General features: G+C 45.4%; 3 protein-coding genes across 8 annotated transcripts; 1 reads left to right on the plus strand and 2 right to left on the minus strand.

Moving 5' to 3' along the window:
* Positions 1–12,072: 12,072 nt before the first annotated feature.
* ZNF662 (zinc finger protein 662) lies at positions 12,073–19,854 on the minus strand. 4 transcript variants are annotated; one of them, XM_032861049.1, is made up of 5 exons: positions 19,725–19,854; positions 18,013–18,139; positions 17,224–17,337; positions 14,174–14,272; positions 12,073–13,122 (listed from the first exon to the last, which is right to left on the minus strand). In XM_032861049.1, exons 1-5 carry the CDS (start codon positions 19,812–19,814, stop codon positions 12,092–12,094), a joined length of 1,461 nt encoding a protein of 486 aa, XP_032716940.1. In that variant the 5' UTR covers positions 19,815–19,854; the 3' UTR covers positions 12,073–12,091. The 4 variants fall into 4 exon arrangements, with proteins under 4 accessions (XP_032716940.1, XP_032716939.1, XP_032716941.1 ...); XM_032861048.1 differs by having other exon boundaries at positions 17,224–17,340; XM_032861050.1 differs by having other exon boundaries at positions 17,224–17,340; positions 19,414–19,808.
* Positions 19,855–30,542: 10,688 nt separating this feature from the next.
* LOC116869700 (5-beta-cholestane-3-alpha,7-alpha-diol 12-alpha-hydroxylase) lies at positions 30,543–33,249 on the plus strand. The gene has a single exon (XM_032861052.1). The coding sequence runs from the start codon at positions 30,599–30,601 to the stop codon at positions 32,102–32,104; it is 1,506 nt and encodes a 501-aa protein (XP_032716943.1). The 5' UTR covers positions 30,543–30,598; the 3' UTR covers positions 32,105–33,249.
* Positions 33,250–37,083: 3,834 nt separating this feature from the next.
* Positions 37,084–48,927, minus strand: ACKR2 (atypical chemokine receptor 2). Of its 3 annotated transcripts, none has more exons than XM_032861056.1 (3): positions 48,812–48,927; positions 41,971–42,054; positions 37,084–38,985 (listed from the first exon to the last, which is right to left on the minus strand). In XM_032861056.1, the coding sequence occupies exon 3, from the start codon at positions 38,954–38,956 to the stop codon at positions 37,802–37,804; it is 1,155 nt and encodes a 384-aa protein (XP_032716947.1). In that variant the 5' UTR covers positions 38,957–38,985; positions 41,971–42,054; positions 48,812–48,927; the 3' UTR covers positions 37,084–37,801. The 3 variants fall into 3 exon arrangements, with proteins under 3 accessions (XP_032716947.1, XP_032716944.1, XP_032716945.1); XM_032861053.1 differs by lacking the exon at positions 48,812–48,927 and adding an exon at positions 47,237–47,487; XM_032861054.1 differs by lacking the exon at positions 48,812–48,927 and adding an exon at positions 42,717–42,921.
* Positions 48,928–71,001: the final 22,074 nt, after the last annotated feature.

Consider the following 71,001-nt stretch of genomic DNA (forward strand, 5'->3'; position numbering starts at 1 on the left):
GACTAGGGGAGCTGTGTGTCCTCTGAGATAAAGGATGAACAGTGCTGCCCCTCAGTTGGAATTTAGGGTGGCCACTGGACCCTGACAATCCTGCCTCATCCAGGATCTCTCCTGCTGTGCGTTCCTGCTGGGCGCTGGAGAAAGAGCTGGTGGAGTGGACCTTACTCTAGGCAGGGGGAAAGAACTGGAAGGCTGCCAAATGCTGTCACTGACGATGGCCTTGGTGTCACCCAGAAATGCACTGGAAATGCCCTGGAGTGCTGCATCCTCCTCAGAGGCTAGGTCTTTAGAGGTGATTCTAAACCTACCTCAGGGGTGGTGGCAGTATCAGAGGTTCCCTTTGTCTTGTCTACAGGGGTTCCCAGTCTTGTCTCCTTGTTAGAAGGATAAACACCTTCTGTTTCTGCAGCCTGCAACTGTCAAGTGCCCCTGACCAGTACCTCCAGGCGTGTTTCTCCCCAGTGGCTATGTGTGCATCCTTTCATGATGGCTCTTCCACTGGGAAACCACTGAAGTTGCATCTGGACACTAAGGGCCTGTCTCACTTTCGATGGGGACCTCTGGAGCACCTAAGCCTGGGATATGGCCAGCGTGCCTTCCTCTGTAGCTGTGGGAAACATGAGGTGGGGCTGTATGAGATCAAGAGGCATTTTGTTTGGGATAGCTTTTACAAGAGTTGTAGGACTTCTTGTTGGACATACTTCTGAGCTCTGAAGACTGGAGGTATCTCTGCAGGAACCAAGCCTTTTAAGAAGGAAGAGAATCCTGCATAGATCCCCCAGAAACTGAATGAAGACTGTGTCCAGCATTCCATTAGGGACCCTTCCCTTATAGGCTGCCTCTCTGCGGCTGTGGGGTCCTTCTTCTCTTTGGCGGTCTCCTTCCCTGTCTCTCTGAGAGCCTTCAATGTAACTTCTCTGTGGATTGGCCTTGGGCACATTGGGTGCTGTGGGTGGCATAGTGGTCACTACATACTCCTGTACTACACAGGGAGTGAGATTGCAGAGTGTACATGCTGAGGAGCTGGACATATTTGCCTTGCAACCAGATAGCACTGCCATTCCCTGATGGCCTTGCCTGCCAAATTAGGCACCGTCCATAGAACCTCAAAACTCACATTGGAAATTGATGCCATTAAGTTAGATCCTATCACCCACAAGATTTATCATGGGATCAGGGGACCCAAGCATGCAGGCGGCTGCCATTCAGATGGAGATTTTTCAATGTCCCCTCCTCAATACCAGGGCCATCCCTGTGCCCAGAGGGATGCAAAGCAGGAGGAGGTGAGATGCCTTGCTTGCATGAGCACTAGAGGGCCTGTGTCTTCACTCATTTGCCAGATGCCTGAATCAGAGGTGGTCAGACTCAACCTCTAAATGCCTCATCGTCCCTAGCTATTAACAGAGGAAGCTCTCTGCTCACTTTACCATGTTGGGAGGGCAGAATACTCAGGTGCTTGCCTGGTTTAGGTACTGGTTTCCTGGGAGATATGCTCAGGGCATCCTCTAGTGGCCTGCATGGATCATGACCATACTTTTTTCTTCATGGTGACAGAAAATAGGAGCCAGGCCAGCATTTTGGTTGACTATACTCTAGATCCAACAAGTATATAGCAGCATATACACTGGGTTGCCTTATACCCTTTTCATGGCAGGGACCCCACACTGACAATTTGTCTTTGTGTTCCTCCTGCAAAACGTCACCCTATGCTCTTTCTCTAGGGTTCCATAATAGAGAAGTATTTGATATCTGAAAGGAAGGGAAGGGTCAGGCATGACCAGAGACACCAGGGTAGGAAAACACCCATGGTGGACATGACCAGGTCAAGGCCAGCCTTCTCTGGGCCCTGTCCAGCTCAGCCCTTCTGACTCCCAGCCTGGCTCACTGCTGGGCCATTCAGGACTGTTCACTATGAATCAGTGGTGCAGGCCCAGGTTCAGGGGCCAGGGCAGCGCTAAGGAAGGGGGTGAGGGGGCTGCAGAAACATCTCTTAGACCCAGAAGAGAGAAGGCCTCAAGTACCTGGATGAGACCAGATTCCTCAGGGTGAGCCTCATAAAGAGAGACAATGGGTGAGAGCTACAAAGAGAAGCTATGCATTGCAAAGAGAAAAAGCAAAAAGAGACGAAAGGAAGGAATGTGTTATGGGCATCATTTTGCTGTGTTCATCTGAGTCCTCTGAATCTGCAAAGTGGTCTCTGGGTGGATATGGCACTGATGATGTGTGGGTGGCTGTGGGAAAGGAAGTCAGAGTTAGAAGAAGTAGCAATGCAGACTCTGCTGCTCCAGGAAGGAAGTACCCTGAATTCTGGGTGATTGGCCCTCAGCTCTGAGTCCTCTCCAGGCTCCAGCCCTTGATGTGTGCAGGAAGGGAAAGGGTGTCTGTTCTCTGACCTGCTTTTCCAGCCTCACCTTCTCTCCATGACCAGGAATGGATGGATGCCTGTGTCTTCCTGTCCCTTCTGCAGGAGATCACTGCCCCCATGAGAGTCTGTGCCTGTTATTACCTTCCTCCCTCCTGGCTCCACTCCTGCCATGTTCCCCTCCTCTTCCTCTCCTAAAATATGCTTCATTTCCTTTCTACTGCCAAACTCCACCAATCACATTGTTATGAAGTAGGGAAGCACTGGAGGACAGACAGTCCATGTGCTGGCACCCACTCACTAAATCCACTGATTCTTCTTGTTGGGGAGTTGCTGTCCTGGGTCTGGCATTGCTGAAGACCTTGAGTGATAAAGTGTCAATTACCTCCATGTAGCCTGTGTCTTTCTAAGTCTGACATGAACATATTCAGGAGACATTTTCACCTGAAACAACCCCAGAAATTCCTAGAAACATTACAAAAGGTGAGTGAAAGTTAGAGGATGGTAACTTGTCCACTTTTCCTTAGGATGTATGGCCCCATAAACATATAGTCCTGGCCAGGGTTTGGCCCAACCATTGGAAGGAAAGCATTGAGCTTGCCTGAGTAAAGGTCACAGGGTGATCATGACAAGGATGTGATGGGGGCAAGGCCAACATCACACGACAGGAACCCTTGGCACTGAGAGGAGCAGTGACCCCTGGACCTGCTGCCCAGAGTTTTCTGCCCTCAGGTCAATGACAGGTGATAGGTAAGTGGGGTGTGAGTACAGGCGTTTGAAATAGGCCCAGCAGTCTCTCACATAGTCCTCTAGAGTTGCTGCCCACCATGGAGAATCGGCAATGCGGTTGCACATGGGCCTCCCTCAGATGGAAGCACATGCACCCATATGACTCTGGGAAGGGACACTGGAGCATATGCAGTGATGCCAGAGATAATATTCTTTAACATATGTGGGTGTGGGAGTGGTCCTTAAGGAGGAGCAAGCATGATAGAAACATGATGTTACAAGTCCTAGAAGCTGAGCGGGAGAGAGTTACCTCTCATTCACCACCTGGCACACACTGGAACTTTGTCTGTAGGTCAGGTGTCTGTGAGAGAGTTGTGTCCCTGCACAATTCCTAAGAGGTGTGAAGCAAAACAGAACAAAACGAAGATGAGACATTCAGCAGTGGCAAAGGGAGGGGAGTGCAGGTTTCATGATAAACGAAAGTTGCAGAGAGCAAAGCAAGAACAGAATTTTTCCAAGACAGCACACTCAAAGCCCACAGATATAATCCCTCTTCCTATTATGTCATTAAGTTATGAACTGAGCAAATCAGACTTCTACACCTTCTTCCCTATTCTGATTTCACATGCACTTTTGCAGACTCCAGATCAGCAGGTGCAACCCAGCTTTTACCTGGAACCCTCTCCCGTTGATTCCTACCTGAGTCCTGTTTGGACCTGGAGAGTCTTCCCACCCTGGATGGAATCATCTCGAAGGCTCTCCACCATCAAACCTATAGGCACACACACATGAGCAATCTCATTACTGGAGAGAGGGGCCCAGCCGTTCCTCCTACTGTAGTTGAGGTTTTGATGGGTCATCCAGTACTCCCTGATTTTTTCCATGGGTTCTCAAAAGGTTTTGGGCTTGGTGGAATCTGAGCACTTCAATAAAACCCTCATCAAAATTGTGAACTGAAATGTAATGGGAAACTACAGCAATCAACTGTTCACACTCTCAGTTTTTCAAGTTTACTATATTTCTCAAAACCAAACTTAGAAACCAAATTCCAACTCTCAGGTATCCACATGAAATATGGCTAGTGTCACTGAGCAATTTGATGTTTTCTTTCCTTGGAATTAATTGAGTTAATGAATGACTGAATGAAATTAGTTATATGCAAAGAGATAAAGGCTAGTGGCTAGCACCCTGGATAGCAGAGCTGTAGAACCCAAAAAAGAAGGAGATATAACTGCCTATCCCTTCATTGTTCCTTGCTGAGTAATGTGCTGACCTAAAGGGATCATTCATTTTCCAATATTTCCTGGGCCCATGCACCACTGTCAGGTACTTTTTGAGGTCCTGGGACACCAAAACAGTAAGGTCAACACCCACGTCTTAGAAGCAGCAATGTAAAATTCAATGCAACCCCTATCAAAACTCCAATGTCATTTTATAAAAACAGAATAGATCATGCGAAAATACCTATGCAACCTCAAATAGAGAAAACAATCTCAAGCATGAGGAAAAAGTGGAATCTCCACTCTTCCTGACTTAAAATGTGTTGTGATGAGCAATGGGTATTATATGCAACTAATGAATCATTGAACACTACATCAAAAACAAATGATGTATTATATATTGGCTAATTGAACATAATGAAAAATTTAAAAAACATGTACTGAAAACTACAATACTCTAACAATATGGTACTGCCATAAAAACGACAGAGAAAACAGTCAATTAGCATAGAGAGCCCCCAAAAGAACACACATACCTGGGCTCATGATCTTAACAAGGATGCCATGACTACATCATGGAGAAGAATAGCCTCTTCAACAATAAGAGAATGGAAATGGAGAAGACATGTGCAAATTCACATTGCAAAAGGAACTAATATTCAAAATGTATAAGAAACTCCTGCAAGTGAATTACAAAACAAAAGAAAAACAAAAACAAACAAAAACAAGAAAGCCACTAACCCAGTCTAAACATGGAAGAAAGGCTTGAATGGACATTACTTCAAAGAAGATGTACAAATGGCCAACAGACATATGAAAACCTGCTCCACATCCCTGATCACCAGGAAACTGCAAATTCAAGGACAATGAGATATCACTTCACTTGCTCACATGCCAGTTACAGAAAGAAAAAAAGGAAAGGAAAAGGGAGGAGACAGGAGGGAAAAGAAAGAAGAAAAAAAGAACCATGAGAATTTTGAAGAGGATATGGGTAATCAGAACCTTTGTACACAGTGGGAACGTAAAATGGTACAGACATAATGAATTAAAAATAGTTAAGAGTTTCTTAAAGAACTACAGATAGGAGTACCACATGACCCAGCAGTTACACTTCTGGGCATAGTGTGAGGGGAAAGGAAGCCAGCATCTCTAGGCTACATCTTCAACATTATAAACACTGCAGCATTCTACACAATAACCAGGAAATGAAAAGAGCCCCAGTGTCCATACACAGGTGAATTGAAAAATTGATGAAGAAAATGTGGTACCTTAGTACAGTGGAATATTATTCCAACTTCAAAAGAGAAGTGAACTTATCATGTTCAGAACCAGGAATGAGCCCGCAGAGCCTTATTCTAAGCATAATATACCAATCACAGAAACACAAATACTGTGTGTTTGCATGACCATGAGGTATATAAAATGGTCAAAGTCATAGAAGCAGAGAGTAGAGGATTGGTTGCCAAGCACTGGGGGTGAAGGAAGTGGGGAGCTGCTCTCATGGGCTTTGGACCTGCATGAGATTGGCCCCACCTCTGACAGATGTTGACCTGCATGGTCTTCTTTGGGACCTACATCCACACCTTTCACAATCTCTTACTCACCACAAGCATGTGGGCTTTCTCTCTGCGGTCCTCACTAATGACTAGCCTTCAATGGGCTGTTAAACGCATATGAGCTGCCCTGGGTTATTTGTCCACGGAGGCCACTTAAAATGTTGGGCTATGTTGTGACCTTGTAGAGGAGTATCTCCAGGTATGTAATGGATGTGGGACTTGCTCTGTGACTGATGGTCCCATAGCTGAGTGATAAGTGTTGATCAGTGTCCCAGAGCACTGGGACGTGGGCCTGGGTTCCTATTTTTGCTTTTCCATATAGAAGGCAAGAGCTTGGCCCAGCCATCCCTGCAGCATCTCCTTCTGAGGAAAGGGAGTTTTAAGCAAATTTATATGGCTATATTGAGGGAAGAATGTGAAATTGCATGAGATACGTTTATATTCATGCCTATGTCTTACGTATGCTTTGATTGATTTTCAGTTTCAGTTTTCAGTTTCCATATTAACTTCAGCATGGGTTGCTTCCCATGTTCTCATGCTTCCCCCTATTACCTTTTCACAATACTTTCACTGTATACATCCTGGGTTCTTTGGTCTTTTGTGTTATTTGCTACCAGTTTCCAGCATATTCTATTCCCCTCCTTCTAGTTTCCTCCTCACACAGGTTTGCATCTTTCAAAGGAACATCAGGGAATCTGATCTGCTACCTCCAGGACAGACATAGCAGAGGAGCTTAGCCCCACTTGCATGAGTATCCTTTGAGTCTCCCAGGAAAATAAAATGAACTTGGGGCCTGGGAGTTAGATCCCATGCATGTAGAAATACTGTGTTCTCAAAGGGAATGGGGCACAGTCAAAAGCCTGTGTCAACCTCTCCATAGGGCGCTTTTGGTGGACAGGAAACACATCCAAAGGGAAGAGAAATCTATAGTGTAGGACATCATCCAAGACAATAGCTGATTGTCTGATAGGCAAATTTACATTTTTGCTTCTTTGCTTCTGCTCATTTTTTCTCATTTCTTTTTATATTATCAACAAAATAAAATTTTTGTTATATACTTGAAAATGAGTGAATAACTTTTTATCAACTTTAGTGGGTTCAATATACTAGCAATCAGAATGGGTCTCACGGTTCATTCATACTAAGCAACATACTAAGTCCAGCCTGGACTAGGGATCCTGGAAATGGGGTTGGAAGATGAAGGATGCTGTGGCTTAACTCCAACACCCATATCACTTACACCAGGAATATAAATCTATTCTTAGGGGGAAGGGAAGGTCAAAGCCAGTTCTTTCTGTTTTCCCTTTTTGCCTAGGTAAGGAAGTAACTTCTTGCTTACTTCTCAATCACTTGGCAGATAAATGACTTTCAATTTCAGAGAACATGCTCTAGGGGACTCTGTACCTCTCAGTAGTATTGGAACACTGCTCAGTAAAACAATGCATCAGTGGATATGAAAAATATCCGGTTATTTCACAAGAAACCAACTTAAAATATAGGTGACATGGCAAACCCCAATTTCACATAGGTTGGGTAGGGGGTGCCTAGAAAATACGTCAAAGGAGACAGGAAGTTATCCACTAGAGAATCTGGAATGGAGAGTATTATATTCACATTTGGAAGGTATGCTGAGGTATGACAAAATATGTCTGCTGGTATTCATGAAATTATGTGTAAGGCATGGGGCATGCCTACTAAGCCACTCAAACTCCAAGCAACTGAGATGATATACAAATGAGCGGCTCGTGTGACTTTTAAGCAGGAGAAAATGGAACATTAAGGTGCTGTACTAGAAACCACTGCTTTCAAATACAAGCCTCTATCAGTATGACTATTTGCAAATGACAGAAAATCCAAATTTAACTGGTTTACCAAAAGATGTGTTTTGGCTCACATAGCTGAAAAGCCCAGAGGTAGGTCTCTCTCAGGTAAGGCTTGGACTAATGGCTCAATATCACCAGGGACCCACTTTTTCTCTAGTTTGCCATTATCTTCTTTGGTATTGCCTTCATTCTCAGGCTCCACTTGCTAACACCAGGAAGCTCCAGACTCCCCCCTCACTTGTCCTTTTAACAGGAAAAAAAAAAGTGTTGCCCTAGTTCAAGGCCTCATATCTTCCTATATACCATATAGAGGAGGACAGAGAGTGTCTTCTTTGGTTGTTTTCAAAGAAAAGCCTCTCTCTTTCAGAAGGCCTACTAAATATCTCCTTGTATCTCCTTGGTTCTGTGCCCAAATAGGACAAGTTGATGGACCTGGGCTTAGGAAGTTGGGGGTGAGGCCAAAACACATGGCTGAGAAAAGATGTTTTCCCAAAGATTATTTGGGTTATTGTCACCATAAAGAAGAAGAATGGATGCTGGGAACCAAATCAGAGATGAATAATACGGAACCCTGACTTGACCATGACAAAGACATGCTCAGAATTGCAGATACTGGTTTGCAACTGAGTTGCTTCTAAGACAACTCTGTAGCTCCGAGTTGTAAAACAGAAGGGATTTCATTATTTGTTACCCCCAAGAGATTTGGGGCAGAACGGATAATTTTCATATGTGAATGACTCTGTATACTATTTTTATATTTCCTCACTTTCTGATCCTACTTTTGAAAACTTTGAAGACAAAATTTTACCATAATCAATTTTGATTTTAATATATTGCTAATTGCAATTTATCAAAAAGTATCTTAAACTTCTAATTTTTCTTTCATATTTAAATTTCTCCAAAATGCAGGAAGTGAGTATTAATTTCATTCCTCTTCTGACTTTGAGATGTGTGGGAAGTGTCATTACAAATTGGAAGGTCTTCCATGTTATGAATCCTTCACCACAGATTACGGTCTTTGATATAGGCTCAGGGCTTTCAAGTACCTGTGTCTGGGGCTCTGGTAAGGAGAAAACTAGTCAGGAATTCTCTTAGTAGGCGGCATCCATTTCTACATGCTATTTCTTAATCCCTCTGAAATACACATCTTTTGCTGTGTTTTGATAATTCTCATTGCGATACTCCTAAAATCTGTCTTGCCATTCCACCACTCTGCCTACAAATATTTCCATCTTTGAGGAAAAGAGTTCCTAGGGTTGATTAACTTCCATGATCCTCCTCCATTAATCCAAACTGTTTCTTCTCTTTTGTGGTTCCATTTCTATGGGTTGCTCTGCTATTCATTCTCTCTCTCCCATTTTAGGATACTAATGTCATCTAGCATACATATCATCCTCACTCTGGGAGCTTATTAATATTTAGGATTCTAATGATCACCTCCTTGTAGCACTGGTCCAAGCATTCAACCCTCTATCAACTGTGCCTGTGTAATGTGTCCACTGGTAATATCACCAATCTCTCACTGACTGTTCTTAATATCTCTTCCTGGCACTTCCGCCTGTCCAACTCCCTAAATACTGAATTGGTGTGTCATAGGACTCTATCCTGGGTTCTCATATTTTGCTATACTCTCCAGAGGCAGTACCATCCAATAGAACTTTCTGAAATGATGAAGATGTTCTATGTCTACACTATCCAGTATGTTCTGGCCAATATAAGAACCTAAATTTTAAATCTAATTTAAATACCTACATATAGTCCCTGGCTACTGTGTTTGGTAGAGCAACTCCAGGGGATTTCATTCATTTCTTCCCATGGCTTTAAATATCTTCTGCTCACTTGAGGACTCCCAGATGCAAAACTCTAGATATGACCAACCCTAAGCTCTAGCCCACATATACAACCACCGCTTGAAATTTCTACTTATACATCTTATTCATATCTCAAATGTTAATCCATAACAGAGTTCTCAGTTTCTCCTTCCCCAAACCTATTCCCACTCCAGTCTTATTCATTCCAGTAAGTGGTCTGCTGTCTAATTCTCAATCAGGCTAAATGCTCAAACCACAAACCAGAAAGCTGTCCCTAATTCTCTGTCACTCCTGCATCCACTGTTAGCAGGTCACTGATTTTTATTTCCAAACTATATCTTAAACAGATTTTCTCTCCATTTCTACTACCACCACCCACTCCAAGTCATTATCATCTCCAACCTGGATTGCTAGCCATCTCCAACATGGTCTCCTTTCACTTTCCTCCCTCTACAGACCATTGGCTACCTATCAGTCAGCAATCATCCTAAAATGTGAATCCAACGTCATTCCTCCACTGAATACCCTTTAATGGCCTTTCACTTAGGATGGAATTTAATGATCTGGTCCACCTGTGTCTACACTCCTACTCTTGATCATTATGTTATACCCCCAAAACTTTTGGTTTCTTGAACATGCCAAACCCTTCACACATCAGAGTCTGCAGAGCAGTTCCCTCCGCCTGCTGTTCTTCCCATTCTTGATACATGTGCCTTCTTCTCATTCTGATTTAGCCTTAATATTACCTCTTAGGCTAGGCCTTCCCTGACCATTTATATAAAGAGGCTCCCTCTCCATCATTCCCTCTCTCTGTTGCATTCATTTCCTTCATAACACTTAGCAATTTTCTAATAAATTATTTGATTGTTGTTGTTGTTGTTTGGTCTCACTAGATGAATGTTCCAGAAAGGCAGGAAGCAGGTCTGCCTTACCATTGTTCATGCAGCACCTAGCACAGTGCTTTGCATATAAGCAAGTGCTCAGTGGTATTTGCCTAATAAACTTCCCCCAAATGCCTGTTCACATCACTCATTTCCATTCCTTGGTTCTGTGTAGTACTAAAGTTTCAATGCTTATTAGAGGTTACCCTAACTGGACTATGTTAAGCCAAGTTCTCCAGCCAAGTTCTCCTTACTACATGGTTTTAGGCTTCAGCAATCAGAGAGTATGCTTGTAATTTTCAGGAAGTATTAGTTTAGTCCAAGCCAGCATCTGGCTTCTCTTCCTTGCTCCTTAGTCAACAATTCTATTACCTGGTAGGGAACTTCTAAAGTGGAATGCCTAATGAGCAGAGGCAAAGTGCAAACTGAAAAATGGCTCTAAAGGTGAAGTCTGGAATGTACGTTTCATCTGTTTTGGCCAGCGCTCTTCTCTGAATAGGGCCTTTGTTTCTTTAACAGTCAGTAGCTTACTACAGGAAGCTCCAGCTTACTCTGGAATGTGGGATATCATGACAATATAAGGGAAAGCCTGGAAAGGCATCTGGGGTAGTGGAACAATGAGAAGGGTTGTAGCTATACACATTTTTATGAAAACAAAACACAAAAGCTTACATTTTCCCAGTCCCAGAGTGCTATCTTCTAACACAAGAGGAATCAGGTCTCTCAAGACTGCACATCTCAGACTACCCTCCACTACTTTCCTTAAGTTACCTTGGTGACCTCAAGGTGGACCACAACCTCAGAGGAAGAAAGAAAGTTCTGGAGTTGGCAATGTAACTGCACTGTCATCTACAGCAAATATGGTTTTCAGTGAGGTAGACTTATGAAAGCTGAGTACTTGTATATAAAAAGAATACATCCAGGAACACACAAAACCAGTAAAAGTGGCTGTCTCTGAAAAGGTAGACAGGGAGATTTACTTTTCACTAAACACCTTTTGGAACTATTTCAACTTTTTTCTTTTTATCATGAGCATGTTATAGCTAGTCAAAAATAAATACGTTTCAAAATTTGAAAAACATAAAAGAAATACAGTGTTGGTCCTCAAAGAGCCATTTAGCTGGACTTACATAAGACATTAGAATCTAAGACAGCACATAGTGAAATACCAATTTGGACAGTACTGATGACAAGTAGAAGAGGAAGAGAGATCTGTTTGGCTGACAGAGCTGGGTCTTAGATGAGGAAGGGAAATTTTTAGCCTAGGGAAACTTGAGCAAATAGAAATGAGCAGAAGCAGAAATGTGCACAAATAAAGAACAGTAAATCTAGAGTCAGATAGACCTGCTTCCAATCTCAATTCCATAACACATTAGCTAAGTGACTTTGAATGAGTTTTATAGCTTCTTTCAACCCCAGACTTCTCATTTGTAAAATGAGGAGTACCCACCTGAACAGGATTAAGAGAAACTAAAGATTGTATGTAAAGTGGTTAGCATAGTATCTGACAGAGCAGACACTCAACTAAAATTTGCCTAGCATGAACGTGGTAGAAGAGGACGACCAGTCTTGTTAGATCAAGGGGAATCTGTTCAGAAGGGGCAAGATAATACTGGCAACTAGAGTTAAACTGTGGACAACCACCTCTTTATGTCTCCGGAGTTCCTGGTGCATAAGAATTACAAACAAGTACCGCTATTCTGTGTTTGCTAATGTTCAAGAAAGTGAGAGGTTAGACAATTGCAGGTTTTCTCTCTAGCATGGCGCCTCTGGTGCTTAATCAGAACGGAATTCTGACTGAAGGCCTTCCCGCAGTCATTACACTTATAGGGTCTTTCCCCAGTATGGATTCTCTGATGTCGGATAAGGTGTGCCTTGCAGATAAAGCTTTTCCCACAGTCCATACATTCATGGGGCTTCTCCCCCGTGTGGACTCTCTGGTGCTGAGCAAGATCGGAGTTCCACATGAAGCCTTTCCCACAGTCCTTGCATTCATAAGGCTTCTCCCCAGTGTGGATTCTCTGATGTCGAAGTAGGGCTGGGTTCCGAGTAAAGCTTTTCCCACATTCCTTACATGTATATGGTTTCTCCCCAGTATGGATTCGCTGATGTTGTGTAAGGCTTGTGTTCTGACTAAAGCCCTTCCCACATTCCTTACATTCAAAGGGCTTCTCTCCGGTATGTATTCTCTGGTGCCGAATCAGGTTTGATTTCCAAACAAAGGCTTTAGCACATTGTTGACACACGTAGGGTTTCACCCCAGTGTGAATTCTCTGATGTGCAATGCAATGTGATCTAAAACTGAATGTCTTCCCACATTCCTTACATCCATAGACCTTCTCTCCATTATGAATTCTCTGATGTTGGTCAAAGTCTTCATTTTGATCAAAACACTTGCCACATTCTTCACATATATAGAACACCTGCTGACTGAGAATTTTCTGACGGATAACAAGGTGGGTATTCACATCAGTGTTCTCCGAACTATCTTCTCCTGACACCATCTCATCTTTGACAATCACTTCTATAATATCATTTGCAGTGTTCTCCACACTTCTCCCATTTGAGTAGTCAGACCATCTCCCTAACCTGCTTTTTAACTCCTCACAGGTTTTTCCAAACCAGAATTCCTGGGAATCATACCACCGAGGTCTGCATGATACCACCATGTGGTCCTTTGCCTCCTCAAAATGTTCCTCCTTCAGAGCAAAATCTTCTTTCTCACTCTTCAACACACTCTCTGAAAGAAGAAATTAAAGCTGCAAATGTCATCATTACCCAGGACAGAGCGAGTAAGGTCACCAAGTGGTACTAATGTGTCCACTTCACTCCAAGTGCCACCCCTGTGTCTCAGCGGCCCTGCTCTAGCTGAAAATGGCACAACAGGGATATCATACAGAAAGTAACCGAAGTGTATGCCACAGAAAGGCAAAAAATGGACAGAGTCCCTGAGGGCTATGATTCCCAAGCACCAGGGGAGCTCTCCAGAAATAGATGAGTTGAATCTAAGGGAGACAAGTCAGAATTTCTTCTAGGTAGTCTGGTTTCTAACAGGAGAAGGCCAGGGTTCAGGACAGAGGACCTGTTCAGAAATAACAAATCCTTGTGGTATACCTGGGGAACCTGAACTTGTCACACACAGGGGGAAGCAACAGGGAGAATCTTCCTCATACTGGTCAACACTAAAAGGAAATATGGTCTTCTCATTCAATCCAGTTCCCAGTTCCACCATGAAAAGTGCTTCCCCAAACTACTTCAGGCAAAGATTGCCTCCTCTTTGTTCCCACAGTGCTTTGGTTACACCGCTGTTACAGCATCGGACTTTGCTGTAACTATACATTTATGCATATGTATATGTATGTATACGTTTATGTAAATTATACATATATATATGTATACGTATTTATGTATATGTATATGTAGAATGTACCATTAGACTATGAGGCCCTGCAAGAGAGGGGCCATACATTACTTGCTTTCTGATCCCTAAAAACTAACAGAATGAATAAAATACAGCATTTACTTTTAAAATTTTGGTTGACCATAGCAGCCAGTAGACCATCTGTTCTGTTAGAGTCTAAGACCCAAGACCCACCCGAACTAATTGATCATGTTCAAATGAAACCTGAAGTTTAGAGGTTAACTTTGCTCTTCATTAAATGGTTGACTTGGGGATTTCTCAAGGGATTTTTATTTAGAACATCAACAGTAAAATGGAATTTTAACAGTTTACAAAGAAAGACAGTGGAAAACATGTGCCTGGGAGGAAAGCACTTGTTTCCCTCACTTACCAGTACAGATTAGGCTTGGACCCTCTCCTTGCGGTTTCAGGTTCAATGGCTCTTCCTGCTCAAGATGGGAGATCCCAGCAGGCTTTAGAAATGGACATCCTGCCAGGGTCAAGATATAAATAAGGCTGGCTCAGTCAGAAGATTGGGGCGTCTTAGGAAAGGAGCAGAGATGGAAGTGCTAAGGGAGAATGAAGGTGGGTGGAGAGACTGGTACACAGGTGACCTAAAACTTGAGGAGAACAATATAAAGGATAGAAAACAGGTGCACATCGAAGCTGGGATTCCATCAGTTTCCCAGAACATGAAAATGAATCATTCATTTTTAAATGTCAAGAAGAAATAGGAGAGACAAGTTCTCTTCTTTACCTCCCCTAGAAGGCAAAAGCCAACTGACATAGAAAACAACCAGGATGGGATGGAATTGCAAAGAGTAGTTCCTGAGGCTATGTTGGGAAGCCACAGTCCTTTAGCTTCTATATTGCCTTTGTTAGGGCCAATTTAATGTTAAAACCTGTTTAACCATTAGGATCTGCTTAGCCAGAGCAACTCCATATTGCCTAGGTAGCCATATTGTTGTTTACATCCACGGACTTCAATTCGGGAATAAACGCCCCCGTAGTTCCTGGTATGGTTCCGGATATCGATTCTGGGAGTAAACGCCTTAACAATAGAAGCCACGTACCTTGGGTCTGTGGTTATGCCCTATAAAACCAGCCTGTGAGATCGGGAGCAGGTCGCTCTCTTCGGAGGCGGCCCTGGCTGGTCAGTCTGACTTCTAATGCTTGGCATAGAATAAAGCTTCACATAACTTTCACTTTGTCTCAGTCTCGCTCCCCTGGCTGGTCAGTCTAACTTCTAATGCTTGGCATAGAAGAAGGCTTTGCATAACTCTCACTTTGTCTCAGTCTCGTTCGATAATGGACCCCAACACCTTCTCTTTCTACAAAGGGCCAACTGTGGGTCGGTCTCTCTATGGCACCCATTAGACATGGCCCTAAAGCCTCACTCAGCCATTTCCAGAAGTTACTTCTTATTCTAATGACAGACACTTCTAATAGCAAAGGTCCACCCGAATAAACTTTTCTTTAGGCTTAGCTAAGATTTGTCTCTTTGGAACTCCCATCCAAAGCCTCTTAAAAACAACAACAACAACAACAACAACAACAACAACAAAAAACAGAACAATTCCTCACCCTCCAAATGACTGCCTTCTATATTGCAGAAGCCAAGGACTGTGTGTCCCCATTTTCGAAGCCCAAAAATGAACTTCAAATAGGGACGTGTACTCAAAGGAAGTTTTCTACAGGTCAGGGAGCAAGGGTTTTACTCAAGAAAGCTGTCAGCTTTCTGCCTAGACCCAAGATGGGAAATTCCCATGGGTGGTAGGAGAGTAAGCACTGAGATCCTGAGAGAAGGCAGAGGACACTACAGTTGTCTCTCTACCTCCAATCTACCACCACCGCCAACCACCACGCTCCCATCATCCCCACCATTATGGAGTAGCCGTGCCCTTTGGAGGGGAGTGGTCCCAACTGCAGTTCCTAGTGTAGCCCTCTCTGGTCTAAGTCAAGTGGGTTAACCTATCCCACTCACTCCAAGAGAGATAGTTTCAGAAACTGGCAGTCCAGGCCAAGACCATCAGTGCATGCTTCGCTGGCCACAGAGATTGGTTTAGAGTTGCCGTAAGACTTAAGACGGTACATCGCAAAGGCCTGAGGAAGGCCTGCCCTATTTCTCTTCCTAGGTATGAAGAAGCAGAGCCTTGGTTACAACCACCAGTCATCTTTTTTTTTTTTTATGTACTATTTCTTTTTTTTTTTTCTTTTCAGCGTAACAGAATTCATTTTTTATGCACCACACCCAGTGCTCCATGCAATACGTGCCCTCCATAATACCCACCACCTGGCTCCCGCAACCTCCCACCCCCCCGCCCCTTCAAAACCCTCAGATTGTTTTTCAGAGTCCATAGTCTCATGGTTCATCTCCCCTTCCAATTTCCCTCAACTCCCTTCTCTTCTCCATCTCTCTATGTCCTCCATGTTACTTGTTATGCTCCACAAATAAGTGAAACCATATGATATTTGACTCTCTCTGCTTGACTTATTTCACTCAGCATAATCTCTTCCAGTCCCGTCCATGTTGATACAAAAGTTGGGTATTCATCCTTTCTGATGGAGGCATAATACTCCATAGTGTATATATAACTACCAGTCATCTTACAACCACAAGAGGAGCCAGACTGTAGACAAAGCCAACATACAAGGAGATATAAAAGAGCAGAGACTGAAACTTGGATCAAGGTGTACTTGAACCCTACCTATGAACTTCCTACTTACATGAAACAGTAAATTCCCCTTTTTTGTTTAAGCCAATCTAAATTGGGTTGTTACTTGCAATCAAAAACATCCTTATATGGAAAGACTGCCAGACACAGCAAGGAACTGTAAGAATGGGGAATTTGAAGGTACAGCTCAAGTTCCATGTGCCCACAGAAGAGCTTCTGCAGGAAGAATATGGAACAGGGCCAGGGAGGCAAAAAGGGGACACAGTTGTCACTAGGAAATTAGGAACAGGAAAGCCCTGTGTTGGGCCGAAAGGAATGCCAGGACTTTGCCCACCAGAAACCCCTGAATTGGAACTATAAGGCTCAGGGTTATTGGGCCTTCTTGATTTATAATGATAAAGAGGGGCATGACACCACAAAAGGGCAGTTGGAATCTTCTGCTGGAAGACTATAAGGAGGTGGAGAATGTAGAAAGGCCAGCCTAGTGTGTCAACAGCAAAGTCAGGGAGAACAGATGAATGGAGGCCATGATAAGAACAGTGGAGATGGGTTCAAGGCCAAACAGGTGAATGAAGAGGAGCCAGGGTGAATAATAAACAGACTCAAGGAGATGGAAAATCGTGGGAGCACAGAAAAAGAAGAAGAAGAAAAAAAAAAGGAATTCCACTGGTGTCTAAAGCACTAGGTTAAGAGAATGCATACTGATTACATTTTAAAGATCAAGACAAAGGAACTGGTCAGATGACTGGCACCTGTCCTCACTCACCTGAGGAGATGCCCCTCGGGCCCTCTCCATCCAGAGCTCCCTGAGGAGCTTTGCACCAGGGTGCTTCCCCTCGTTCCAGCTGGGAAATCAGAGCCGGTTTAGGAAATGGAAATGCTGCTTTCGGGGAAGGAAATGGGACAGGCAGGTGAGTGGGGTGACAGAGAGCAATCCCAGGGCTCCTCCCAGGCTTTGTCTTTAGGGGCGGAGGGGAAAGAAGGGAATTAACTAGGGAGAGCAAGAAAAGGAAGTCCAGGGGAAGGGACCAGAGACTGGGGGGCGGAGCAGGAGAGCAGGAGACTTACAAAGGTCAGGAATTAGAGTAAGAGGTGCTCAATAACAGTCTGAGTAAGCACATGGATGACTCCACTCATTGAGATTGAGCTTTCTTGTTCTCTCCCTCTCTTACAGCTCTCAAGTTCAGCCATCTGCATGAGGGTGCTTGGTACTGGGTTCGATCTCCCAAACAGAGCGGGTGGGAAACTGAGCACTTGGTGGGGCACCAAGAATCTGGTGGGGCATTACTGGGGCACCACGAATCTGCTCTTTTTCTATTCTACCCCCAGCTGGGAGTCAGGCAGTTCTCACCCTGGGGCAAGAAAGTCTATATGAGGCTCAAATGTATACCAGGACTTCCCACTTCCCAGCAACCACTGAGGCTGGGTCATTAAGAATCCGAGGTTCCAAGGTTGCCGCTCAGGTGGGGGTTATCAAAGACTCCTGAGCTTCTAAGGCAGAAGAAGCCAGGAAACTCTGAAGGGCAGAAGCAGAGTCCAAAAATAAAATCCTTACCCAGGGAAGCCACAGCCCCATAATTCTCCAGCATCACATCCCTGTACAGGACCCTCTGAGCAGGGGCCAGGCTGGTCCACTCGTTCTCAGAGAAGTAGACGGCCACATCCTCGAAGGTCACTAACTCCTGAAACAACATGTGTTTAAATGCCCTAGGACAATCCCAGACCCAGGCCTGGAGTAAGGGGTAGACCAGGCACTAAGAAGTACTGGAAGGGATGCCAGTCGAGTTTCTGGATTCTGAAGGTCTCCGGAACTCTCTGCCGATTGGCACCCCTACTTACTTACAAAGATACAAGGGATCAGCCATCAGTTTTTCATGTCTCTTCATCCTTTCTTCTTTTTCGTGAGTCTCTGCAAGTTTTCCCTTCTCATCCCTGTGGCCCAAACAACGATCTGGACTCTAGGTACCCTCCTTTCCCACAGCTGGCCCTCTGTCAGAGGTCATCAACCCTTGATAAGAAGTACAACTACCATCTATTGACTGAGCCTTTGGCAGGCACTTTACCTATACTAAACTTCGTATATGCCTCACAGCCTATGAGGAGTGGATCAGATTCATTTTATAGAAGAAACAGGCTCAGAGAATCACTGCCCCCAAAGTTCCAGAATGGAGACAGAATTCAGGGCTGTTTGCCTCTCCAGCTGTTCTCTACTGGGCCACACTGCCTTCTAGCCTCACTCCAGCCACCCCGGTGCCCCTATGTGAAGCTCTTTCTCTTCTCTCCCTCCCCCTCACTGTCATGGGCCACAGAGGCAGCTAAAGGCACCTCAGAATACCCAGGCTGCTCTGGAGATCCACACTCTGACTTGACTCCCTGCACTCTGCCACTCCAGCACATTCTCTCAAACGTGGCACCCTACTCTCTTCCTCACTTCTCAGTCTCAATGCCCCCCTTTTCCTGTATCTTTGGGAGCCCAAGCTTCTGCACTTTCTCTTACCTTCTTCCTTAAGAAACACAAGCAGGACTAATGAAGAGCCATCAAGGTTTCTAATTCCAAGCCACTGCCTCATTCGGGATCTCCATCTCCATACTACTGAGAGGCTGATACTGCTGCATTTCACGTAGGTCCTTGCCTTACAAAGTCAGCATAGCGACTCACCCAGCACCCCAGGGCTCAAAGACTGGCTGGTCCACCTTTGCCCAGCCTCAAAACACCCAAATCCTCTGCACCGCGGGTAATTCCACTGACTGTTCAGAGGCCCCTCTCACCTGCCAAGAATCATCTCCTGCACCACCAGCCCCCCCACCCCCCGCCCATCCCCTAGCCTGTCACCTGTCACGAACCCAAACCCCTGCCTTGCCCAGATCTGTGTCCTTGCACCTGCAGCTCCCCCTGCCTGGAGATGCAGTTCCTCCCTCCGGGGCCGGCAAACTCAGATTCATCCCCAAGACCCACCTCAAACATAACCAGCTCTGTAAAAACCAGGGACATGGAAATGCTGGACATTCGTCGCGGCGCACAACGCTCTGTGAACACCTCTGCCCCAGTGCTTGGCTCCCGCCTGTGCAGCTGCACGTGTGTTTTCCCTGCTGGCGCCAGTCTGGGGGATGTCGAATCCGTTCTGCTCCCTGCCTGTTCCTCCGGCCCCTCCACTCTGGGCTGCACCCCGATTTCCCGGTCGCCGCACTGCCCCCTCCGCCCCTCGTTGTGGGCCTAGAGCCCGGGGCAGAGCCGAGCCAGCTTCGTGGCGCCGGCCCCGCACTCACCGGGCGCGCCCGGACGGGTGCGGGCTGTCCCGGTAGCAGCTCGAGTGCAGGGCTGAAGGGGTCCCCGATCGCCAGGGCCGCAGCCGCCATAGCCCAGGCCGCCCTCCCGGGAAGCGAGCGCGCGCCAGGCCCGACCCGGGGCTGCCCAGGGTTGGGGCGGGACGCTCCGGACCCAGTGGGGTCCGATAGGGAGGCCTTGCGCCCAGCAGCGGGCCGCGCACGTTCCGCACTCCACGCGCCGCGAGGCGAGCCAGCCCCGCGCCAGCTCCCCACGCTTTGCGCGAGCCAGAGCTCCGCACCGGAGAGGTGGAGGCGGCTGCACTCTTGCCACTCTGGCTTCTCTAGGACGGTGGAGGGCGCCACGTCTCTGTGGTCCTCCCTTCTTGCCCTAAAAAGAAACAGGGAGCCCCGAGCGCGTCCAGCTCTTCCAGAGACGCTAGCTGCCTCGGGGCGCCGCTGTGGGGATGCAGGGGACCGGGCGGTTGGGGAGAAGGCTTCCTCTGGGAATTCTTTCCCAGTCCTCCTCTTCCCACTGACCACCCTTCTGCTCTACTGCACTGCGCTCGTAGGATGGATGCTAGTATGAAAGAACACTTGCTTCTCTTGACATGCCTGTCCACAGATCTCCATCCCTTGACGGGGCTCTACATTCCCAGAGAGCAGCTAATGGCCTGGATCGTCTTTGTGGCTCGATATCTACCCAACGTCTAGCACCTCTTATGGCCCAGTTTCTTTAAGTGCTGAGGAATACTTGTCCAATAAAGGAATGAATAAATGTTGAACCAGCTTTTTCAGGTGGAGAAAGAGAAGAAATGGCTTATCTAACACCACATAGCTTGCCGGGAAGTTAAACCTTTAAAAGAAATTGTAGAAATAAAAGAAGACCGCCAAAATGAGAACAAGCAAAGACTATTTATTCAGAGCTTGCTATAAGCAAGGGAGTCAACCACCATCACTTGCATTTGGCAGAGACTAAGCCCAGCAGAGAAGTGGGAAAGCTTTATGGCTGAAAAGAGAAGAAAAGGGGTGGGGGGAAGAGAGAGAGAGAAAAGAAAAGAAAAGAAAAGAAAAGAAAAGAAAAGAAAAGAAAAGAAAAGAAAAGAAAAGAAAAGAAAAAAGAGGAGAGGAGAGAAGAGGGGAGGAGGTGGGGTGGGGAGAGACTTCAGGTATGCTCTGATTGGAGATCCTTGGCTTGGGGGGGGTGCTCACTAGAAACAAGGCACCTTATGTGAGTGGTTGGGGGGAGGATATTAATCAAATTCTGGCTCTTTGGTGCTGATTGCCACAGGGTTCCTTTTGGCTTCCTGGACTGATTGCTGCAGGCTATGGGTTGGAGTTCTATTTTTCTATATGGTCTGGCCATTTCCCATTTGTATGTATAGTCTCTTGGGGTGAACAAAGTAGGAAGATGTCTGCTTCACCGAAATTCCAGTTCAGAGACTCAGATTCCTGTCCGGTCCCCAGGTATTAAGGGCTTACAGATACCTTACCTGTGAAAAATCACAGGACAAAGGAGACTTCAGATGAGATTCCTGATTTGTTTGCATGCTTGTTTCTAAGAGGATACTAGAGAAGATCCTGAAAGGACAGGAGTGAATAGTCTGTGAGCACTGAGAAGGAAGCAGTGAGTCTTACCCTGGGAAAGATCACAGGAAGGATGAGCACACAACAAATCCTCCCACGATCTTCTTAGGGACAAGATGGAGAAAACTGCGCTCAGTACAAAATAATCAGGGGGAGTTTTAGATCAGAATAAGGAGCCCTCAGCTGCCTGATTATTAAGTCACGGTCCACCAGAAAGAAGGTCTCTTATGGTTCTGACCAGCATTTTGGTTCAAAAGGAAAAAGGAGATAGTCTATTTTTACCCAAATTCACCATATATTTCTACTCTTTCCACTCTTCTTCCTGTTAAACACACAACAGCAGGCAAGGTCAGGGCTCTGTCCTAACTGACTTAACCAGGAAAGATACAAGAAGTCGCTTTTAGATTCATACAATGTATTACTTATGTAAACAGCAAAAGGAGTAGGGAGCCCAATACGGGACTCCATCCCAGTATCCAAACATGCCAGTCCCCAGATCCTTGTCTCACACACCAAACACAATGACACCAAAACAAAAGGGGGCTCAAGGAATCCTTGGTGAGGAGCCAATTTCAGACTGTAGCTAAGCAGTGTTACAGTCTGTAGTTATATCCAGAAAGCCTCATACCTCTTCAGAATCTGAGAGGCAATGAGAAATTATCTCCTGATCACCTTCCACAAGAGATAGGGAAGGGAGTGGGAGATGGGTTTGAAAGCCTGTAAAGCTCTTCTCGTCCTCTCATGTTCTAGAAGGATCACAAGGTGTTCTGCCATGACTCAGAGTAGCTGTTGTTCAAGCTTTTGCCTGCACGGCTTACATATGTACAAACTAGCCGGGACACCATGGTGAAGCCACTCCCCTACAACAAGACCTCCCAACTGTTTACGCATAAAGATTCTCAGGAATATGAACTACCACATAGGTTATCAGATACTTTAATTAGTTGTACTGATAGAGGCTTTGGTCAAATACATTCCATGTGTCTTAGGCAACTTCAGCCAAAAATGACCATGATAGTGACATGTAGTAGTATAACCAGGCCCACTGGAAATTGGACAATAGTCGGGCTCCTCATCCAAAGCCAATCCAGCTAAATAGGTCATTAATCCAAATGAGGCAAGAGATACTGGCAATGACCCATACCCCTCCTAAACTGGCCAGCAAAAAATCCAGGGCAGTACAGTTGTCCATTACCATTCATGCTAGAGAATTTAGAACAATCAGTGGTCTGTGAAAAATGTACAAGAAGTCCAACAATAACAGCATGAGCCTAAAGAGAATAATTTCAATGTCCAGGAAGTTCATCTTATTCTGTCGTTTCTTGCTGAGACTGTTTTTCTGGAGTCAGTAGCTATTGCGAGGATTCTGAGTTTTTAAATTAAGATTATTTGTTGGCTAGTTGTAAAATTGAGGGTGGTGTTGGAAGCCTGGGTTGCTGCTCAGATGTTGTACAGACAAAAGCTAAGAGGGTAATGGTCCCTCCCTCCTTCCCTCCCTCCCTCCCTCTGTCCCTGACTTCCCAGGCCCAGGGTCTAAATCTTACCAACCAGGATTGTCCCTCTTCTTCCACAACCATATGACCATTATGACTAGTCTCTCACCTTTTCCCTGTCCTCTCCATTTCTCACCCACACCATAGGCTTAGACTCATCCTTGGTTAGCTCAGAAGTTCCTTTCTTCTATAATTTAGAACATTTTAGAATATCTCCTACCCTCTGACATGTGGGTCATGCCAACATCACCTGAGTTTTCACCTAATTCATGGTCATTATAATCATTATCTATAATTGCCCAAATCCAGCAAGCATAGCTGGGTGGGGAGATAAACTAAGTTTCAGTATCCCAGCTCTTTTTATCCTACTTGCAAATTCTAGCAGTCCAGTTTTCCAGTGATAGGCATAGGAGGGGGAAAAAATAGAGCGATAAGGGTAAATTATGAAGTCTGGGTTTCCTGTAGCCAGTTAGGGCTTTCTCCCACTCCTGAACCTCATAAATAAACATTATACTTATATGGGAGGTGTACTTTTACGTGATTATCACATGTGGAGCCCAAATTAACTTAATTTGTACAGCACTGACAGCATTTTTTAAAAGATTTCATTTATTTGACAGACGGATCTCACAAGTAGGCAGAGGGGCAGGTAGAGAGAGAGAGGAAGGGAAGCAGGCTCCCTGCTGAGCAGAGAGCCCGATGCGGGGCTTGATCCCAGGCCCCTGGGATCATGACCTGAGCTGAAGGCAGAGGCTTTAACCCACTGAACCACCCAGGTGCCCCGCTGAGCCACCCAGGCGCCCCCACTGACAGCATTTTTGACAGGTTGTCCAATTATCTTTTTCAGTTTTTAAGAGTTCACAGTCTCTCTTCATATCACCTTCTTGGGAGAGATACAGGTGTTGAAAGGTCCAGCTAATGTCCCAGGTCACTCTCCACTGTTGGTACTTCTAGCTATAAAAATAGCACTATTATCTTGTTGGGTGTGTTAGGGGAAGCTAAATACGTAACATAGGTCATCTAAGAATCCTTGAGTAGTACTGTCCCCATATGCTGTGTGGAAGATAGTTGTGACTTATCTTGAAAGGGTTTCTACTATAGTCCATGCCCAACAGTATTCTCCATATGAAGGTGGGCAATCCATACAGTCTATTTGCCAGGATTCACCAGGTCCAGTACGCTGACTTAAGTGCTCCAGTTTTCTTTGCCACTCAACTGTGTGGCTGGCAGTCCAGATACATTTGTCTGTATGCTTCTTTCTGTATTGATTTCCAAGAGTCCTGCTTTTACTACTTATTTTCTGTTTGTAGAACTTTAGCCATCATTTTAAGGTAGATATACTAGTGACAATTTCTCTTAGTTTTCCTTCATTTGAGGGAACGTTGATTTTACCTTCATTTCTAAAGGATATTGTTATTGGCATAGAATTCTGAATTGACAGTTCTTTTTCATCACTTGATAAATTTTGTGCCACTTGCAAATGACTTTCATGGTTTCTGTTAAGAAATCCATGGTCATTTGAATTGTTTCTCTATAGGTGATACACTGTTTCTCTCACTAGATGCTTTCAAAATGTTTTTCCTTGTCCTTAGAATTTTGAAGTTTGATTACATTGTGTCTGGTCTTGAATTTCTTTGGGTTTATCCTGCTAGGGGTTTGTACAGCTAATTTTGATGAAATCCAAGTTACCTATTTTTCTTTTGTTGCTTGTTATTTTGATGTCATACACTTGAAATTGTTGTCAAATTCAATATCATAAAGATTTTCTTCAATGGTTTCTTCTAAGAGTTTCATAATTTTAGAACTTGTTTAGGTCTTTGATACACTTTGCGTTAATTTTTGGATGTGGTATAAGGTAATTCTTTTGCAAATGATACCCAGTCCCCCTCCCCACCAGCCATCACTTATTGAAATTGCTTTCTTTCCCTTTTGGTCTTGACATCCTTGTTGAAAATCAACTGATCATATAAGTGAGGGTTATTTCTGGACTCTATTCTAGTCCATTGGTCTATCCTTATCCTAGTACCATAATGTTTTATTTACTGTAGTTTTGTAGTTTTTCAAAGTCAAGAGGAGTGGACCTCCCAACTTTATTCAAATTGTTTTGGCTATTTGGGGCCCCTTGCAATTCCATATGATTTTGAGGATCAGATTCTCCAATACTGTGAAAAAGCCTGTTGGAATTTTTATATGGATTGTGTTGAATCTATAGATCACTTTGGGTAGTATTAACGTCTTAATGTTTTGCCTTCCCATCCCTGAACATGGAATGTCTTTCCATTTATGTAAATCTAATTTCTTTCAGCAATGTTTTGTATTTTCAGCATACAAGTCTTTCACCAACTAGGCTAGATTTTTTTCCTCAGTATTTAACTCTTTTAGATGTCAATGTAAATGGAACTGAGTCTTAATTTCCTTTTTGGATTGTTTACTGCTGGTGTATAGAAACACAGCTGATTTTTATGTTGATCTTGTATCCTGAAACTTTGCTGAATTTATTAATGCTAGTAGTTCTCTTGTGGATCCTTTGGGATTTTCTATATATAGGATCATTTCATCTGCAACTAGAGATAGTTTTCTCTCTTGCTTTCCAATTTGGATCTTTAATTTCTTATCTAATATCTCTGGCTAGAACTTCCAGTATACACTTGAACAGCAGCAGTGAAAGTGGGTATCCTTGTCTCAGGCCTTCTGATTTTAAAGGAAACTTTTCAGTTTTTCACCATTGAATGTGATATTAGCTATGGTTTTTTCATAAACATCCTTTATCACATTAAGGAACTTTCCCTCTTTCTAGTTTTCTAAAAGGCTTTATTATGAAAGGATGTTTAATTTTGTCAAATCCATTTTCTGCATTGATTGAAATGATCATGTAGGTTTCTTTCTTTCATTCTATTAATGTATTATACTGATTTTGTGTTCAATCACCTTTATACTTCTGATATATACCCATTTGGTTATGGTGAATAACCAAATTATATGCTTTTAATATGCTGTTGGATTTGATTTGCTAATATTTTGTCAAGGATTTTTACATTTAAATTCACAAGGGATACTGGCCTGAACTACTCTTTTAGGTGATGTTCTCATCTGACTTTGGTATCATGGTACTATTGATAGTAGATTGACTCTTGATTTTGGGACTGTGGGTTAGAGCCCCACAATGGGGCTCATTAGAGATTACTAATCTCATGTAGAGATTACTAAAAAAATGAATTTAAAAAAGTGAATATTTGGTAGACTTCACCAGTGAAGCCATTTGGTTTAGGACTTCTCTTTGTTGGGAGGCTTTTAATTAGTGATTTAATCTCTTTACTTATTATGTATCTGTTGAGATTTTCTATTTCTTCTTAAGTCTGTTTAGGTAATTTGTATTTCAGGGAATTTGTCCATTTCTTCTAGGTTATCTAAGTTGTTTATGTATAATTATTGACAGTGTTGACATACAATTATTCAAAGTGTTCTTGTATAATCCTATCTCTGTAAGGTCAATAGTTTTGTCTCCACTTTCATTTCGGACTTTAGTTATTTGCATCTTCTCTCCTTTTTTTCTTAGTTAATCTAGCTCAAGTTTTGTCTATTTTGAACTTTTCAAATAACCAGTTTTGGTTTCACTCATTTTCTGTTTTTCTATTCTCTATGTCATGTATCTCAGCTCTAATCTTTACACTCTCCTTCCTTCTGCTGGCTTTGGGTTTAGCTTGCTCTTCTTTTCTAATTCCTTAAGGTGTAAACTTAGATTATTGATTGGAGATATTCTTTTTAATGTAAGCATTTACAGTTATAATTTTACCTCTTAACACTGCTTTCACTATATTCCATAAGTTTAGGTATGTTGGTTTTCTCATCCATCACAAGGTGTTTTCTAATTTCTCTGATTTCCTCTTTGAAGAAGAAAGCATTAGGAAGCTTCCATGTGGATTCTTTCAGACTCCATGTGTGTGTCTTTTCCCCTTATGATCTGGCTATATATCCTGAGTACACCACTGTAATAAATCTTAGCCATGAGTACAACTATATGCTGAGTCCCATTAGTTCTTCTAGTGAATCTCTGAATGTGAGGGTGGTCTTGGGGATCCCCCACAAATTGATGTGAGGATTAGACTGCTTAATACATGTAAAGCATTTAGCATAAATTTGGTTCATGATAAATTCTCAGTATAAGAATACTGATGATTACAGTGACAATGGGGATGACCAGTACAGAGCCATGAATAGGATAGATGCTCAAGGTCCATCAACCCAATTCCCATCCTTCTCTCTATCTTCTCCCACTATATTCGCTCATATCTAAGCTGCAACCCAATATCTTTATAATGGCTTCTCAATGCTGGCAAGTACCTCAAGTTCAGCTTCCTGTTTGACACAGCATAACAGTAAGGCCCAGAGAGGTCAACTGAACTGTCCTAAGTCATGTCATGAGCTGGTAACAAAGTTGAAACAAGAACCCAAGTCTGCCCTTTAAATTCTGTACTGACTTCACTGTCACCTGGTATATGTGATACAGCCTAGGAGTAAAATAATTAACCTGGGGCTAGGCTGTCAAGAATCCAGCTACCATAGAGGCAGAACCTTAAAAAACTAGGGAGGAATGGAAAAGTAAGGAACCTTGAAAGCTAGGAAGTAAAAGAAGCCATAAATAAGTCCAGCACTAAATTAAATGAGGCTATTATTTGCTCTAAAGGCAGAGTAAAACAACTCCTCTTGCATCTCCATTCCAACAGCACTGTCGTTCTGTTCTCTTCTGGGGGTGAGGCAGTGGGCAGGAAGTGGCACGCACTAAGGGAGCAGTCAATATCATTCAGCCCTGCAACAAAGAGCAAACAAGATGCAGGGGTAGCCAGTACAGCTGGACTAGAGAACTCCCTAAGGAGAACCCCAATATAGAAACCACAGCAGGTAAACGGAATCCTCCTATCGGTGGACAATTGCTCAAAATTCTGGGCCATATATGTAACGAGAAGACACCAGAAGGGACCAGGGACACGCTTGAGCCTTGTCTACAGGACTCAAACCACGGCCGACCACCCCCTGCTCCCCACGGAGCGTGCAAAGGAGGTGTGCAGGAAAGGGGCACAGAAAATGTCTAAGGACAGCCGAAACAATGCTCCCGCCAGACTTAGGAGGTGAGAACTCTGAGGAATGCGGTCCGCAGTGCGGTGACGCTCAGCGCGCTCGTCCAAAACAGCTGCTGTGGCAGTGAAGGACGCAGCCCCTCCCCCAGCCCACGGCCTTAAACTGACAGCTCCGCAGGCAAACGGACACACACACAATGCCTAAGTAAGACTGGCCGACCGACGGACAGAGCGCGCCTCCGCACAGCGGACTTTCCACAGCACCTACGTAAAGACGCCGCCGCGGAGGCTGCAGGGGCGGAAGTGCGTCACCGCCTTTCCGGCCCTCGAACCCGCGCCCGCTCTAGCACGCCCGGAGGCCATCTCCGCGTGTCGTTGGTCCTCCCGAGCTTCTCAGTTGCACTTTGTAGCTCTGTGCCACCCTCTTGCGGAGCTGCGGCCCTAGTTGGGAAGGCTGAGGCGTCCCGCGGGGCTCCTGGGGTTCGCTCTGGGTCGCTGGCCACTCGGGAGGGTTGGCCGGGCAGCCGCATGGGCCGATTTCCCCGGGGAAAGCGAGCCTCCGGCCGGTTAAGAACCACTAAGGACTGTCCCTGCGTCAGGCCGCCCCTCAGTGGCTCCAAGTGGACTGGACCAGCTGGCCCTAGAGTTCAGTGCTGTGAGTTAGGTCCAAGCTCCAATTCACCCTGAACTGGCCGAGCCTGTGCTGGGCTGAAAACGTTTCCCCCTCCTCTGAGCCCCTCAGCCATGCCGGCGCCAGAATGGATATGCATCCGTCCCTTGGACCCGCCTGCTACTTGCATTGAACAGCACGTCCCGCGCGCTCCCCGACCTCCACGTCTACCCCCCCACCGCACGCAGCACGCACTGACCTGGCTTTGTCTTCCTCCGGGCCTCCACTTAATCACTACCTAATCAGTATGGCTTTCCTAACTTCCCCACCCCACTTCCCGATCTCTTCTCCCATGGAGCACTTAACACAATTGTAATTACGTATTTGTTTAGGAACTAATATATATTTCCTCCTTCCCTAGACCATACACTCCAAGAGAGCAGGGACCGTGTCCCTCTTATTCGAGCTTGGTTATAGCAGAAGTTCTGGCAGTTAAGTGAGCCGTAAATATCTGTTGAATGGATAGATGGGTCTGTTTCAAGGAAGGAGGGATTTAATAAATATAGGTGAGAATGAAGGTAAGGTGATGCTGCAATCCGTTAAAGGCTGGGGGGCAAAGTTCAGCTCGTGGAAGTTGGCCCACAATTTCTGACCGCTGATTCTAAGCGAGAAGAGAATTGATGATACTGAGTACTTGCTGTGGTTGTCCCAGGTAACCAGAGAGGACTTCCTGGAGGCAGAGTATAGACAGTTCCAGCTACCCACAAAGGGGAGCTCCACAAGACAAAGGGAACTCACTATAGAGGGCATGTGGTAATCTGAGGAAACAAAGTCCCTATTTGTGGGTCACTTAGTTAAAGAGTAACCTGGGGGTTATCAGAATGGCTTGAATTGAGTCTGAACCTCACATTATTTCAGCAATGGCTTTAGAATCAATGGCACAGCTTTCTCCTTCTTGGGCCTGCTGGCAGGGACCTGGCCTGACACCTCCCAGGAGGTCCCGAGAAAATGGTCAACTGCCCCCACTGAAGCCAGGACAGTTGTAAGAGAAAGTCCCCACTACACTCTGAACCTACATCCTCATCATGAAATAAAACAATTGGTTTGAATCCTTATCAACTCCAACATTTTGTATTGCAAGATTCCCCATCTGCCCTTGCTGGAGAACTGTGCAAGCCAGCTGGGCCAGAAGTAGGGCTCCAGGCCCAAGGCTCAGGGACTGAAGTCTGAACCTCGGCTTGAAGAGTTGCCAGTCTGGGAGGCTGTTAGGGCCAATTTAATGTTAAAACCTGTTTACCATTAGGGCCCGCTTAGCCAGAGCAACTCCATATTGCCTAGGTAGCCATATTGTTGTTTACATCCACAGACTTCATTCCGGGAATAAACGCCCCCGCAGTTCCTGATATGGTTCTGGGTATGGATTCCGGGAGTAAATGCCTTAACAATAGAAGCCACATACCTTAGGTCTGCGGTCATGCCATATAAAACCAGACTGTGAGATTGGGAGGGGGTCGCTGTCTTCGGAGGCGGCCCTGCCCGGTCAGTCTAACTTCTAATGCTTGGCATAGAATAAGGCTTTGCATAATTTTCACTTTGTCTCAGTCTCGTTCCTTTGATAACAGACCCCAACAGAGGCTCTATGGATCGTTTAAAGATAAGGAAGGGAGAGATATGAAACTTAATAAGTGCTTGGTGCATTTCTGCTGAATGATCTAATAAATTAACAAATAAATAAATGCATGAGAAAATAAAGGTGTGAATGGTCAGTAAATCATGGGGGTAGGGTGGGATCCAAGAAAGCTTTGTAGACATCATGCTGGAGCTGAGTCTGAAAAGATCAGAGCAAAGCCTAAAGCTGGTGAAGGGACTGTGACCATAACCAGAGGCTTCTTTCTGGGCTTCCTTCTGGTCCCACCCCCTCCTCCCACCAGGTTGCAGCAAGTGCTAAATCGAAGAGAACACTTTGCTCCCAGGGTTATTTAATAGTTTTACAGCTACAGGGCAAGGTCCAGGTAGACAGACCTGTTCATCCCTAACTTGACACAGCCTATTAAAAGCTCTCTGGCACACAGAGAACAGTGTGTCCAGAGCTTAACCTGGAAGAGCACAGGCATGGTGCTCTGGGGTCTCGTGCTCGGAGCCCTGCTGGTGTTCACCGTGGGGTTCCTGTGTCTGCTGGGGCTGTCCCGGCAACGCAGGCCCCAGGAGCCCCCTCTGGATAAAGGCCCTATACCCTGGCTGGGCCATGCCATGGCTTTCCGGAAGAATATGTTTGAATTCCTGAAGCACATGTGGGCCAAGCATGGAGATGTGTTCACAGTGCAGCTAGGCGGCCAGTACTTTACCTTTGTCATGGACCCCCTCTCCTTTGGCCCCATCCTCAAGGACGCACAGAGAAAACTAGACTTTGTGGAGTATGCGGAAAAACTGGTGCTAAAGGTATTTGGGTACCAGTCAGCACAAGGAGACTACCGGATGATACACTCAGCCAGCACCAAATACCTCATGGGGGACGGCTTGGCAGAGCTCAACAAAAGCATGCTGCACGGGCTGTCCCTGGTCATGCTGGGGCCCATGAGCCAGAGTCCAGATGCTAGTTGCTGGCGTGAAGACGGCCTCTTCCACTTCTGCTACAACGTCTTGTTCAGGGCTGGCTACCTGAGCTTATTCGGCTATACAAAGGACCAGGAGCAGGACCTGCGACAGTCCGAGGAGTTGTTTGTCCAGTTCCGCAAGTTTGACCGCTTGTTCCCCAGGTTTGTTTATTCCTTGCTGGGGCCCCGGGAGTGGCTAGAAGTGGGCCGGCTCCAGCGTCTCTTCTACAAGGCACTGTCTGTGCAGCAAAACTTGGAAAAGAATGGCATCAGCAGCTGGATATCCTACATGCTTCAGTATCTGAGGGAGCAGGGAGTAGCCCCAGCCATGCAGGACAAGTTCAACTTCATGATGCTCTGGGCCTCCCAGGGGAACACGGGCCCGATCTCTTTCTGGGCACTCTTGTTCCTGCTAAAGCACCCAGAAGCCATGCAGGCTGTGAAGGAGGAGGCCACCCAAGTCCTGGGGGAGGCCAAGCTGAAGGCCAGGCAGTCCTTCGACTTTGACGTCAGCATCCTGCACCGCACTCCAGTGCTGGACAGCGTGATGGAGGAGACGCTGCGGCTGGGGGCTGCGCCCACCCTCCTGAGGGTGGTACACGGTGACCACGTCCTGAAGATGGCCAACGGACAGGAGTACCAGCTCCGAAGTGGAGACACCGTGGCCCTTTTCCCCTATCTTTCAGTGCACATGGATCCTGACATCCACCCGGAGCCCACTGCCTTCAAGTATGATCGCTTCCTCGACTCCAGTGGTAGCCGCAAAGTGGACTTCTACAAGGCCGGCAAGAAGATCCACCACTATACCATGCCTTGGGGCTCAGGTGTCTCCATCTGCCCTGGAAGGTTCTTGGCCATCAATGAGATGAAGCTCTTTGTCCTGCTCATGGTCATGTACTTTGACATGGAGCTCGTGGACCCTGACACACCTGTGCCACCTGTGGAACCCCGCCGCTGGGGCTTTGGCACCATGCAGCCCAGCCACGAGGTGCGCTTCCGTTACCGCCTGCGACCTATCGACTGAGACCTGACAAGGTGGATGTGAGCCTGTTCTCCAGACCTCCCTTGGGATCTCCACCTCCTCCAGCCCTTCTGAAGCACCCCCCTTCCCTCGGGTTCTGTGGGATCTCCTACCTCTGTCCAGGTGGTCTTCCTTAGCTTTCTGGCTTTTCTCTAGCTACTTGATAGGCTTATCAATCTCTCTTGAAATCACCGTCTCTCAGAGTGGGTTCTGCAGAACCCCCCCCTCATACAAAGTCCACAGGAAGGGGAACTATCTAGGGGAAACTTAGTTTTGGAAAGAATGCCTACCTTGACAAGTCCTGCAGTACAGAAATGGGTTATCGTGAGCCATGATATTCCCGTGCAGATGCTACCCTCCACCCTTCCACCTCACTGTATTATTTTCCTCAATGCCTATTCCACATCCTATGGAATTCAGGTTCGTCCAGAGCAACACAAGGCAAGCCATGTGTGTAATTTTTAATTTCCTAGTTGACACATTTTTTAAAAAGCAAAAAGAAACAGGTGAAGTTCATGTTTATGATATATTTAACTTAACCCAATATATCCCAAATATTAGCATTTCAGTATGTCATCAATATAAGAATATTAGTGAAATATTTTTACATTTCTTTTTCTTGTGTTGCCTTCAAAATCTGGCATGTACTTTTTCTCCTTGCAACATGTCTCATGTCAGACCAGCCACATTCTAAGTGCTCAACAGCCATGTGTGGCTAGTGGCTCCTGAACTAGATAGAGCAGGTCTGGAGACATGTTGCCTTTTAGATGGGAGTTATTAAAGGAGCCCCCACTCCGTGGGGACCCTCCACACCCCCACCACACCCCCACCCCAGGGTGATCCTAGTCCCTCCTCTGGTTTCCTCAACCATTGCTGAGCTTGGAGCCCTCTCTGACTTCCAGACCCTCATCCTCCCCACTGGGGTCCCACAGACCCTCTGACTCAGTTTGGCTCACATAGAACTCAGCATCTGTCCCCCACCTCTGCCCTGAACCACGTCCTTCTCTGGATTTCCCTGTCTGTCTCTCCTCAAGACATCACCACCAATCTATCCCCCAAGACAGACACAGAGATGACATCCTCACCTCCCCAGCTCTCACCCACAGTCAGGCTCCAGTTCTGTCAGTTCAAGCCCTTGCAGTGTCTCTGAAGCTGTCCCCTTTTCCCCACCCCCACTGCCCTGTGATAGCTCAACACTGTGCATCTCTCCACACCAGGCCTGCCGGGCCCTCTCTTCACCCTGCCCTTTCTCCAAACCTTTCGCATCTGATTGTCATTCTCTCACTTTTCTGGCTCCTCCACACACCTAACATTTAAACTTTGCCATAGTTGGTCCCCAAATTTTCAATCCAGCACAATTCAACATTGCCAACTTTCTCTAGTGGAATTTTCTGCAGAGTTGCTTGCTTTAATGACCAATAATTAGCTACGAGTAGAAATCTTCCTGGATCTCCCCCCTCCCATCCTCTGGCCAGAAATGGACTCCATCTCCTGAGGCTCCCCTAGCACAGTTTACATCACAGCAAATCTGTTATGTACCTTCAATTTCTGTGTCCTGCTCCCTCCCCCAGACTGGAGCTCATAGGGCTTAGTGTCTTATTACTTCATCTCTGATCCCCAATTCCCCAAATAGAGATTAAATGATAAAAAATCAACTCCATCTCAGCTACTTTACTTCATGTCCTCGAATCATTTCCTTCCCCCTCCCTGGCCTCACTCAGCTTTCTGGCACAAGAAATGATGACAGTCCCATTGCCAGGTATGCTTACTAGGGCTGGGAGAGGGTGAGAGTGTGTTGCTGGCTGCCAGAGCTGAGCGGCCCCGGACAGGAGGGGCAGGTGCTGTGGGGACTAACCAAGGGTCCTGCAGAAGGGGAGCCAGGCAGCATAGACCCTCTGTGAGGATGCCCAGTGGGGTTTCTCTCCTACTCATCTATCCCACATCTATGACTGATCTCTTCCATTTTTTTTTCTTGAGGCTGGCTGTCCTGTCCAGAGTTTTGCTAGGATAATAGGCTGTTAGAGCAACTCAGGTAGGGCCTGGGGCTGGAGTTAAGAGTCTGTCCCCATTAGCTATGTGACTCTGGGCCAGAGTCTGCCCTTCTCTGGGTCTAGCTGCCCCAAAATGATGATGTCTGCCTGGAGCTAACAGAGCTCAAGCCAGTCAGGAGGAATATTCAGGAAGAATATTCCCTGCTATTCTGCAAGGGGCTAGGAGCATAAGAAAAAATGACATGGGGAACACAGAAGAAGGTGAAGGGCACTGAGAGGCTGGGAGCCACGACGGAGAGATTACCAATGAGCCTCTCCTGGCTCTCTGCACAGCCAGGCCCTGTGCTGGATCAGGGCAAAGACGCAGAGTCTTCACACACTCCTGGGCCCTGCCCAGACCTAGGTGCTGCATCCCCTCATTTTCCCCACACCCAGAGAAATCTGGACCAGGGACCTGACCGGAGGGCCAAAGTCCATTGAGTCAAGAGGTCTCAACTGAAAGTGACTTCGTTTAGATCTCCCAGGAACACACTCTCTACAAAGACTACCCTTCCTTCCCTACCAGGGGCCTTGAGGCAATAGGAAGACTGAGACCTCCAAGGATACATTTAGTCACTACCTATTCTGACACAACAGGCCTGACCCCCCAATCCTCATTTCTGTACCAGTTTCTTCTCCCTCAAAGAATAGCCCACAATGTGTATTCTGTGACAATAGCTTATAACAGAACAAGATCTGGGGTGACATGCCAGTGGCAGATTTGCAGGCATCTGGGAAAGAAAAGAGGTTTTTCTGTTAGTTTGGTTTGGTTGTTTCCACCACCACCCCCATAGGTAGTAACTGCTGTAAACCCTCACACCTTCACAGAGTAGAGGGTGGGCAGCCTTGCTCCCAGGCAGAGCCGTGCCTGTCCTTCTTCCCAGGTCAGCCAGGGGGGAAAGTCCGTCTTGCATCGGAATCTGAGGGCCAAGACAATCCTGGGAACTTTCCTTCCCAGGAAAGAGCAGCAGGAGGAACCAACATCCAGGCTGGGAAGTAAGGTCAGGATGAAGGGGGCTCTGTCCTGGCCTGGGCTGTGAAAGCCCACCTCCAATTCACTCCTTGACTAGTGCCATCTGTGTGTAGTCAGAGCCCTCAACATGGTCAGCAGCAGTCAATGGTAAGGAAGACAGTGAGAGGGATCAACATGTCACCTATGGCCAGCCCTTCTCCTTCTCCTTGGGCACAGGCTTCAGGTCCCTTCTTATACACCTGCTGTTTGCAGAGAGCACATACCCACACCTACACACCTAGAGGAAGACACACAGGAACACAGAGAAAACCCATGGGCACAATCCCAGACCCATGCAGACACAGTGACATGTTCATGTCGGACCCACATACACAGCCATATGTACTATGCACAGCCCACACGGCAATACACACACACACACACACACACACACACACACACACCCCAGTGCTGGGGACAAGCCCTGCCAGGCGCTGGCATACCTTGTCCCATTCCATCTGTGCATCATGGATACAACATCGGAGACTCTGGGTCGATAGACCCTGTCAGTACAGTCAGGCTGCTCTGTGGGCAGGCCTGAGGTCCCCCCTGGGGCAGATTTCAGGAGCTCTAAAGTAGAACCGCATCCCCCACATCCTCAAACAAGTCAGCACCTTCAGAGTCAGAGCTCCGTTTCCTAGGGCACCATGGGAGCTCAGAGTCCTTTGTGACAGTGGGAATCCGGGGCCTTGGGAGAGAGAACTAAAGGCACAAGAGTTGAATGAGATGGAGGACGGGAAAAGCAAAGCATATAAAACCAGCAGAGTCAACTCTGGCAACAACCGGGGACAGCCCTGCTCATGGCACATGGGCCATGACTAGAGCATCCGAAGCTGAGGGGAAGAGAAGAAAGAACGGCAGAATACTGACCACCTGGTCCATTCTCTATCCATCCATTCATTTTAAAAATGTTCAATGAACCTCTGTTACATTCTGAGCTCTGGCTTAAGCACAGGGGATACCGATTTAATACGTGGCAAAGTCCCTGATCTCCTGGAGCTTGCGTATAACCAGCCCTGTGTTCTCTTGTCCTCCAGTCTATCCGCCTGTAAGTTTCCTTCCATGCATTATTGCCTGCCAGGCTCTGTGCTGGATTTTCAGGACAGACACAGCCGGTTGTGGACAGGTTGTACTGTGGGCCAGGGGCTCCCTGGGGAAAGGTTTTCAGTGGCCAGGACAGATGCTAACCACTGGAGACAGGAAGAGGGAAGCACCTAGGCAGGGCAGATCAGCCAGGAATCGGACCGCAAGTGACAAAACAGCCCCACGTGAAGGAATATATTGGTTCGTGTAACTGTCAGGTCCCCTGAAGGGATGAGCTTCAGCCATGCCTGGATTCCGGGGCTTCCACAGTGCCCTCAGGGTCTGCACACTCACTGGGCTATCACCTCACCCTCTGAAGTTGGAGTTGATGAAGGAGAACCCCACACACACACACCACACATCCTCTTGGCTTCAATCTCATGCCTCTATTCTAGCATGTTCTAGTTGCTGCATTTCACAAGCTCTATCTGGGTCCTGTGCCCATCCTAAATGAATCACCATGCCAGGGAAAGGTAAGGCTGCAAATGGCCCAAGTCCTGTGCTCTACATGAATGCCACCCAAAGCACAAGGCAGAGGGAAAAACAAGTGGTTTCCCAGAGCAAGCAGAATTCCATTACAGAACAAGGATGAGAAGACAGCTGGCTGAAAAATGACCCCTGTTGCACAAGAGAGTGGGCAAGCATAAAACAGGGAGGTGGAAATGTGTAAGAAACAAGGGGTGGGGCACCCAGGTGGCTCATTGGGTTAAGCCTCTGTCTTTGGCTCGGGTCATGATCTCAGAGTCCTGGGATCAAGTCCTACATCGAGCTCTCTGCTCAGCGGGGAGCCTGCTTCCTCCTCTCTCTCTGCCTGCCTCTCTGCCTGCTTATGATTTCTCTCTGCAAATAAATAAATAGAATCTTAAAAAAAAAAGAAAAGAAAAGAAAAGAAACAAGGGGTGCCTGGTGTCCAGGAAATGAGAAGTAATGAAGGAGTATAAGGTCAAGCTGGTAAATGGGATTCTTCTTGTGAAAGCTCCAGTCTTGAAGCTGGACAAAGACTTTAGACTTGATTGTGCAGGCCCTAGGGACCCCCGAAGGCTCCAGGGAGGGGACATGGGAAGCAGAGAGAGGGTGATCCTCCTGGACTATTGGGAACACGTGTTCACTCTGCCTCCCACCTGCCAACTCTCACGTTCCAGGGAAGTCCCCCAGGCCCCCGTAGTGGAACCCTTCCCACCCCTCCTGCTTGCCGGACCCTTGGAGCCACTATCAACACTGTGACATTAAACAATATTGCAGCAGTACGTCTCCAGCTGAGCTCCAGGGAAGGGAGCCAACTGGTGGGTGGCAAGCCTGGGGCTACTTTGAGGAAGGCTGGAGTGATGGCTGCAGGTGAGGTGATCATTCTGGCCTGTGGGTGCAGATCAGATGACAGGAGAGCATAATGACCAGAAGCACAGCAGTTGGTTGGGAAGCTACTCTAGCAATTTGTGCACGAGAGTCTGGTTTCCTGGATGACCACAGGGTGTGGCAACATGGTCCCTGAAGCCTCTGGAAAGAGGGCTTTGGGTGGATGCCCAACAGAGCTAGGTCCCATCCACTCTCGCCAGACTGTGGTATGGTCACTCAGGTTTAATTTTCCCCCATATCACTCTTGCTGGGGGAGAGCTCAGCCAGCCTCTCCCCGAGGTCATTCATGCTGGTCATTTCTTCTTGGGCGGTGAGCCTGCTACTCTCAGAGCAGCTGGACAGTGGGGCCTGTGCTGGGCCAGGTGCCTGGTGACGCCTGAGCACAGTGACGAGGAAAGCTTTCAGATACTGGCGGAAGTGGCGGCTGGAGAAAGCATAGAGAATGGGGGTGAAGCAGCAGTGAAGGAAGGCGATGCTCTCGGTCACCTGCAGAGCATAGTCTAGCTGCTTGGCAACCTCGCATTCCCCAAAGACTTGCAGGTCCAGCAGTGAGTGCAGAAACAAGGTGAGGTTGTATGGGAACCACAGCACAAAGAAGGCCACCACCAGCGCTGTGACGATCCTTAGAGCCCGGCCCTGGCCCGGGGGCCTCAGCCTGACCAGGACGCAGCCAATGCGGGAGTAGAAGAAGATCATGACAAGGAGCGGAAGGAGAAACCCTAGGAGATTCTGCTGGAAACGGAGGAAGAGCTTCCAGATGGTCGCATGACCCCCAAAATCTGCATAGCAGTTCCACACACCCGTGGGGTTTTCATGTGTCTGCACAAAGACCATGTCAGGGACGGAGACGGCCAGGGCCACAGCCCATATCGAGGCAGCCAGGAGCAGGCTTTTGGCCCGGGTTCTCAGCCTGTAGTGGGGCTGAGCATGGACGATCTCCAGGTACTTGTCCAGACTCATGCAGCTAATGAAGAAGATGCCACTGTAGAAGTTGATGGTGTAGAGGGTGCTCACCATCTTGCACAAGAAACTCCCAAAGACCCAATGCCAGGCCACGGAAATGCCCCAGAAAGGCAGTGTCACCACAAACAGGAGGTTGGAGATGGCCAGGTTCAGCAGATAGACCTCAGTCATCTGCCTGCGAGGTATATACCGAAGCAAGACCACTAGAAGGAGGAGGTTCCCGCCCAAACCCAGCACAAAGATCAGGCTGTAGAAGACTGGCAGGAAGATCTTGCCAAAGGCTACCACCTCATCCTTCCTGCAGAGCATGAAAGCCACCTGGTCCAGGTAGTACTCATAGTCATAGAAGGAGCTGCTGTTCTCAGAACTTGTGACCTCGGTGGTGGGCGGCAGAGGGGAGGTGGTGGAGGCCATGTTGGGAGGACACGTCCAGTTCTGGAGCTCTGTGGGCCAGAGTACGGTGGGAGAGAAAGAAGATGAAACCAGGCATTCTTTACCGTTCTCCAAACCCACTTTTGCTACTGCTCTGGGAGGCCCTGCACACTCTTCACATCAACATCAGTACCTGTAAGCTAGCGAGGAAGAGCACAAGTGTGGGGAGCCTGAGTCTACCACTTAGAGCTATGTCACCCTAGGTGGGTGGCTTAACCTCAGGTGTTTTCATAGTACTCCCTTCTTCCATTATGGCTTCTCTTCTTTATTTTCTCCTTCATTGTTTGAAAGAACTGATAATGTCTCTCAGATTTTTCTTTATTATTTAGGGGATACCAGTTCACCTATGTATTATCTCTCCATACTCTTCCTCATGTATGCCTTATAATTATTCTTCTTTGTGTGCCTTATTTAAAAAAAAAGATTTTGTTTATTTACTTTGACAGAGAGAGAGATCACAAGTAGGCAGAGAGAGAGAGAGAAGCAGGCTCCCTGCCAAGCAGAGAGCCCAATGCGGCACTCGATCCCAGGACCCTGAGATCATGACCTGAGCTGAAGGCAGAGGCTTAACCCGCTGAGCCACCCAGGCACCCCCTTATTTTTTTTAACAAGCACTTCTCTTCAGTGGCTTATTTTATGCATAAATATCTAGTGTGTCCACCCTGACTTTCGATTTTCTCGACTTCTATCACCTAAGGATTTCCCTTATTTTTGTTATTTTTTAAAACACTTTATTTTAAAAATTTAGTTTTATATCAATATTTTATTTACAAATATTTAATATTTTAAAAATAAAAACATTTTATCCAGGATATGTAATTTTGAAGCAGAAAAGCAAGATCCATCTTCCTGAGAGACTCAGAACCTACTAAACTTTCCATACCCCCATTCTTCCATATTTAAAATGATACTACTAATAACAGTACCTACTTCGTGGGGTTCTTGTGAAGCTTAAATGTGATCAATCATGTAGAGCACTTCACACTCTATGGAAAGAGTGCCAGAACAGAGTAGGCACTCATTGAATGTTAGCTTAAATTATTGCTTTGTTGAGAACTCAGTCCATTGTCTTCCCACCAGTGTCTTCTCCTCTCTTGCATCTCTCTAACTGAATGGCACCACCAACTACTCAGTCACCTAGGACTGCAACGTGGGAGACACCTCAGATTCCTTCCTCACCCTCCCATGCCACCACCACCTGAGAATCTCTACCTCCTTACTGCCATTTGAATATGTCCAACATTTCTAAGTCCCATAAAAATGCATATATGATACTCGTTTAATAGAATTAAAACAAATGAAACAAAAATACTTTGAAGGAGTTCAAAGAGATGAAAGGGAAAGCAGGGAACTGATATGCACAGCGTTAAAGATGGGGGCTGCCTGGGTAGAAGCTGGAGGCATGGGAGGAAGGCAGGTCACTGTCTATGGTCAAGTTAGTTCCCTCTGGAGCAGTGGTTTCCCAGGTTTTAATTGTATTATTAAAAATTATTTTTAAGGGCACCTGGGTGACTCAGTGGGTTAAGGGTCTGCCTTTGGCTCAGGTCATGATCCCGGGTCCTGGGATTGAGCCCCCAGTCAGGCTCCCTGCTCAGCAGGGAGTCTGCTTCTCCCTCTCCCTCTTCCTCTCCTCCTGTTCATTCTCTCTCCCTCTCTCTCTCTCTCTCTCAAATAATTCAATAAAATCTTTAAAAAATAAAATAAAATAAATGATTTTTAAGAGAGAGCCTCACATGTGCCAGTGATAAGAATCTGTGATGATTCCCATTCTGTGTTCCAGGAGACAGACTTCATGTTCAATATGTTAGATTGCTTGCCAACGAAGAAGAGGGTTTTGGAGGAGAGAGTAGGAGATAAAAAATCGTCATTCAAGGAAGCAATCATGCATGGCCTCTGGAGTGGGGCCTATAGGCTAGTGATTACGGTTCATAAATCAAGAAATACAAATCAAGCCCACTTTGCACTTCTGTGCTTTATTTGTTATTCTTTGATTCAAGAGATATTGAACTTTTTAATATGTTCAATGCCTTTTTGTATGTCTTCTGTGAAGAGTTCTTTGTTTTGATGGGTGGGATTCTCATTTTATAAGAGGTTTTTTGGTAGGGATTTAGCTTCTTACTTATACATTGCAAACATTTGCCCCAATCCTTCCTGGTAGAAGTTTTGCCTCTCCCCCCATCCCCCAACCCTTGCCCAGGAAGAACTCTGAAAGAATTGTTGACTCAGGGCCTCAGCTAACCCAGCCTATATCCATGACACCTGGACTTCACAGCTGATGGAAATATACTATGTTGCCGAGACAGAATGTCTCCCAGGGAAACCCCTGAGTCTTCCTGCTCAGTGAACCTCTGCACCACCCTTGGGCTCCTATCAAATGGCATCTGCCAAATGGGGAAAATCACACACATGCCCTAGGTCTGCCTAGAAGTTCAGCCTGGGTGGCTTTATCTAGGGCTGGGCTCTGGACTGGCCTCAGGAAATTTGCCTCGTGCCTTCCTTTCTTGTTCCTCCATTTCCTTCCTCTGCATCTGGGGTCTCCTGTCCCTGAGCCCCTCCTTTTCCTAGGCAGCAGTAAGGGCCATGGCTGATGTTGGAGTCCATGAGCTACTGGGATTGGGAGGAGTGAGTGCTCTTCAGCACTTGGGCCTGATTAGGGATTATTAATTAGAAGTTGTCACTAACTAAACACCAGCTCTTCTGGTCCAGCCAGCATTACTGACGTTGATCTTGACCTGGTTTCTCAAAGTCCCCTCTTTAACAAACAACAAGTCTGATGATTGCTTTGATCAAAGCCAGAAGTCAGGGTCAGCAGGCTCCAGGCAGGCCGAGGTCACCTTTACAAGGTTCCTTCCCGTTGGAACACTGTTCCCTTCCCTCTCGTGGCCTCTGGCCTCCTGATATTTCACTCTGGGAATCTTTCCAGGTTGCCTTGAACTCTGAGACTATGAACCCCATGCACCAGACTGCCCTTCATGTCCCTCTCAGCTCACACCTACCTGTTCCTCTGGATTCACTGGGGTTTTTGTTTTTTGTGTTCACTTTTCTTTATGCCTGAATTCATTTGGTTTATCCAGCAATACCTTGAGAGGAATAAAGGAGGGTATCAGTTATATACATGCTGCTGTGAATTAGCAATATGAAGTTCTGTCATGGAACCTTTGTGGAAATCTAGGGAATTATATGGAGAAGGAGGATTTAAAGAGGAGGGAAAACAAAGGTGAGGTGAGCAGAGCTTCCCCAACAATGAAGCCAAGGGCACAAAGGCAAACTACAGTTTGTCTCTGGAGTGTAACATCATGGTCTTTGTGACTTCCTGAGGCTGCCAGCTTGGGCTGGCTCCAGCTTTGACTCAGCAAGAATCTCTGGCCGGAGAGTAATGTCCCCTCCTGAGGATCTAGGGCTCGCCTCCCTGGGCCTCTCAGAGAAGTCACAGTTGAGGCAACAGGAGAGAGGATATTGCTATGTCCATCTAGGCAAGAAGGCAACGATGTTAGTTGAGCTCCTTCCAAGAGCTGAATACCCAGATGGAATTTTCTCCTTTAATCCTCACCATAGCTCTGGGAAGCAATACTACTGTGATTCCCATGTTCTAGATTAGGAAACTGAGGCTTGGAATGGGTGGAGTCCCACTGCCCCCAGCTTCAGATCAGCAAATCAGGGACCCAGGATTGGATGGCCCCAATAATATAAGGTAGAACTGGTGACCCTTTCCCTCTAGTTCCCTTTTTCAGTATGGCCAAACCTGAAGTTGAAGGATGGGCCTCTGGTAGAGGGACTTCTGACCTTAGTAACCAGTGGCAGAAAATATCCAAAGTTGTTAATATGCTGGAACAACTCCCACAGGCTTGTGAGAGCCAGTTATGCAACATCTGGGAGGCATCCAACAAATGATCGTAGAATTAACCAATTCCTCATTTGGGGATGTTAAGTTGGTAGTTTGAAATTGATCACGGTGGGGCTACTTATACGGTTGCAAATGCTACAAATTGGAGCTTCCTCTCCTTCTTGCAAATGCCCCCACCACCACCTCCATCCCTGAGAGCTGATTATTAAACCTTTGCTTGGAATACCCCTGATCAAGACCCCATGAAGCCTGTCCTACCCCTGTCCATTTCCCTCTGACCCTGTCTGTGTCTCCATTACCTTTTCTCCTCCACGTGCCACATCAGTCCTGTAGCTGCCCTTCTCTCTAGCCAAGGGCCCTTGGAACAGAGTCACATGTAGGTGGCCTGTGGCACGGCCGTACTGAGCATGCTGCCCCCACGCAGCTATGACTAGTGAACAAATAAACAAGCTCAAATGTTGCCCCAAAAAGCCACACCAGCTTTCAAAATGTAAAACCAAGAATAACATCTGAGATCACTCCTAGTGAACAAAAATTATGCTGGCCTCCTTACAATTTAGAAATCATATCCTTTAAAATGCAACCCCAATTCTCCCTTCCCAGAAGCCTACCCAGGCCACTAGCCTGGTGTAACTCCTGCCCTGACCCCCAAGCACTCACAGAAGGCCACTCTTCAGCCTTGGTGCCTGTCTCCTTGAGTTGAGTCACCTTGGGAGAATGGCTTGTCTCCTCTGCGAAGCAGGGGTTGGAACTCACTAGCACAGGGCTGGCATCTGAGAGGCGTTCAGCAAGTGACCGTGGACTTAATCAGTACCGTCACCTTTCTTCATCCCTTCTTCTCCCACCACATTTTTGCCTTGCTTGGCTTTCCACCTTCCCCCTCACTGGTGCCCTGGACACAGCAGAGTCAAGACTCTCCTTGTGTGGGGCATTTCCCCAGCCTGGGTCAGCCCTGCCACAGCGGCCTTGGAAGCCCCTAGCCGTGGAGCACGTCCGGCCCACTGCTCTCCTTGAGCCACGTTCAAGTGCTGTCTCCAGCTGGCACAGCCTCCCTGGACGAATGTCACAGGATGTGCCTTCTGACCACCCCCAGCTTCCTCCCTCAGGAGGCTCCCCTAACTGCTCTGGGAGGAGATGGAGTCCAAGGCCAGGTCTCCACCCTGGCCCAGCTTGGGATGGGCTCTCTCTGCCTCTAAATCTGGTTTCACCATTCTGCATTTCTGGCCTAGCTGTGGCTGGAAAAATTGAAGCAAGGAGTTAGGAAGTGACGCCCTCTCCAACCTCGGAAAGTGCTCTGGCCTTGGGACATACATAGAGGAATACTTGCCTTTGGGTGAACTGGTCACAGCTGGGGATCATTCTATTTTCTTCCCCCTGGGATTGAGAAAACACCAGATGTTAAAACTTACTGCCTATGCGACAATTTCAACAACAGCAATAAACACCCACCACTTCCATAGCACTTATGTTGGGCCAGGCTCTGTTCTCAGAACTCCATGCATTTCTTCCTGGAGGCAGGTGCTATTGTCATCTCCATTTTACATATGAGGAAAGTTAGTCACAGAGAGGCTAAGGGACTTGCCCGAGGCCACACAGCTACTAAGTCACAGAGCTGGGCTTTGAATGCAGGCTGAGTCTGGGCTTGCTCATTAAAAGACAAGGGTGAAGGATGGGGACTAGAGATGAAGTGACCAATCAGGCTGCTACTGTTGCTTGGGGGTGCCTGCATGGAAGAGGCTGGGGGGCTGATGGTACGGGAATGAAAAACAGGGAAAGGAAATGCCAGCCATACAAGGAGGACCCGAAGAAAGAAGCTTAGTGTCTCAGGAATGGCACACTGGGAGAGAACTCACGAACTCAGTTGGGTCTCTGCTTCACTGCTTGGTTTGGAAGGCCCTCGGGCTTGAACTTAGGGCCCTGCCACCCCTAACACAAAGTCAAGGCTTCCATCCTGGAGCCCTTGACTTGCACAAGCCTATCTTCTGGCCCATAAAATAAAGAGTACTCACAGAAAAGAATTTTGTGAGGAGTAAATGGTGTGCAATCATTGTAACACCATAGAGCTAACACCATAGAGCCCTGACAACGTTCCGGGTGCTGAGGCAAGGAGCTTTTCTTGTATTGACTTATTCAATCCTCACATTTACCTTACAGAAGTTATAGAAGTTCAATACTATTATCAGCCCCCTTTTATAGCCGACAACACTGAAGCACAGGGAGGTTAGGGAACTGGCCCAAGATCACACAGCAAGTGAGTAGTAGATTCAGGAACTGAAATCCAGATTTTTAAAAAGATTTTATCTATTTATTTATTTATTTTGAGAGAGAGAGCGAGTGAGCATGGGGAGATGGGCAGAAGGCAGAAGGAGAGGGAAAAAATCTCAAGCAGAGATCCAGCCCAGCATGTGGCTGGATCTCACAACCCTGAAATTATGACCTGAGAACCAAGAGTCGGACACTTAACCAACTGAGCCACTCAGGCACCTCTCCCAGAGTCCATGCTCTTCAACACTAAATCATACTGCCTCTCAAAGAAAGTCCCCCTCTGCCAAGCTTACTGTGTATTAATGTACTCACTTCTCCCAACAACCTTGTGAGGCAAGCACTATTATTATTCTCATTTTACAAATGAGGAACTGAGGCTCAGAGAGGGGGACTAACTTGCCCAAGGACACTTGGCAGGTGTGCTACAGGATCAGAAATGGAGTCCCTGCAGCAGCTTCAGGGCCAGAGCCCTGGACCTCACACTGGGAGCTCCACTGCTGGGAGCCCTAATCTCAGACTCATGGGAGGCACAGCTGCGTTCTTCATGGTCGGCTTTGGGAAGCCTTGCATTTGGATTCATTGTGATGTATAAGACACAGTGGAAACAATAGTAACTGGGTCCCAACATTTACACGGGGCTCCTTACCTCTCCAGACTCTTAAGCCGGCTCCTTGCAAGTCGTCCTGGGTTCCTTGGTAGAGGCAGCAGGTGTCACCTCCCTGGTTTCTCAGGAAGCCCAGAGCCAAGCCACAAGTCAGGCACAGCTGACCTCAGAGTCCTGAATTTTGGAGCCCTGGACCATGGCACAATCTCCCTCTCTCTCTCTCTTTACTTTTTTAGCATGTATTTGTCCTGATTACCGAAGTAACATATGTGCAATGTAAAATGCAGAAATATAAGAGAAAAAAAATAGAAAAGAGGCTGACTGCTTCCAGTCAGTTTGGGAATGTTTTGGTGTATCTTGTCTGTTTTCATGTCCCGAGCTCTGTCCACTGCACTACACCTCCCTGGATTTGTGGAATCACAGAGCCTGGCTGGAAGAGAGTGCCTTTGTTCAGTCCCCTGCAGGGCGTAAGGGCTTTTGAAGTTTACTCCTGCTCCCTAGGAGATGCGAGGCCCGCCTGCTCCCCATGCTCCCTGGGACCCCACATTACTCAATGTTTCCTGGCTCTTATCAGGGACTGGGGATGTTTGTGACATTGATAAAATCACAAGGCAACTCTTCCTCCCCAAGCTTATTTCAGTTAATAAAAACGAAGTGGTTTTAGAGCCCAACTCTTGAAGGAGCTGCTGCTGGAGAAGAAGGTATGATTTTCATGTCTTTCCTGAATCACTTTTGTTTTTTTTCTCCTTTGTCTCTTTCATTGTTGCCTGAAATCTTACCACTAGGGCTCTCTGCATTTATATTTCAGCATGATGCTTGGTTCAGAATGAAACACAGTCACCACCTCCACTACCCGCAGGGAGGGTGGGACACTCAGCATGGTGTGGCACGGAAGAATATTCTGTTTAGAATAGATGAGTCCACTTCTTAATGATTGAGTTACCCTGGGCAAATTACTTAACCTCTCTGAGCCTTACCTAGCAAATGTCTCCTTCCTGGAGTGTGTATAATAATCAAATGAGTGTCTGGCACCTAACTATTGGTTCCCTTCCAGGCCCCAAAATAACCCTTGGCTCAGCCCGGGATGGATAAGAGGAAATCTTGAGACTGTCTGGGGCAGAAGAAGGCGGTCTAAGGAGAGAGTGCAGGCATATGCAAAAGAAGACCGCACAGCTGGGGAACCTCAGCCCTGGGAGGGAGAGCTTTAAAGACAGTCCCTGTCTGTCTCCATGGGCAACCTGAAGCCCAGGGAGGAAAGGGAATGCCTGAGGTACTCAGTTGTCTGATACCAACTTTCAGGGACTTCCAGAATCCACCAAAGCAGATTCTCAGAGCTGGAGTCAAGGGGAAAAGGGTCAGCAGTCTGCCTCACTCCACAGCTGCTGAGGCAATTGCTCCAAGAGTTGTCCTAGAGAAAATGTTCCACCTGACCCATTCGCACTTCCCTCTCCCCACACCTGTGGCCACTCTCTAAGCCACTGGACCCAGTCACCCTCTCTGCAGCCCCCCGGGTAGGGCCCAACCCAATCCCACCATGGCCATAACCTACCAGACCCAGACCCACTTGCCTGGGGGTGTCCAACCTCACCTAGGAGGAGAGCAGCAGCGCCTGGGTCCTGCTTCCTCAGAGAAGTGCAGAGAGAGTATGAATCCTCCCCTTCTGGGATCAGCCCTGCACACATCCTGCTTTTAAGGCGGGGACAGAGTATCCTTTTGCGCCTGCCGCAGCCTATTTCCCTCCCTGGAAAGGAGTCAAGCCCAAAGGACCGCTCCTCATTTAGGAGCAACTCCCCCCACCCCAAGACAATCTAATGACTTTAGAAAATCCTCCTCCCCAACCACACCTCTCTGGACCAGTTCCTGGGCTGCTGCACCAAGGAGATGAACAGCTCCAGACCAGACCTTCAGGTCTTTGCTAGGCAGCTTTTCCAAACTCCATCCAGCTGCATTGATTTCAGATACCTCTCTGGCACGATCTGACTACCATCCTCCCCCACATCTCCTCCGGCCAAAATTCCCACCAAGCAGAGCCCTGTCTGCCTCCCCAGAGAGTCAGGAATATTCTCATCTCCTGGACTTTCCAAACCATCTTCCCTCCTCCCCCACCCTTCTCCCTCTAGGACTCACATCACAGCATGTATCTCTGCCTGTTTGTTTGTTTGTTTGCTCTCCTCCTGGGTCTGGAACTCCCAGGGCAAGGACCATACTTGACCAACCAACCTGACACTAGGGCCAGGCAAGAGCAGAAACTCATTGAACATGTGTGCGTGTGTGACATTCTGCCTGCCATATGCATGCCAGTATGAGGGTAACTCTCTGCCAGGACAGCACCTGTGGTCTGGGGGCAACATCTCAGCCACCTCCACCTCCACCTCCACCTCCACCTCCACCCCCACAGCCAGGCTGATACACAGCAGGAGCTTGGTCCTGCTGTCGCTACCTGAATTAAGCAGTAACAGAATAATGCCTGGTGGTCACAGGTACTGGCATTGGAGTCACACAGTGTCAGACTTGAATCTGGTGCTATGGGTACCTATGTGTGATCTAGAGATGGTGGGTGGGTTCACCTCTCTGTGCCTTAGTATTCAGATCTGCACTGGAGGTGGGGACCCTGTCTTCTTCAGACCGTCATGATGAGAACTAAATGTCCCCAGAGAGATGGGCATGGACCGGGGGTCCACAGGCCACCTAGCATTGAGGTCAAACTGTGATGGGTTCTTACCCCAATAGAGGGGAGCAAAGGACCTTCCAAGTGAGTGGGTCTCCAAGTCTCTCCAGGCCAAATAAATGCTGGAAGGATAAAGAATAGGGAGATGGCCAACAGAAGCCACAGAGCCCTGGTTCCACCCTGGGGATGGATAACCTTTAAAGATTGTCTTGTTTTCATTCTGTATTAAGTCTCTTAAGAGAAGTAGAACAGCTAAGTTCTAGAATCTAGGCTCTTTCCTCTTCCCCCCACCACCTTATTCAAATTTTTTATTTTAAGATAATTTTTAGACTTGCAAAAATTGTGCACAGAATTTCTATACACCTGTCAAGCAGTTTCCCCTAATGTTAACCACAGAACCACAGTATAATGATCTAAACAAAGAAATGAACATTGACACGATACCATTCTACGGACCTTATTCAAATGTCGCCGGCTGTCTCACTGATGTCCTTACTCTGGTCCAAGATCTGAAGCAGACTCCCACTTTGCATTTGATTGTCGTGGCTCCTCAGTCGCTCCATTTCGGGGGCAGTTCCTCCATCTTGTTTTGTCTTTTATGACCTTGATAGTTTTGAAGAGGAATGTAGAACACCCCAACTTTTGGTTTGATACTTCTTCAAGGTTAAATTACAGTTATGTATTTTAGGTAGGAACCCCACAGAAGTGACATGTCCTTCTCAGTGCATTATACCAGAGGTATATGATTTCAATATGTCTCATTACTGGCAGTATTAACTTTAATCACCCAGTAAGATGGTGTCTGCCAGGTTTTTCCACCATAAAATTACTACTTATTCCTTCGTAATTAATAAGCAGCTTGTGGGGAGGAACTTTTGCCCACAAATGTTAATATTCATTCATCCATGGTGCTGACAATTATTACTGTATTGTTCGCCAAACAGTGATTTTCTATTTCCATAATTCTTGTGTGTGTGTGTGTGTGTGTGCGTGCATGCGTGTGTGCTGGTAAAGTTTATTTACATTGCATTTCAGCACATCAGTCACATTTAAGTCCTAGAGATTTATATTTATTTACATATAAAATTCAGGACATTTCTGGGAGATTTTTTTTTTTTTCCAAAAACAAAAATGGGCACCTGGATGGCTCAGCCAGTTACCTGTCTGCCTTTGGCTCAGGTCAAGATCTCAGGGTCCTGGGATCAAGCCCTGCATCCAGGTCCCTGCTCAGCCAGGAGCCTGCTTCTTCCTCTCCTTCCTCCCCTCCCCCCATTAGTGCACTCTATCTCTCTCTCTGTGTCTCAAAAAACAAAAAAAAAACAAAAAAAACAATAAAATCTTTAAAAACAAAAACAAAACAGGAGACAATTAACAGGAGACAGTTGGGTAATTTAATGAACCTCATGCTTCAGTGGGGGCTCATCTGGGATTTTAGAGTGAACCGCATCAGAGGGCTGCCACTGGCAACTCATGAGAGAGTCGGAGAGTTCCTCGCCTTTCACCATGAAGTCCTTCTTTAATTTCTCAATATTCTAATGAAGTTTTGATCTTCCAGCGGGTCCTTGTCTTGCTGTTCTGACGGAAGTGTGCTTTCCTCAGGCGTGATCAGAGTTGCAGCTGGGCGTCCCTAGAAGGGTTGCATGCATTTCCATCTGGGGCACCATCACACTTCTAGCCAGAAAGGGAGGAACCGCCATGCTGTTGCTCAAACCAGTTGCCCGAGCAGTAACCCTGGCAGGGCTGGAACACTGGCTTCACCCTCCGCCAGTACCTGTAATAATTATCTTGTAGAACTATGCCAAAACCTGCAAGACTCAGCCATTTATCCAGGAACATTACAAAACGACACCAGTTTTTATGCCTGCGTCAAAAATTCCAGCTCCAGGAGCTATAACCTCTTACCCCAGCAAATCTCTCTCACACTTTACATCTTTTTTTTCTTTTTAACATTTAACTAATTGGACTTTACCATAAGAAAGAGTTGGCCCTTCTCTCAATTTATTTATATATATTGTTATGGACTCAGGAGTATTAAATTTATTCCATTATTATCATCATCAATTTTGCTGTTCAATTGTCTCATCCTCTTTCGAAATACTTCAGTCCATCTGCTTCCTGTTGAGCTGGATTTCCAGCCACAGCCCCTCAGTCACCTACTCCCTGTGTGCAGGGCAGATTCCGAGCCCTTGCACCGAGGGCCAGGTTTCTGGGGAATTCACTGAGGCACTTTCCCAGCAAAGAAACGGATAGGTCCCAGCCACGGGAAGTCAGTCATGGTTCCAGAGTCAGGGAGTTCCAGGAAGGGCTGACCCTGGCCAGGTAGGCTCTTCCATAATTCATCCTGCCCTCCATAGACCCACCCAGGCCTGTCCCAGTAGCAGCACCAGCTCAGACCTCACATGTCCTGTGTTTTTCATCCTTCACCCGCTCTTCTCTGCCCAGCGCGGGTATGGCCACCAGCCGAGAAGTCAGGCGGCAGACAGCTGCACAGCACTTTACCATATTCCTTGGTGCAGAGGAAGCACCCTCCTCCTGGGGTTTAGTTCCCAGCTGTTCTCTACGGACCCCAAGAGAGGCCAAAGCAAAGACCGCCAGGCACTACTGCAAGACAGACTGCCTAAGGACAAGAGGGACTTTCCCGTGTTGAAATGGGCTGGGAGGAGAAGGCTCTGCCTCATCTTCTTGCATTTTAAGATGTGCATTTTAAGGGTTATTTGCCCTGGGAAGAGTGCAGACCCTAGCCTCTGAAGTCAGGCAGCCGAGATGCACAGGGCCTTCTCCTTCAGGAGACCACACTGCTTCAACTTCAGAATACAGACCTTAAAATACATACTGTTCTCGCTAACACTCCTAACACACAATTTTAACACATTGGCCACATCTAGTATTACAACAAAAAGTGACATCCCATTTTCAAAACACCTGCTTCTATAGTCAACTGAGGACTTGAATCTGTGAAACTTTTGCTGGCAGCCTGACCCTTCCTGTCCTCCACCAGCCAACTCCAGGCCCATCTTCCCTCCAGAAGCTTCCCCAATCTCTCCAGCCCTCCCTGATGCCTTGCTTTGAGCTTCCTGTCTGTAGAGGAAATATTGTCCAGGGGAAAGTCTGTCTCCCTGCTAGCCTGCAAACTCCTCATAGTCAGAGTTTTTGTTCATCTGTATGCAGGGCCTGGTGCTACTCATGGAGCCCAGGCTAGGGAGCTGGGCAGTTGACTTGCTGACAGATCTCGGCCAACACTTGACAAGCTGGGGTTCTGATGGAAGAGCCCCCATTTGGCCCTGCCTCCAGCTCTGCCTCACTCTCCGTCCCTTTCTCTCTATTTTCTGTCTTCCTTGGGCAAACGTCATCCCTTTCTGAGCCAAGCTCATTACACAGTCAGTCTGGACTATCTCTGGGTTCTCCAAGTTGGAATTTCTAAACTGAAAACTTGCTCTCCAATTTAGAAGTCCTTGTAACACCCATGTTTACTCACGTTGAATAGACGTCGCGCCAGAGTCTCACGCCAGACCAACTTCTTCCTATCATGCTCCATTGACGACAAAACAGGAAGGAAATTCTGCTCATCTCACCTCTTCCATTTCCTCTTTCTGTGCTACCCCCACCGGCTGGTCCCTTCTAGCCACCCAGCCTGTCTCTCTTTGTACCTCTTCCCAGTGTGTTGTGTTCCGGGCTTTGGGAGGGGGGCTGCTTTCAGCAGAGGAAGGGATGGCGTGTGTGACCGTTCCACCATGTACCAGTCCCTTGCCTTGGTACAAACATGTTTGTTTGCAATCAGTGTATTTATTCATTTATTAAAATGTCTTCAACCACATATTACATGTTAGAGTTCTCCAGATGTCTTCTCTGTGGGTAGGCAAAGCGAGGTTATCACACCCATTTTGTAGACAAGGCTGCCAAGGCTCAGAGAGGGCAAGTCACTTTCCCGGAATCACATAGTTGATAGGAATCACCAGGGCCACCTGGCTCCAATACCAGTGCTCTCTTGCCCACAATATATATGAATGTTCTGTTTAATTCTTTTCTCCTTCCTACTCTGCAACCCTTCTAACTCAGTTCTAGGTAGCTATTCTAGGACAGAAGTTATTTCCCATTCATCTGAGGATCCCTCACATCATAGCCCAGCTGGTGATAACACAGCAGACACTCAGTAAAAATATTGAGAGAATGTACGTTTCTATGTAGAAATCCTTCCCAAGAATTAACTACTCTTATCTAAGACGGTCCCAGAGATTTTCGTACACGGATACTAGTCCCTCGGTTTCTCTGGGGCTCATTTTCCCTGTCTGTAGGGCAGTTGTACAGTTGGACTCAAAGGTGTCCGTATTCCTTAAGCTGTGACACTCTGTTGTTGGCTTTGGGACTCTGCCCAGGAGGGCTGGTGTCTGTGCTTCTGGGGACACATGATACCCAGCCAGCCTGAGGTCAGAGACAGCATATAGGAGCAGCTGGGTACACTGAGAGGTAAAGAAGACAACATAGGGCTTGGAAATTGGTGCTTAGAACTAAGCCTGGAAGGAAATGGGTGGCATGAACAGGCTGAGCTGTCGGCCCTCTGCAGTCAATTACATTCCTCTGATATTACTTTTAAAAAATTTTTGTTTAAATTCAATTTGATGAACATATACTGTATCATTATTTTCAGGGGCACAATTCAGTGATTCATCAGTTGCATACAATACTCAGTGCTCATTCCAACAAGTGCCCTCCTTAACGCCCATCACCTAATTATGCCATCCCCCACCCTCCTCCCCTCCAGCAACCCTCAGTTTGCTCCCTGTAGTCTCTGATGTTTTGCCTCCTTCTCTGTTTTTGTCTTACTTTATTTTTCCTTCCCTTCCCCTACAATCATGTTTTGTTTCTTAAATTCCACATGTGAGTGAAAGCATATGGCATTTGTCTTTCTCTGAATGACTTATTTCACTTAGCATAATACACTCTAGTTCCATCTACATCGTTGCAAATGGCAAGATTCATTCTTTTTAATGGCTGAATAATATTCCATTGTGTATATTTACCACATCTTCTTTTTTTTTAAGATTTTATTCATTTATTTGACAGACAGAGATCACAAGGAGGCAGAGAGGCAGGCAGAGAGAGAGAGGGAAGCAGGCTCCCGGTTGAGCAGAGAGCCCGAAGCGGGGCTCGATCCCAGGACCCTGGGATCATGACCTGAGCCGAAGGCAGAGGCTCAATCCCCTGAGCCACCCAGGCGCCCCCCACATCTTCTTTATCCATTCATCTGTCAGTGGACATCTGTTTTTTTTCTATATTTTGGCTATTGTGGACATTGCTGCTATAAACATTCAGGTGCAGGTGTCCCTTCAAATCACAATGTTTATAACCTTTGGATAAATACCTAGTAGTGCAATTACTGGGTCATAGTGTAACTCTATTTTTCACTTTTTGAGGAACCTCCATACTGTTTTCCAGAGTGGTTGCACCGTTTGCATTCCCACCAACAGTGTAAGAGGGTTTTCCTTTCTCACCAACGTCTATTGTTTCCTGAGTTGTTCATTTTAACCATTCTGACTGGTATGAAATGGTATCTCATTGTGGTTTTGATGTGTATTTTCCTGATGCTGAGTAATTTTGAGCATCTTCTCATGTATCTGTTGTCCATTTGTATGCCTTCTTTGGAGAAGTATCTGTTTATGTGTTCTGCTCATTTCTTGATTGGATTTTTTGTTTTCTGGGTGTTGAATTTGGTAAGTTCTTTCTAGATTTTGGATACCAGCTCTTTATCTGATATGATTTGCCAATATCTTGTCCCATTCTATAGGTTGACTTTTTAGTTTTGTTGACTGTTTCCTTTGCTGTGCAAAAGCTTTTCATCTTGATCGAGTCCCAATAGTTCATTTTTGCTTTTGTTTCTCTTGCCTTTGAAGACGTGTCTAGCAAGAAGTTGCTGTGGTCAACGTCAAAGAGGTTGTTGCCTGCAGTGTCTTCTAGGATTTTGATGGATTCCTGTTTCACACTTAGGTGTTTCATCCATTTTGAGTTTATTTTGTGTGTGGTATGAGAAAGTGGTCCAGTTTCAATCTTCTTCATGCGGATATCCAATTTTCCCAACACCATTTGTTGAAGAGATTGTCTTTTTTTAAAATTGGATATTCTTTCCTGCTTTGTCAAACCATGGAGCTGAAAGTCCATTTCTGGGTTCCCTATTCTGTTCCATTGATCTGTGTGTCTGGTTTTGTGCCAGTACCATACTGTCTTGATTATTACAGCTTTGTAATAGAGCTTGAAGTCCGGAATTGTGACGCTTCCAGCTTTGGTTTTCTTTTTCAACATTCCTTTAACTATTTGGGGTCTTTTCTGGTTCCATACAAATTTTAAGATTGTTTGTTCCAGCTCTGTGGAAAATGTCAATGGTATTTTGATAGGGATTGCCTTGAGTGTGTAGACTACTTTGGGTAGCACAGACATTTTAACAATATTTGTTCTTCCAATGCATGAGCATGGAATGTTTTTCCATTTCTTTGTGTCTTCCTCAGTTTCCTTTGTAAGAGTCCTCTAGTTTTCAGAGTACAGATCCTATGACTTCGTTGGTTAGGTTTACTCATAGGTATCTTATGGTTTCTGGTGCAATTGTAAATGGGATCAATTCCTTGAATTCTCTTTCTTCTGTCTCATTGCTAGGGTATAGAAATGCAACTGACTTCTGTGCATTGGTTTTATATCTTGCCATTTTGCTGAATTCCTATATCAGTTCTAGCAATTTTTTGCTGGAGTCTTTTGGGTTTTCTACATGGAGTACTATGTTGTCTGCAAAGAGTGAAAATTTGACTTCCTCTCTGCTGATTTAGATCCTTTTATCTCTTTGTGTTGTCTGACTGCTGAGGCTAGGACTTCCAGTACTATGTTGAACAACAGTGGTGAGAGTGGACATCGTTTTTGTGTTCCTATCCTTAAGGGGAAAGCTCTCAGTTTTTCCCTGTTGAAGATGATATTTGCTATGGGTTTTTCATATGTTGCTTTTATAATATTGAGGTATATTCCCTCTATCCCTACACAGTGGAGAGTTTTTATCAAGAAAGGATGCTGTAGGGGCTTCTGGGTGGCTCAGTCATTAAGCATCTATGTTTGGCTCAGGTCATGATCCCAGGGTCCTGGAATTGAGCTCCTCATCCGGCTCTCTGCTCGGCGTGAAGCCTGCTTCTCCCTCTCCCACTACCCCTACTATGTTTCCTTTCTCTGTGTGTCTTTCTCTGTCAAATAAATAAATAAAATCTTTTTTTAAAAAAAGAATGCTGTATTTTGTCAAATGTTTCTTTCTGCATCAATTGAGAGGATCATATTGAGAGAATCATTCATGTCCTTTCTTTTATTAATGTGGTATATCACACTGATTGATTATAGATTTTGAACTATCCTTGTGGCCCAGGAATAAATCCTACTTGGTTGTGGTGAATAATCCTTTTAATGTACTGTTTCAATCCTATTAGCTAGTATCTTGGTGAGAATTTCTGCATCCATGTTCAACAGGGATATTGATCTGTAATTCTTTTTAGTGGGGTCTTTTGTCTGGTTTGGTAATGCTGACCTCATAGAATGAGTTTGGAAGTTTTCCTTCCATTTTTATTTTTTTGAAACAGTTTCAGAAGGATAGGTATTAATTCTTCTTCTTTTTAATAATTTTTTAATTTTTTATAAACATATAATGTATTGTTAGCCCCAGGGGTACAGGTCTGTGAATCGCTAGGTATTAATTCTTCTTTAAGTGCTTGGTATAATTCTGCTAGAAAGCCATCCAGCCCTGGACTCTTGTTTGTTGGGAGATTTTTTAAAAGATTTTATTTATTTATTTGAGAGAGAGAGAGAGTAAGAGAGAACATGAGAGGGGAGAAGGTCAGAGGGAGAAGCAGATTCCCCATGGAGCTGGGAGCCTGATGCAGGACTTGATCCTGGGATTCCAGGATCATGACCCGAGCCAAAGGCACTTGGCCAACCAACTGAGCCACCCAGGTGCCCTGTTGGGAGATTTTTCATTACTGATTCAATTTCTTTGCTGGTTATGGATCTGTTCAGGGTTTCTATTTTTCTGTTTCAGTTTTGGTAGTTTGTATGTTTCTAGGAATGCATCCATTTCCTCCAGATTGCCTAATTTGTTGACATATAATGACTCCTAATATTCTCTTATAATTCTTTGTATTTCTTCAGTGTTGGTTGCGATCTCTCCTCTCCCATTCATGGTTTTATTTATTTGGGTCCTTTCTCTCTTCTTTTTGATAATTCTGGCTGGGGGTTTATTGATCTTATTAATTCTTTCAAAGAACCAGCTCCTACTTTTGTTTATCTGTTCTGTTTTTTTATTTCTGTATCATTGATTTCTGCTGTAATCTTTATTATTTCTCTTCTCCTGCTGGATTTAGGCTTTATTTGCTGTTCTTTTTCCAGCTCCTTTAGGTGTAAGGTTAGATTGTGTATTTGAGACTTTTCTTGTTTCTTGAGAAAGGCCTGTATTGCTATATACTTCCCTCTTAGGACCATCTTTGCTTCATCACAAAGGTTCTGAACTATCATGTTTTCATTTTCATTTCTTCCATGTTTTTTTAATTGTTCTTTAATTTCCTACTTGACCCATTCATTCTTTAGTAGGATGTTCTTTAACCTGCATGTATTGTGGTCCTTCCAGATTTTTTCTTGTAGTTGACTTCAAGTTCTAAAGCACTGTGGTCTGAAAATATGCATGAACTGATCTCAATCTTTTTATACCAGTTGAGACCTTATTTGTGACCCAATATGTGATCTGTTCTGGGAAATGTTACATGCATTTGAGAAGAATGTGTATTCTGCTGCTTTAGGATGAAATGCTCTGACTATACCTGTTAAGTCCATGTGGTCCAGTGTGTTATTCAATGTCCTCATTTCTTTATTGATCTTCTGTTTATGTGATCTGTCCATTGGTGTGAGTGGGGTGTTAAAGCCCCCTATTATTATTATATTATTATCAATGTTTTTCTTTATTTTTTTAGAGATTTAAGAGAGAAAGAGCCAGTGAGAGAGAGGGAGAGACACAAGAGGGGGAGGTGGGGAAGAGCAGAGGGATGAGGGAGAAGCAGATTTCCCACTAAGCAGGGACACCCACGCAGGGCTCCACCCCACGACCCTGGGATCATGACCTGACCAGAAGGCAGATGTTCAACTGACTGAGCCACCCAGGCACCCCTCAGTATGTTTCTTTAATTTGTTTATTAATAGTTTTAAATATTTGGTTGCTCTCCAAGTTAGGGGCATAAATGTTTACAAGTGTTAGATTTTCTTGTTGGATATACCCTTTTATTATGACATAATATCCTTCATCTCTTATAGTCTTTGGTTTAAATTCTAGTTTGTCTGATATAATGATGGCCACTCTAAATTTCTTTTGATTTCATTGGCATGATAAATGGTTCTCCACCCCCTCACTTTCAATCTGGAGGTGACTCTGGGTCTAAAATGAGTCTCCTATAAGCAGCATATCAATGGGTCTTGTTTTGTTTTGTTTTTTATCCATTCTGATACCCTTTGATTTTTGATTGGAGCATTTGGTCTGTTTACATTCAGAGTAATTATTGAAAGATCTGAAATTAGTGCCATAGTATTACCTGTAAAGTTGCTGTTCCTGTAGATTGTCTTTGTTCCTTTCTGGTCTTTGTTTGGCCTCTCTCTTTGCTCAAATGATCCTCTAATATTTCTTCCAGGGCTGGTTTAGTGTTCACAAATTCCTTTACTTTTTGTTTGCCCTGGAAATCCTTTATCTCTCCTTCTATTCTGAATGACAGCATTGCTGAATAAAATATTCTTGGTTGCTGGGGCACCTGGGTGGCTCAGTGGGTTAAGCCTCTGCCTTTGGCTCAGGTCATGATCCCAGCATCCTGGGATCGAGCCCCGCATTGGGCTCTCTGCTTGGCAGGGAGCCTGCTTCCTCCTCTCTCTCTGCCTGCCTCTCTGCCTACTTGTGATCTCTATCTGATAAATAAATAAATAAAATCTTTTTAAAAAATATTCTTGGCTGCATATTTTTCCCATTTAGCACATTGAATATATCATGCCAGTCCTTTCTGGCCTGCCAGGTGTCTATGGACAGGTCTGCTGCCAGCCTTGTGATTCTGCACTTGTAGGTTAAGGACCTCTTGTCCCAAGCTGCTTTCAGGATTTTCTCTTTCTCTTTGAAATTTTCAAGCTTCACTATAGTATGTTGAAGTGTCAACCTATTTTTATTGATTTTGAGGGGGTGTTCTCTATGCCTCCCAGACTTGAATGCCTGTTTCCTTCCCCAAATAGGGAAGTTCTCAGCTATAATTTGTTCAAATAAATTTTCTGTCCCTCTCTCCCACTCGTCATCTTCTGGGACCCCTATTATTCAGATATTATTTCATTTTATGGAATTACTAGAGTTCTCAAAGTCTCTCTTTGTGATCCAGTAGTTGTCTTTCTCCTTTTCAGCTTCCTTATTTTCCATCATTTTGTCTTCGATATCACTGACTCTCTCTTCTGCCTCATTTATCCTTGCTGTTAAAGCCTCCATTTGTGACTGCATCTCAGTAATAGCATTTTTCATTTCAGCCGGATTAGATCTTAGTTCTTCTACTTCTCCAGTAAGGGATTGTGTAGTTTCTCCTATCTTTTTTCCCCAAGCCCAGCTAGTTTCTTTATAATCGTGTTTTAAATTCTAGTTCAGACATTTTACTTATATCTGTATTTATTAAATCCCTGGCCGCAGATATTACCTCCTATTCTTTCTTTTGGGGTGAATTTCCCTGTCTAGTCATTATGTCCAGAAAAGAAAGGAGGAAAGAGAAACCCACCAAAAACAGCAGTAATAACAACAACAAAAACTTTAGGAAGTGTTTCTGGTGCATGCTGTGTACACTCTGTTGTGTTTTGGCTGCTCTTTCCCACTAGACCTTCCTCTACAGAGTTCCTCCTTGCTTGTAGCAGGGAGTGCTTGGACCCTTAAGTAAATGTGCTTTGTTGAGATAAGCCTCACATCTGCCATGTTCTCTCCCTCCAACTGTGCAGATTGTTTCTTCATTCTTGGATCATCTTCCCAGTTGTTCAAAAATAATTGAATGTTGATCTAGCTAAATTCGAAGGACAAGGCAAGTTCAGGGTCTCCCTAATACTCTGCCATCTTCCCAAGTTCTGATATTACTTTCTTTTGAACTGCTAGGAACAAACCCATTTCATTCCTTTTCAAAACTCTTGGAAAGCTGACTGTTAATCAATGGTTGAGCAATGAAAGAAAGTCTTGCTTGACTATTCCTTCATCTTTTCATCTCATGTGTCCATCCAGAAGGCTTTCCCCAAGTGTCTGTCCCAGGCGCAGGCAGCAGGACTCCCCACTCCCGACCTTGATCCCCAGCCAGTTGGTTGACCACATCTCCCTCTGAATCCAGATGTTCTCCCCTCCTCACCAGATATGTTTTATAGTTTTGCTAAGCTGTTTATTATGGTATTTTTCAAACAGTCCCCCCAAAATACCAAGATAGTATAATGAGCTCCCATGTGACCATCATCCAGCTTCAATTATCAACCAGTGGCCAATCTTTTTCATGTACACACCCACCCACTTATCCCTTCCTGTATTATTTTGAAGCAAATATCAGATATCGTGTCATGTAATTCATGAATATTGATATGTGCCTTTAAAAGACCGATCATTGTCAAAACTTAACACTAATTCTTTAATGTCATCAAGTATCCAGTCACTAATGTCATAATCTTTCCCCTTTACAGTGTGTTTGTTTGGACCAGGATCCATATAAGGTCCACCCTATGAATGGCTGATGTGTATGTTGTCTTTTTAAATCCGTAGGTTCCTTTCCCACCTCCATCTTTTTGCTTTTCCTCAAAACCTTTTCTTATTGAAGAAACTGGTTGTTTGTCCTGTATGTCGGGATTCCCATGGTCTGGATTTTGCTGATTGCTTCCTTGGTGGTGTTGAGCACATTTCCCTGCCCTCATGTTTTTCTGTAAACTGGGAGTTTGCGTTCAGACCAGATTTAGCTTTGATACTTCACAGCTGGTGCTGTTCATCCATTAAGGGGCACGACCGTCAGACTGTTGCCCTTCTTGTGAGATGAGCAGCCACTGATGCTCGATGCCAAGGCCCATTCATTCTTTAGTGGTTGCAGAACTGTGGCTGGTTTACCTTTGATGATTTATGGTCTCCTTCTGCTGACTCTGCTCCAACCCCCACCCTACCCACCACGCCGATCTTTCTGTAGCATCTTCCTCCTGAATGGGGTCTTAGCTACTAGCATTCCTTGGCACTTAGCTACCAGATTCCTGTCAAGGTCACACAGGGCTGGGCATAAAAAGAAGGAGATATCACAAATTCTACCCCAAATGTCCCCGTTAGGGGGCTGCTCTTGGGAGATAGGAGATTTGGTGATCATCACAGTGTGTGCCCTGACTCCTCCAACCAAAATAAGATTCTCACAGGTGAAATCAAATGTAGCTCAGTGCCACCTGAGGTCACATGGTTTATTGAAAAGGAATGAAATAGGCTTGCACCTAACAGGAGGATGCCCCCGCTAAAACTCCCAGCAGCTTGTACTGCCACAGTCACTTCTAGCTCTGAGTCTTTGCAACCTTGAACTCTCCAGCCCACTCACAGCTCATCTCCCCCAGCTGTTCCCCTACCCCTGCACATCTAGGTATGGGACTCAGCCCTGGGACTCTGTCTCCTCAGAATCACTCACACCTCCTTTGTGAGCATGACAGGTATTCCTTAGGTTGGGGCCCCTGGTTGGATTTCAAGTTGACCTGTGTCTGGGTCCCTTGCTTTTTTCTGGCCCCTTTTCAGTCACTGAGTCTCCTTCCCACAGAGGCACTCCCCTCATTACAGTGAAGATCAGCTCAGGGGCTCACTGCAGTGACAGAGACCACCTGCGTCAGGTTTCACCCAGCAGCACAGATCATCATTGAAATACCTCTCCTGACCCCTGTCCCCAATCCCACCCAGTCCCTATGGAGAAAAGGATAATATGGAAATACATAGTCCTCCTCCTCCTTAGAACTACATTTTTGTGCCAGTGGGCCCCTTGGGCAGTGTAGCAAAGCCTTAGACTTTCTCTCAGAATAATATTTTTAAAAACATAAAGCAAGAAATGTTAAAAAGCAATTATACCTCAGGATTGGAAACAATCCAATGTCCTCAGTGGGAAAATGGTTAAATAAATTAGGTACATGCCTACCGTGGAACACCACTCAAGAACAAAAAGGAACAAACTATTATCTACACGACAATTTGGGTTGACCTCAAGAGAATTATACAGAATGAAAACAAACCAGTCTCAAAAGCTTATCTACTTTGGAAAGTATGTAAACCTCAAAAAGGTATAGATTCCCTTACATGAAATTTTTTAAATGACAAAATTATAGAGATGGAGAACAGATTAGTGGATGCCAGTGTTTAGGGAAGGGAGGGGATGGCAAGTGTCTGACTATGAAAGAATAGCATGAGGGATCCTTGTGGTGACAGAACTGTTGTCATGGTCACACAAATCTACACATGAGATAAAACTGCATGGAACTAAATACTACACACACACACAAGTGCACATAAAACTGGTGAGATCAGAATCAAGGATGGGGACTGTAGCAACATCAGTCTGCTGGTTGTGATATTGTACTATAGTTTTGCAAGATAGTACATGGGGAGAAATTGGGTGAAAGGCATACAGGATCTGCCTGAACTATTTCTTGAAATTCATGTCTATGTTAAGATAATCTTACCTTAAAATAAAAAGTTAAAACATTACTCTGAAATTAATTATTAAAACATGCTAAAAACACATCTATGATACAGGAATGTATGCATTTCATTATTAACACGTTTCAAAAGAACTAGCAGGGGATCTTACAACTCTGATGACAGTGGTGAATATGAACAGTGTTTTGTTTTTTTCTTTTTTTTAAGATTTTATTTATTTATTTGTCAGAGAGAGAGAGAGCACAAGCAGGCAGAGTGGCAGGAAAAGGCAGAGAGAGAAGCAGGCTCCCTGCTGAGCAAGGAGCCCAATGCGGAACTCGATCCCAGGACCCTGGGATCATGACCTGAACCAAAGGCAGAGGCTTAACCTGCTGAGCCACCCAGGAGCCCCATGAACAGTGTTTTAAGATGAAGTCCTGCTAATACTACTATGCTTACATTCATGATTGAAGGAGATGTCAATTTTGTTAGAGGTTAATGAAAATAAAAATGTAAATTTTCTTCCTATCCAAATTTAGGGTTCCCTGAATTAGATCATGGGCCCTCAAGTTAAGAACCCCTGCCTTGTTTAAAATGGCAACTTTCTGGGGCACCTCGGTGGCTCAGTCAGTCAAGTGTCTGCCTCTGACTTAGGTTGTGATCTCAGGGTCCTGAGACTGAGCCCTGCTCAGTGGGGAGTCTGCTTCTTCCTCTGCCTGTGACCTTCCCCTTGCTTGCTCTTTCTCTCTCTCTCCCTCTCAAATAAATAAACTAAATCTTCTTTTTAATTAATTAATTTATTTATTTGACAGACAGAGATCACAAGTAGGCAGAGCAGAAGGCAGAGAGAGAAGAGGAAGCAGGCTCCCTGCTGAGCAGAGAGCCCGATGTGGGGCTTGATCCCAGGACCCTGGGATCATGACCTGAGCCGAAGGCAGAGGCTTTAACCCACTGAGCCACCCAGGCACCCCTAAATAAACTAAATCTTAAAAAAAAAATAAAATGGCAACTTACCCTCTTCTGTTATGCAGTGATAACGAACATAAAGGGAGATGAGTAGTAAAGGGAGCAGATATGGAAGAGGCAGTGATCACACTGCATTGGTCATGGAAGTGGGGCATTTCTGAAATGTTAATTGATGTTTCCCCATATTGATTTTCCCTCCACTCAAACGGCAAGACCTCAGAAAATGTCTTCCAAGTTTTCCTTGTCCTTGGAGTACAGGAGTTTGAGGACATTAAGCCTCCCTTTCTATCCTATATCCATCTAAAACATTATTTCCCAGGCTGGGGAGAGGAGAGGTCTGAGGGAAGCAAGTCAGTCTAGACATTAGGCTCTGCCTTCCAGCCAGAGTCTGACAGTGCCAGTGGATCATACTGAGTGTGGACGGATGGGGCTGGTGAGCTACAGGAAGGCAGGAAATGACGTCTAAGTGAAGGTCCGCATGGATAGAAGCCACCAAAGATCAGGTGGCACATGCTTGCTTGAACCTTGGCACTGACCGAGTCATAGAACTGATACAATTCTGAGAAATGAGTGACCTGCACAGTGACCAAGATTTATTTTTCAATTTCTTGTGGATTAGGGTCTCAAAACAAATAATAAGTTGTTCTAGAAAAATATGACCATGTTTACTTGTATACTTGAGTATGCGGCCAAGAGCTAGTGGCACTTTGACAGTCCAGGGGCATAGCTTCCGCAGCAGGCTCTGGTGGAGGTCCTCCCAAACTCTGGCCTCCTCTGCTTAGTATATGCTACCCACTTCCCCATGGCAAGACATACCCTGCTTCATTTGACGGCCTGCTCTGGCTAACAAATCCTGTTTGGCCCCCGCCCAGCCTGTGTGGCTCTCCATCCCCACAAACCTCTTCAACAAATGACTGGGGTGAGTTGGTACAGAACTACCCCACCTCCCTTGTGCCTGAGTTGGAATAATTCTGAGGTGTGTGTTCTGTACTACCCCGAGCTTCTCAGTGGGATGAAGCTCTGGCTACCCACAGGGTTAACGGGAGTAACACACTCTTCCCTCCCTTGCCTCACTTCCCCACTCTCCTGCCTGTGTCTCTGGAATAAACCACTACTTATACCACAAGACATTGTCAATGGTCGACCTTCTTTGGCTTATAAAAATGGCAATTTCATGTAGACCAAACCAAAATTTACATTGCAATCTTTGTTTCAGGAGCAGCTAATACAGTTATCAACATACTCCAGCTAAGGATTGCCCCCTTGAATTGCCGCCCAGCTATCCTTATGGAGCTTCAATGGAAGAAAACTGAGAAACCAAATCTAGGGGCTGAACCACTAGAGATCTATGGAGGACCCCCGGGCTCTTCTCGTTCCAGAGGACAGTGGGTCTTGGAAGAGGTGGGGCAGAACAACAGCAGAGGCTGTTTCAGGATGAATACATGCTCCACCCAGATATTACACAGTATTAGAGTGGGAAGGTGGCCACAAAATGAGGAAACCATGGGAGATAAGGAAATGCTATAACTAGAAATGTGATGGGATGTTTGGAAGCAGAAAACCTGGGTGTGAGCTGAAAATCTGGAAAGAGGAACATGTGGCTGAGATCAGGAAGGTGACTTTGAAAACTCTAGGGACCTATTTGGCCTGATCCCAGTCCTCCCTCCTGGAGAACTCAACCCCTCCCAAGTGGAGGGCTCTGGACGTATAGATAGGCTCAAGAACACTATGGCTAAAACAGAACCCTGAGAATAAATAACACTTTCACATCTCAGTTAGCCACCCAGCAAAATTCATCTGTCTCTAAGGCTCTGAGGGTAGGGGACCACTCTGCTAGACAGCAGGGCAAGAGCAGAACTTGGTCTAGAAGCCAGGTCTGTTTCCACTGCTCAGACCCACTGGAGGAAATACATTTTACCTGACAGTCCATTGCATAAGCTTTACAAAATAATAATTACCGTAACTACCCACAATGTACTTTGATATTTTCTATTCTGTTTTGTTTTGTATTTTCTAAATGCTGGACATGATCCATTAGCTGATTTCACAACATGTTTCTGGGTGGTAACCTACAATATGAAATATAGCCCTTAAGTGTATCCAGAAATAAAAGGGTGTGGACAGTACTGCTGAGTTTTCCTAAATACTGTGTATTTACCATCAGTCCCTGTGTCCCATTCAGGACTGCAGGGATTGCTGGGCTGAGCCAGGACAGTCTGTCAAATTGAAAGTGATTCCTATTTCCCAATCCAGTTATTCAAACCAGGCATTTTCACATTTTTTGCTACCATGTTCTCATTTTTTGCAATATCCCTGTACCACCTGGACTGTGTAATATTGTATGAATACTCTCTATAAATCAACTCACCACTTTTTTGAAACTTAAATATTCACACTAGCCCTATCTTATGGAATACTATTGGTAAGGTCAAAGCTTTGATCTATTCCCTGGCAAAATACAACAAAAGCACAATTATGAAAATAAAACATGCCTTCTGTGTTTCACCTTAAATCACCCAGCCAGTGGCCCTCCTGCACCTGCTCCTTTCACAAGAAAACAATCCTAGCCTATGTATAGCTCAAGCTGTCCCCAAGCCCAGAAAGGATTCATCCCTTCCCTCCATCCACCTATCCAATATCAGTACCATTACCATGGTTAACAGCATTTAAACTCATTAATCTTCATACCAGCCCTATAAAGTGTTGGGCTCACCCCATTTTACAGATGAGGAAACTGAGGTATGGAGAGATCAGACTTGCCCATAGGTAGGAAGTAATGAGCCAGGTTTTGAATTCGGGCCATCTGACAACAGAGCCTGTGCACCTGACTACTGCATTATACTACCCTCTGCCAGCCATACTGTTGCCCCTTCCAGAACCTCCTGGACTGCCCTACACTTAGGATTACTCTTCCTCTGTCCCCAAAGCATTCAATTCCTGCTTGTTTAATTCATTTGGAGGTTAATCATAAACTCCTTGGGGATACTGTCTCTACCAGGCTGGGGCCTTCTTAAAAGAAAGGCTACATCTTCCTCCTATGTGTTTCTGCACCCAACAACATGTTTGAGGTTTGCAGGCCTTCAGTAAGTGTCTGTTGGGCCCTGTGATCTTTGCTTCTTTTTTAACAAACAGCCGGCACTCTTTGCAAGTTATCCACTCAGAGGCTGGTTTCCAGTGAAGCCCTGGGAATAGTCGGGGGGAGGAGGGGATGAGTCAGGACAACAGAATTAAGATGTCTTAACCTGCCATCCACAGATCCCCAGTGGACTCAGCCTAGCATGCAGGTGGTCCATGTACTTAGATAAGAACAAGATTAGATCCTTATTTTCATTGACTTTTGATGGAAATTCAGCATTTCCTTCAAATGGAATGTGATTCATGACTTGTCACCAGTAAAGTCATTGATAGCTTTATTTCATCTCACCAGTCGTGTAGCAGACGTCTCAAAATATTTACACATCACTTTCTGGAAATTCTGGTTGTTGCAGACCCCCTTGTATTTAAGACATCAATAAAGAAACACATGATAGTCATACCATGCCACAATTGACAAAATATCGTGGTATCTGTATTTTAACAGGATCAGCAGTTCTTGGCAATTTCAATAGGATTGCGAATCTTATGTATTTTTTTTCTTTTTTCACCTCCCCCACCTCCTTATGCATTTTATTTTATGCTTTTTAAAACATTATTCTGAGTTGGGCCCATAGGCTTCACCAGATTGCCAGAGGGAGCCAGGGAACAAAGGAGGTTAAGTCACTACATAGAGAATCATGATTTAGGGCTGGGTCTGGAGCCAGACAGACCTAGGTTCAAACCTTAATTCTACCATTTACAAGCCAAATTACCTGGGCCTCATCTCCCTCACTTCTAGAATGGGGATCACTACCTGTCTTATTGGATTAACATCTCATACCTGAGTAAAGCTGATGTCCAGTCCCAGCACAGACTGCGTGGTGGGGCACACAAAGCCTGGGGGTAGGAGAGCCCTCTGATGGAATAGGGTCTACCTTTCCCTGGGCTTCCTACCTCTCTTATCAGGGAACTCATTTGTCCCCCACTCAGACTGGCTGAGCCCATATTTCTGTAGCAGGACAGAAAATCTGACTACAGACTCTTCTGACATACTCTATGCCATTTCTGAGCCCAGACTCTTCACCCAACTTCCCAAATTGGCTGACACAAGGAGGCACCCAGGAGAGCATCGTCTCTCCTCATCTAAGCATTGACATGCATATTCACATTTGTCCACTGGGTGGGGCTGCTTCACACTCTTAACCCTTCAGCCCAAGGGCAGAGCGAGAACTCAACACTCAACACTCAACTCAAGGTGAGTTCGCTCACCTTGCCCTGCCATTTTTTTTCTCTTCCAAATTGAGCCTGACATTCAGAAAAAACACCCACTTTGTGCTCCTTTCCAACAACCTACTACTCTAAGAATGGTGGTGACTATCCTGACTTTTAACATAGGCTAACTGCCTGCTCTTACACTTTATTTAAATGTAGTCATAAAGAATATATTCTTAGAAATTGAAGATGCGGGGCGCCTGGGTGGCTCAGTGGGTTAAAGCCTCTGCCTTCGGCTCAGGTCATGATCCCAGGCTCCTGGGATGGAGCCCTGCATTGGGCTCTCTGCTCAGCAGGGAGCCTGCTTCCTCCTCTCTCTCTGCCTGCCTCTCTGCCTACTTGTGATCTTTGTCTGTAAAATAAATAAATAAAATCTTAAAAAAAAAAAGAAATTGAAAATGACACAAAAGGAAAGATATTCCATGCTCATGATTGGAAGACTGAATATTGTTAAAAAGTCCATACTGCGCAAAGCAATCAACAGATTCAATGTAATCCTTATCAAAATACCAATAGCATTTTTCACAGAACTAGAACAAATAACCTAAAATTTGTATAGAACCACAAAGACCCCAAATAACTTGAGAAATCTTGAAACAGCAGAACAAAGCTGGAGGTATCACAATACTACAAAGCTGTAATAATCAAACATTATGGTACTGGCACAAAAACAGACACATAGCTCAATAGAACAGAAGAGAGAGCCCAGAAATAAACCCATGATTACATGGCCAATTAAAATATGACAAAGGAGACAAGAATATATAATGGGGGGAAAGACAATCTCTTCAATAAATGGTGCTGGGAAAACCGGACAGCTCCATGCAAGAGAATGAAACCGAACCACTTTCTAACACTATTCACAAAAATAAACTCAAAATAGGCTAAAGACCTATAGGTGAGACCTCAAACCATAAAAATCCTAGAAAAGAGCACAAGTAGTAGTTTCTCTGACATTGGCTGTAGCAACATTTTTCTACATATGTTTTCTGAGGCAAGGGGAGCAATAGCAAATATAAACTGTTGGGACTACCTCAAAATAAAAAGCTTTTGCACAGCAAAGAAAACTATCAGCAACAACAAAAAAGGCAAGCTACTGAATAGATATTTTTCCAAAGAAGACATACAAATGGCCAACAGACACATGAAAAGATGATCTACATCACTCATCATCAGGGAAATGCAAGTCAAAACCCAATGAGATATCACCTCACACCACACAGAATGGCTAAAATTAGAAAGACAAGAAATAACAAGTGTTGCAAGGATGTGGAGAAAAGGGAACCATCATGCACTGTTGGTTGCGGCCAAATTGGTGCGGCCACTATGGAAAACTATAGAGAGGTTCCTCAAAAAATTAAAATACAGGGGCTCCTGGGTGGCTCAGTTGGTTAAGCATCTGCCTTCAGTTCAGGTCATGCTCTTGGGATCCTGGGATGGAGCCCCACACTGGGCTCCCTGGATAGCAGGGAGACTGCTTCTCCCTCTCCCTTTCCCTCTGCACCACCCCCTGCACTGCTTATGATCTCTCTCTCAAATAAATAAAATCTTCTTTTAAAAAATTAAAATAGAAATATCATATGATCCAGTAATTCCACAACTGGGTATTTCCTCAAATAAAATGAATACACTAGGGACACCTGGGTGGCTCAGTGGGTTAAGCCTCTGCCTTTGGCTCAAGTCATGATCTCAGGGTCCTGGGATCGAGCCCCGCATCGGGCTCTCTGCTCAGCGGGGAGCCTGCTTCCCCCTCTCCCTCTGCCTGCCTCTCTGCCTACTTGTGATGTCTTTCTCTCTCTGTCAAATAAATAAATAAAATCTTTAAAAAAAAAGAAAATGAATACCCTAATTTGAAATGCTCTATGTACCCCTATATTATTATAGCATTATTTACAATAGCCTTAATATGGAAAGACTCTAACTGTCCACTGATTGACAAATGGATAAAGAAGACGTGGTATGTGTGTATGGGTGTGTATGTGTGTATACATACATGTATATACACGTATATGTATATACATGTATACGCAGATACAAAAGAATATTATGTACTCATAAAGAAGGATGAGATCTTGCCATTTGTGGCAACATGGATGGACCTAGAGAATATTATGCTAAATGAAATAAGTCATACTGAGAAAGATAAATATCATATGCTTTCACTCATATATGGAATCTAGAAAATGAAACAAATGAATAAACAGCCAAAAAGCAGAATCAGACCTATAAATATGGAGAATTGATGGTTACCACAGAGTAGGAGAGTGGAGAATGTGCGAAATGGGTGAAGAGTAGGGGGAGATACCATCTTCCAATTATGGAATGAATAAGTCAGAGAAATAAGGGGTGAAGCATAGGGAATATGGTCATTGATACTGTGATAGTGTTATATAGTGACAGAAAGTAGTTATATTTGTGGTGAGCATAGCATAATGTAGAGAGAAGTTGAACTCTCAATACATGCTAGACACCTGAAAATAATTTAACATTGTGTCAATTACACTCAAATTTAAAAATTATAATTATAATAACACAATAATATATTCTTTTGTGTTGGTTTCCTTTGTTAAACATCGTAAGATTACATGAAGTAGTTCATTTATTCTAACTGTCCTCTAAGTTCCATTGGGTGATTATGCAATAATTTATTTATCTGTTTATCTGGTGACTGGGCATTTGAATTGTTTCTACTTTGGGGTTTACTTTGTAGTTGCTCCATGAAGGGTGGTATCGTCCCATCCAGAATTGGTTCAGAGCTGGAGACCGGTGACACAATACACTCACCCAGAGGGTCTGAGAGATTCATAACTCACATAGTGAGGCTTTCGGGGGAGAGCGCAGCTACACTCAAGCCAGAGTGGCTTGAGTAGAAGGGGAAAATGGCTCTGGTTTTTACAGTGGTTTGGGGTGTAGGAGGTCCAGGATGAAGACTCCCTCTTCCACAGGCTGAAGTTTGTGTGGCTGCGATTCCCACCCACACCTGGGAAACCTGGGTTTTCTCAGCAGCATGTTCAGATGTGGGACAGGAAGGAAAAAGGGAGTAATGGGCTTGAAGGCTATCAGTGGTCAAACATAAAAAATGGAGTCAGACTCTTGCTCACAGGGTTATTACAAGTAGTACTGCCATGAACGTCCTGGTATAAGCCTTTTGGCAAACATATTATGCATTTCTATTGGGTCTCTAGCCGTGCAATTGCTGGGTATATGTTTGACTTTGGTAAACACTGCCAGTTTTCCAAAGTGATTGTACCAAATTACATTCTCTCTAACAACACTTATGGATGCACTTACGGATGTTTATCCACTCCACAGCTGAAGGACATTAGGTTTGCTTCCAGTTGTATGTGCATGCATGTGTGTGTGTGTGTGATTACAAATAAAACTTCTATAAACAATATTATGTGGGATTTTGTGTAAATATAGGTTTCATTTCACTTGGGTAAATACTAGGAATGGAATGGCTGAGTTGTATGGTAAGTGTGTGCTTAACTGTGTAAGGAAACACGAAATCCATTTTCCAAAAGGGTCTGTACCATTTTGAATTTCCACTAGCAAAATATGAGAGTTCCAATTGCTCTACATCCTCCTAAGTACTTGGTATGGTCAGTCTTAGCCATTCTAGTAAATGTGAAGTAGTATTTTATTCCAG

This window comes from Lontra canadensis, unplaced genomic scaffold (genome assembly GCF_010015895.1).
Source record: "Lontra canadensis isolate GAN:19392208 unplaced genomic scaffold, GSC_riverotter_1.0 scaffold20, whole genome shotgun sequence".
NCBI lineage: Eukaryota > Metazoa > Chordata > Mammalia > Carnivora > Mustelidae > Lontra > Lontra canadensis.

Bases quoted from the DNA above. Each gene is read 5' to 3' on its own strand.
- ACKR2 (XM_032861056.1), bottom strand. From the start codon at position 38,956: ATGGCCTCCACCACCTCCCCTCTGCCGCCCACCACCGAGGTCACAAGT.
- ZNF662 (XM_032861048.1), bottom strand. From the start codon at position 19,814: ATGGCGGCTGCGGCCCTGGCGATCGGGGACCCCTTCAGCCCTGCACTC. The intron at 18,140-19,724 runs GTGAGTGCGGGG...ATGTTGTTTCAG, and splicing joins CACCCGTCCGGGCGCGCCCG to GAGTTAGTGACCTTCGAGGA. The intron at 17,341-18,012 runs GTAAGGATTTTA...CTTCCCCGAAAG, and splicing joins TGGGGCTGTGGCTTCCCTGG to CAGCATTTCCATTTCCTAAA.
- LOC116869700 (XM_032861052.1), top strand. From the start codon at position 30,599: ATGGTGCTCTGGGGTCTCGTGCTCGGAGCCCTGCTGGTGTTCACCGTG.